Source organism: Eucyclogobius newberryi, unplaced genomic scaffold (assembly GCF_026437365.1).
Source record: "Eucyclogobius newberryi isolate DKJ021-1_F unplaced genomic scaffold, fEucNew1.0.hap1 SCAF_14, whole genome shotgun sequence".
NCBI classification, from domain to species: Eukaryota; Metazoa; Chordata; class Actinopteri; order Gobiiformes; family Gobiidae; genus Eucyclogobius; species Eucyclogobius newberryi.
The window spans coordinates 33,821,110-33,891,796 of record NW_027315768.1 but is presented as its reverse complement, the minus strand read 5'-3'; the positions used below and the strand labels follow the sequence as shown (position 1 = coordinate 33,891,796).

General features: G+C 47.4%; 2 protein-coding genes across 2 annotated transcripts; both read right to left on the bottom strand.

Annotated features, from left to right (window-relative positions):
* Positions 1-18,373: 18,373 nt before the first annotated feature.
* LOC140359228 (transmembrane protein 237A-like) lies at positions 18,374-37,660 on the bottom strand. The gene is made up of 11 exons (XM_072444091.1): positions 37,552-37,660; positions 36,859-36,936; positions 26,355-26,477; positions 25,655-25,754; positions 24,491-24,651; positions 23,576-23,687; positions 23,241-23,432; positions 22,187-22,260; positions 21,934-22,021; positions 21,740-21,861; positions 18,374-18,466 (listed from the first exon to the last, which is right to left on the bottom strand). Exons 2-11 carry the CDS (start codon positions 36,926-36,928, stop codon positions 18,396-18,398), a joined length of 1,113 nt encoding a protein of 370 aa, XP_072300192.1. The 5' UTR covers positions 36,929-36,936; positions 37,552-37,660; the 3' UTR covers positions 18,374-18,395.
* Positions 37,661-40,228: 2,568 nt separating this feature from the next.
* LOC140359121 (MAGUK p55 subfamily member 4-like) lies at positions 40,229-65,097 on the bottom strand. The gene is made up of 19 exons (XM_072443989.1): positions 64,999-65,097; positions 57,577-57,695; positions 56,604-56,681; positions 56,371-56,454; positions 54,650-54,781; positions 51,018-51,099; positions 50,621-50,706; positions 50,471-50,542; positions 47,666-47,862; positions 46,772-46,830; positions 45,973-46,014; positions 45,876-45,896; positions 45,720-45,743; positions 44,358-44,525; positions 44,135-44,215; positions 43,946-44,039; positions 41,776-41,884; positions 40,596-40,730; positions 40,229-40,460 (listed from the first exon to the last, which is right to left on the bottom strand). Exons 1-19 carry the CDS (start codon positions 65,018-65,020, stop codon positions 40,275-40,277), a joined length of 1,791 nt encoding a protein of 596 aa, XP_072300090.1. The 5' UTR covers positions 65,021-65,097; the 3' UTR covers positions 40,229-40,274.
* Positions 65,098-70,687: the final 5,590 nt, after the last annotated feature.

Below are 70,687 nucleotides of genomic sequence, written 5' to 3'. Positions count from 1 at the left end.
GGGGGATGCAGGTTTAGCAAAAGAGCTGCTGAGGTGCATAAAATAAAGGTCTTTCAAGGTATATCCTATGCAGATGCAGTCAAGAAAGTTTCAAGTAATGAGTTTAGAGTAAATACAGAGAGAGGAGCCAGCGCTGCTCCCAGCCAGGGCGAAAGTAGAAAGGCCAGCGTGGCTCCCAAGAAGTGTGAAGGTTTCAAGAGTGGAGGTCCCAAGTGTGCAGGTTCCAGAATTAATGAGAATACCCTGGTTGTGGATAGAGAGGATTTTGTACTCTTTATGGTGGATGTTGTAAACTGTGCTGCTCAGACTCAAAGCAGAACTGAAAGGATCAGGATCATTGCTAAAGCTGCAGGGAGATTCCTTGGAACAAAGGAGCTTGATTGGGCAGATATAGAAAACAGGCTAAAGGCGCTTAATGGGAGTCGGAGTGATGGGGGTCTGCTTTTGGGGAGTCAGAGTGATCAGAGTGACGAGATGGGGGTGGGGGTGGTCTCCTGTCCTCGCCCAGTCTCGTAGACGCACGGCTACCAAGCAGCGACATCAGTGGAAATATTAAAGCCTATAGAATGAAGCCTAAAGAATAAAGCTGTACGGTGGAAGCACCGAACGTCAAAGAAGGAGAGGAAGATGAAGAAGAGTCTCCCTGGAATAAAGCCGGTTGGTCTCTGAAACAACAACAACTATTCTAGTCACAAAGGCATATCATGAACTCATGGGCTTTGTAACACCAAAGCAATGGAAGGAGTACTTTTACGGACTACGACAGAGTCTGAGAGGATGGGGAGCGGGAGGATGTTCTGGCGCGCTTTGACTTCATGGGCCTAGAAACGCCAAAGTGATGGAAGAAGGACTTCTAAAGGATAAAACGACAAAGACGTCCCATGACCTCATGGGCTTTGTACTTCCAAAGCACCGAACGTCAAAGAGGGAGAGGAAGATGAAGAAGAGTCTCCCTGGAATAAAGCCGGTTGGTCTCTGAAACAACAACTATTCTTGTCACAAAGACATATCACAACCTCATGGGCTTTGTAACACCAAAGCAATGGAAGGAGTTCTTTTACGGACTACGACAGAGTCTGAGGACAAAGCACTGGAAGTCAAGGCACCGGAAGAAGAACTTTTATGGACTACGACAGAGTCTGAGGACTACGAAAAGTCTGAGGAATAAAGTCTGGCGGTAATGCAACACTCGGATGCCAACCGCCATAAAACAACAACAACAACAACAACAACAAAGCACTGGAAGTCAAGGCACTGGAAGAAGAACTTTTAGGACTATGACAAAGTCTAAGGAATAAAGTCTGGCGGTAATGCAACACTCGGATGTCAACCGCCATAAAACAACAACAACAACAACAACAACAACAACTATTCTAGTCACAAAGACATATCATGACCTCATGGGCTTTGTAACACCAAAGCAATGGAAGGAGTACTTTTACGGACTACGACAGAGTCTGAGGACAAAGCACTGGAAGTCAAGGCACTGGAAGAAGAACTTTTAGGACTACGACAAAGTCTAAGGAATAAAGTCTGGCGGTAATGCAACACTCGGATGTCAACCGCCATAAAACAACAACAACAACAACAAGATAGGGCTACACACACTCCCCTGCGGGTTCCCATTGGTTGTTGTTGTTGTTGTTGTTGTTGTTTTATGGCGGTTGACATCCGAGTGTTGCATTACTGCCAGACTTTATTCCTTAGACTTTGTCGTAGTCCTGTTGTTGTTGTTGTTGTTGTTGTTGTTGTTGTTGTTGTTGTTTTATGGCGGTTGGCATCCAATTGTTGCATTACCGCCAGACTTTATTCCTCAGACTTTTCGTAGTCCTAAAAGTTCTTCTTCCAGTGCCTTGACTTCCAGTGCTTTGTCCTCAGACTCTGTCGTAGTCCGTAAAAGTACTCCTTCCATTGCTTTGGTGTTACAAAGCCCATGAGGTCATGATGTGTCTTTGTGACTAGAACAGTTGTTGTTGTTGTTGTTGTTGTTTTTTTTATGGCGGTTGGCATCCGAGTGTTGCATTACCGCCAGACTTTAATCCTCAGACGTTTCGTAGTCCTCAGACTCTGTCGTAGTCCGTAAAAGTACTCCTCCCATTGCTTTGGCGTACAAAGCCCATGAGGTCATGATGTGTTTTTGTGACTAGAATAGTTGTTGTGTCAGAGACCAACCGGCTTTATTCCAGGGAGACTCTTCTTCACCTTCCTCGCCCTCTTTGACGTTCGGTTAGAAGTCCTTCTTCCATCACTTTGGCGTTTCTAGGCCCACGAAGTCCAAGCGCGTTAGAACATCCTCTTGCTCCTCATCCTCGGCTCAGTCTCCAACACCCCCCACCTCTATAAACGTTTACCCAGCCCTGTGCTACATAAGTAAGCAACCACAGCCTGACACAAACCCTGTGACTGGATCGCCAGAACGTTCCGCAGATTGAACTCCCGCCCATTATTCCGAAACCACAAGGCCAACCCGGCCCTTTCCCTATCATAAGCCTCACAGCAAATCAGCACATGCTCGACAGTCTCTGGCACCCGACAGTGACCACACAGACCGGTCGGATGTTTGCCTATCCTACTCAGTGACCAATTGAGTCCAGTATGGCCAATCCTCATGCGGGCGAAGGCCCTTTCCTCCCACGCGTTCCTGCCCATAGACCCGCAAGGACCCACACTACCCTGTATGTGATAGAGATGCCGTCCAGTAACACAGTGGCTCCAAAATTCCTGCCAAAGGCCGACCACATGACTCTTGATAACGGGCTTGATTTCAGACTTGCCCAACTCAACCGCCACATCAATTGATGGCCGCCGAAGGGAACGTTTAGCCAGTGCATCAGCCATTTCGTTACCATCCACCCCCACATGCGCAGGGACCCAAATGAAGGAAACCCTCACATCCTTCCTGGACAGGGAGAGCATCAGACAGAAGATGCCATTCAACACATCCTGTCTGCAATCCGATTTCCCAGATTTAATGCTTTGCAATGCAGAAAGGCTGTCAGAGGCCACCACAATGCCGCAACACTGCAAAGCAGATTCCGCCCATTCCAACGCCAACCGTATCGCTATAAGTTCCGACGTGAAAACAGAAAGGCGATCTGTGAACCTCTTCTTGACCGCTAGCCCCAGGTCAGGCACAAAATAAGCGGCGCCAGTACGCCCACTCTCAGGATCCCTAGACCCGTCGGTATAAATAAACACATCACCTGAGTGCTTATCGATGATCGCTTGAACGGCAAACTGCGGTGCCCTCCCAGCGACTCCTCTAAGCTTGCCATGCAAGCTAACATCAACAGGAGCCGGGACAAACTTCCACGGAGCTATAGCAGACAAAGCCACCGACGGGCTCACACGCAGATCACCAACCCCCGCAAGCCGCGCCTTCGCATTTCCTACCTGGCTGAAAACCATACCGCCAGCCTCACTCTGCCCCCATCAACCCTGAGAAAGTCCCTCACCGGGTGAGAGCTCGTATGACCTTGCACATTCACCCAGTAAGCTAACAGAAGTTCTAGCCTCCGGAGCCGTAACGGCAATTCCCCCAACTCAACCTGCAGCGCCGAGACAGGGGAGGTCCTAAAAGCCCTACAGCAGATGCGCAAGGCCTGGGCTTGCTCCACATCAAGCTTCTTTAAGTTAGTCTCAGCCGCAGACATGTAGGCTATACAGCCATAATCAATAGCCGCCCTCATGACGGCCCGATAAATACCCAGGAGCGACCTTCTGCTGGCCCCCCAGTCCTGGCCGGATAGACAACGAAGCAAGTTATTCACCCTTTTGCATTTACCACTGACCTCATCAATGTGCTGACGCCAACTAAGCCTCTCGTCAAAGGTGACCCCCAAGAACCTCACCTCCCTGACCTGTTCAAGCACCTGCCCATGCAGTCGAAGGGAGACGTCCCTATGCCCATTGAAGAAACAGATCACTTGAGACTTCCGTACGGACAGTTTAAACCCCCACTTCAGGGTCCACTGCTCCACCTGCTGTATTGCCCTTTGCAGTTTCGCCTCGTAAAACCGGAGATTCCTCCCTCTCACCCATAGAGCACCATCATCAGCATAAAGGCTCCTCCCAACAGACCCATCCACGTCGTCAAAGATGTCCTTAATCATGACATTGAACAAGATAGGGCTACACACACTCCCCTGCGGGATCCCATTCTCTACCTCATAGACCCCAGAGTAAGCAGCGCCCACTCTGGTTTGGATACGCCGGCCAGACAGAAAGCTCCGGACCCAGTTAAACAGTTTACCCTTCACACCACACTTCCGCAGCTTAATGAGGAGCCCATCCTTCCAAACCATATCGTACGCCTTCTCCACATCAAAGAGCACCGCAATAACCTTTTCTTTCTGAGCCCTGGCCAGCTGGATATCAGATTCCAAACACAACACGGAATCCATGGTGTTCCTGCCCCTACGGAAACCACTCTGGTGCGCAGGAAGCAAACCCCGACTCTCCAAGAAGTAATCCAACCGCTCGGTAACCATGCGCTCCATCGTTTTCCCGAGCTGCGACGTCAAGGCAATCGGCCTATAACTTGAAGGGTCAGACGCTGGCCTACCCGGCTTCAGAACCGGCACCACCGTAGACTGTTTCCACGCAGATGGAACACAACCTGAATCCCAAACACGGTTGAAAAGACCCAGGACTAGCCCAAGCGTGTCATCAGTCAAATGAGAGAGCATGTCATAGCACACCTCATCTCTACCCGGGGCTGTCTGTTTCGCCTTAGAAAGTGCTCTCCTTAGCTCAAACAAACTAAACGGAAGGTCAAGGTCATCTTGAGTCGAAGGCTGGTGCCCAATCAGCTCAGAATTCTGGGCCAAAGTACTCTCCCTGTAGTGCCTTTCCGCAGGTGAGAGATTGTCAGAGCTGTGCACCGACACAAAGGTGCTGGCCAACAGTTCAGCTTTGTCAACGTCGCTGACTGCTTCAACACCATTCAGTATTAGGACCGGGGTCCCATGACGGCGCTCAACCCCATGCATCCGCTTAATCATCCCCCAAACATCCCCGAGACGCGTTTCTCTCCCAATTTTGGAACAATACCGCCTCCAATAGGCACTCTTGGCCGTTCTCACAGTTTTCCGCACAACAGCGCGGGCCCTCTTGTAGTCAATGAGGGCACCCTCAGTGTGGGCAACCCTTAGCCGGCGAAACGCCGCATTTCTCGCCCTAACAGCATGACCACATGCTTCAGTCCACCACGGCACCCGCTTCCTATGTCCACTACCACCACTCTTAGGAATCGTGCCTACCGCTGACTGCGTGATGAGCGAGACAATTGCACTATTGAGATCATCCACCTGAGTCAATCCTCCTTCCTGCAGAACCCTAGAACCATCATCAGCTTTCCTCAGGAAAGCCCCCCAGTTCGCCCTTGCCAACTGCCACCACTGGATCCTCGTCCCCCTGACCACACAGCTCCCAAAGCCAATCACGGTGCGGACTAGATAGTGATCGCTACCAAAAGAAAGATTACCAAGAACCTCCCAACTACAAACACCAGCTAACTCCTTGGACACAAGTGTAAGATCTATTGCACTTTCCGCACCGGTCCCCATATCATAGCGGGTCCCACCCCCATCATTCAGACAAACCAACTCCCTTTGATTGATAAAACCCTCTACCACCTGCCCATACCTATCGGTACCACTACCGCCCCACAAAGCGCTATGCGCATTACAATCCCCACACCACACGGCCTTTCCCCGAACATCCTTACCGATACTATGCAAGGACTCTAACGTTAACTCACCACACGGATTATAAAGATTAACCACAGTAACAGCTTCACCACCCAGCCAGACCCTCACCGCCAGGGCCTCCGGCGCTTTACTCACACTGACAACAACGTAATTTAGGTCATCTCGGACAAACACAGCCACACCTCCGCCTCTACCCTGCTCCCTATCATTCCTAACACACACATACCCTTGTATCCCAAAACCCCACCTAGGTCGTAACCAAGTCTCCTGCACGCACATAACGTGAGGCTTGTTCAACAAGGTAGAGACAAAATGCTTAAATTCCTGGCCATTAGCACGAAGACTACGCGCATTCCATTGCAAGACAACCACCGCCATTATGAGCCCCCGGAACCTGACGGCGCATCGGGAGCCCCCCCACTCCCACTGCCAGAATGGGGCAGGGCGCCCTCCCGCAGCGCATCCTCTATCTCCGTCCACTCGGGGCCCCCAGCTCCAAAGTACTTCCCTGCAGCCTTAGCGATGATCTTAGTCTTTTCGGATCTCTTCTTGGTTTGCCCAGTACAGTTAATCACTTCCACTATAAAGAGGAAGAAATCTTTCCTCTTCACAACCAGTACATCCTCCGCACCCACAGGGCCTCTGCCCGTGGAAGCCACACTCACAGGCATCCCAGTGAGGACCTCCCCCTGGCCGCGGGCAACGCTGCCCCCTCCCCTGTCGCCTAGGACACCAGCAGCACTGGCAGCCCCCACTGCATCCACCGTCACCTGACTACCAGACACCTTCTTGACCGCATCCGCATAGGATATGCCTTGAGAGGCCCTAACTTTTTGCACCTCAGCAGCCCTCTTGCTGAACACGCATCCCCCGTAGGCAGAGCTATGCTCTCCCCCACAGTTACAGCACTTGAGTTTTGCTCCGTCGTCACACTTCCCATACTCGTGGTCTCCTGCACATTTACCACACTTCTGCTTCCCTCTACAGACTGCTGCAATATGCCCAAAGCGCTGGCACTTGAAGCAACGCAGGGGCGGCAGAACATATGGGCGTACGCCATAGCGCATGTACCCAACGCACACCACACGAGGCAGGATCCCACCTTCAAATCTAATCATTATCGACAGGCTGTCACACCTTACCCCATCCCGGGTCATCTTCAACCGCCTAGCATCCACCACCTTAGCTCCAGTCAAATTCTCCTTTATGTCATCCACAGATGTCGTCGTAGGGACGCCTACTATAACTCCCCTAACCGTGCCTCTTACAGCATCAGACACAAGAATGTCCTTCCCCCCCAGACACTTAGCTTCAATCGCCTTCCTTTGCTGAGCCACGTCCTTGCACACGACCAGCAGCGAGCCATCCCTAAGGACACTCGCATGCTTGACCACTCCCACAGCTACAGTCAGGCTCCTTGTCAACACCATCGGATCCCACCCCTTAAAGGACGCATTATCCTGCGCAAGCTTTATGAACACCTTACACTCTGAACTCACATCCCCGACATCTGCAACCCCCTCGCCCTGCTCCTCACTGAGAGAGCCCTCCATAGACGAGCAAGAAGACGCCCTACGCTGCACAGGATCAGTGGCTCCAGGGGGGTCCTCCCCGCTGTTCATATCGTCACCGACCAGGTCACGCTTCCTCTTCTTCTTCCCCGTCATACGGACCGAGGCGTTCCTCTATGTTGCCGTAATATCCAAACTGTTGTCGTTGTTGTTTTTTTATGGCAGTTGGCATCCAAGTGCACGTTGTTGTTTGCCGTAGTCCTCAGACTCTGTCATAGTTGTTGTTGTTTCAGAGACCAACTGAGTGGTCCTTGCTGGAGCTGCAGGGGGATTCCTTGGAGCGGGGGAGCTTGATTGGGCAGATGTGGAGAGCGGGCTTGGGGCGCTGAGTGGGAGTCGGAGTGATGGGGGTCTGCTTGTGGGGAGTCGGAGTGATCGGAGTGACGGGATGGGGGTGGGGGTGGTCTCCTGTCCTCGCCCAGTCTCGTAGACGCACGGCTACCAAGCAGCGACATCAGTGGACATATTAAAGCCTATAGAATGAAGCCTGAAGAATAAAGCTGTACGGTGGAAGCACCGAACGTCAAAGAAGGAGAGGAAGATGAAGAAGAGTCTCCCTGGAATAAAGCCGGTTGGTCTCTGAAACAACAACTATTCTAGTCACAAAGACATATCATGACCTCATGGGCTTTGTAACACCAAAGCAATGGAAGGAGTACTTTTACGGACTACGACAGAGTCTGAGGACTACGACAAAGTCTGAGGAATAAAGTCTGGCGGTAATGCAACACTTGGATGCCAACCGCCATAAAACAACAACAACAACAACAACAACAACTGAGTGGTCCATTTATCAGTTACAACAACAACAACTCAAACTGGCCTCTGCCAATAACAACATCGCTGACGGTGGATTATTGAGCGTTGTTTGGATATTACGGCAACATAGAGGAACGCCTCGGTCCGTATGACGGGGAAGAGGAAGAGGAAGCGTGACCTGGTCGGTGACGATATGAACAGCGGGGAGGACTCCCCTGGAGCCACTGGTCCTGTGCAGCGTAGGGCGTCTTCTTGCTCGTCTATGGAGGGCTCTCTCAGTGAGGAGCAGGGCGGGGGGGTTGCAGATATCGGGGATGTGAGTTCAGAGTGTAAGGTGTTCATAGAGCTCGCGCAGGATGGTGCGTCCTTTGAGGGGTGGGATCCGATGGCGTTGACGGGGAGCCTGACTGTAGCTGTGGGAGTGGTCAGGCATGCGAGTGTCCTTGGGGATGGCTCGCTGCTGGTCGTGTGCAGGGATGTGGCTCAGCAAGGGAGGGCGATTGAAGCTGGGTGTCTGGGGGGGAAGGACGTTCTTGTGTCTGGTGCTGTGAGGGGCACGGTCGGGGGAGTTGTCGTGGGCGTCCCTACGACGACATCTGTGGATGACATGGAGGAGAGTTTGACTGGAGCTGGGGTGGTGGATGCTGGGCGGTTGAGGATGACCCGGGATGGGGTAGGGTGTGACAGCCTGTCGATGGTGATTAGATTTGAAGGTGGGATCCTGCCTCGTGTGGTGTGCGTTGGGTGCATGCGCTATGGCGTACGCCCGTGTGTTCTGCCGCCCCTGCGTTGCTTCGGGTGCCAGCGCTTTGGGCATGTTGCAGCGGTCTGTGGAGGGAGGCGGAGGTGTGGTGGATGTGCAGGAGACCACGAGTGTGGGAGGTGTGGCGACGGAGCAGGGCTCAGGTGCTGTGGCTGTGGGGGAGAGCATGGCTCTGCCTGCGGGGGATGCGTGTTCGGCGGGAGGGCTGCTGAGGTGCAGAAAGTTGGAGCCTCTCGGGGCATATCCTACGCGGATGCGGTCAGGAAGGTGTCTGGTGGTCAGGTGAAGGTGGATGCAGTGGGGGCTGCCAGTGCTGCTGGTGTCCTAGGCGACAGGGGAGGGGGCAGCGTTGCCCGCGGCCAGGGGGAGGTCCCCACTGGGATGCCTGTGAGTGTGGCTTCCACGGGCAGAGGCCCTGTGGGTGCGGAGGATGTACTGGTTGTGAAGAGGAAAGATTTCTTCCTCTTTATGGTGGAAGTGATTAACTACTGGTCAAACCAAGAAGAGATCCGAAAGGACTAGGATCATCGCTAAGGCTGCAGGGAAGTACTTTGGAGCTGGGGGTCCCGAGTGGACGGAGATAGAGGATGCGCTGCGGGAAGGCACCCTGCCCCATTCTGGCAGTGGGAGTGGGGGGGGCTCCCGATGCGCCGTCAGGTTCCGGGGGCTCATAATGGCGGTGGTTGTCTTGCAATGGAATGCGCGTAGTCTTCGTGCTAATGGCCAGGAATTTAAGCATTTTGTCTCTACCTTGTTGAACAAGCCTCACGTTATGTGCGTGCAGGAGACTTGGTTACGACCTAGGTGGGGTTTTGGGATACAAGGGTATGTGTGTGTTAGGAATGATAGGGAGCAGGGTAGAGGCGGAGGTGTGGCTGTGTTTGTCCGAGATGACCTAAATTACGTTGTTGTCAGTGTGAGTAAAGCGCCGGAGGCTCTGGCGGTGAGGGTCTGGCTGGGTGGTGAAGCTGTTACTGTGGTTAACCTTTATAATCCGTGTGGTGAGTTAACGTTAGAGTCCTTACATAGTATCGGTAAGGATGTTCGGGGAAAGGCCGTGTGGTGTGGGGATTTTAATGCGCATAGCGCTTTGTGGGGCGGTAGTGGTACCGATAGGTATGGGCAGGTGGTAGAGGGTTTTATCAATCAAAGGGAGTTGGTTTGTCTGAATGATGGGAGTGGGACCCGCTATGATATGGGGACCGGTACGGAAAGTGCAATAGATCTTACGCTTGTGTCCAAGGAGTTAGCTGGTGTTTGTAGTTGGGAGGTTCTTGGTAATCTTTCTTTTGGTAGCGATCACTATCTAGTCCGCACCGAGATTGGCTTTGGGAGCTGTGTGGTCAGGGGGACGAGGATCCAGAGGTGGCAGTTGGCAAGGAAGAACTGGGGGGCTTTCCTGAGGAAAGCTGATGATGGTTCTAGGGTTCTGCAGGAAGGAGGATTGACTCAGGTGGATGATCTCAATAGTGCAATTGTCTCGCTCATCACGCAGTCAGCGGTAGGCACGATTCCTAAGAGTGGTGGTAATGGACATAGGAAGCGGGTGCCGTGGTGGAATGAAGCATGTGGTCATGCTGTTAGGGCGAGAAATGCGGCGTTTCGCCGGCTAAGGGTTACCCACACTGAGGGTGCCCTCATTGACTACAAGAGGGCCCGCGCTGTTGTGCGGAAAACTGTAAGAACGGCCAAGAGTGCCTATTGGAGGCGGTATTGTTCCAAAATTGGGAGAGAAACGCGTCTCGGGGATGTTTGGGGGATGATTAAGCGGATGCATGGGGTTGAGCGCCGTCATGGGACCCCGGTCCTAATACTGAATGGTGTTGAAGCAGTCAGCGACGTTGACAAAGCTGAACTGTTGGCCAGCACCTTTGTGTCGGTGCACAGCTCTGACAATCTCTCACCTGCGGAAAGGCACTACAGGGAGAGTACTCTGGCCCAGAATTCTGAGCTGATTGGGCACCAGCCTTCGACTCAAGATGACCTTGACCTTCCGTTTAGTTTGTTTGAGCTAAGGAGATCACTTTCTAAGGCGAAACAGACAGCCCCGGGTAAAGATGAGGTGTGCTATGACATGCTCTCTCATTTGACTGATGACACGCTTGGGCTAGTCCTGGGTCTTTTCAACCGTGTTTGGGATTCAGGTTGTGTTCCATCTGCGTGGAAACAGTCTACGGTGGTGCCGGTTCTGAAGCCGGGTAGGCCAGCGTCTGACCCTTCAAGTTATAGGCCGATTGCCTTGACGTCGCAGCTCGGGAAAACGATGGAGCGCATGGTTACCGAGCGGTTGGATTACTTCTTGGAGAGTCAGGGTTTGCTTCCCGCGCACCAGAGTGGTTTCCGTAGGGGCAGGAACACCATGGATTCCGTGTTGTGTTTGGAATCTGATATCCAGCTGGCCAGGGCTCAGAAAGAAAAGGTTATTGCGGTGCTCTTCGATGTGGAGAAGGCGTACGATATGGTTTGGAAGGATGGGCTCCTCATTAAGCTGCGGAAGTGTGGTGTGAAGGGTAAACTGTTTAACTGGGTCCGGAGCTTTCTGTCTGGCCGGCGTATCCAAACCAGAGTGGGCACTGCTTACTCTGGGGTCTATGGGGTGGAGAATGGGATCCCGCAGGGGAGTGTGTGTAGCACTATCTTGTTCAATGTTATGATTAAGGACATCTTTGACGACGTGGATGGGTCTGTTGGGAGGAGCCTTTATGCTAACGATGGCGCTCTATGGGTGAGAGGGAGGAATCTCCGGTTTTACGAGGCGAAACTGCAAAGGGCAATACAGCAGGTGGAGCAGTGGACCCTGAAGTGGGGGTTTAAACTGTCCGTACGGAAGTCTCAAGTGATCTGTTTCTTCAATGGGCATAGGGACGTCTCCCTTCAACTGCATGGGCAGGTGCTCGAACAGGTCAGGGAGGTGAGGTTCTTGGGGGTCACCTTTGACGAGAGGCTTAGTTGGCGTCAGCACATTGATGAGGTCAGTGGTAAATGCAAAAGGGTGAATAACTTGCTTCGTTGTCTATCCGGTCAGGACTGGGGGGCCAGCAGAAGGTCGCTCCTGGGTATTTATCGGGCCGTCATGAGGGCGGCTATTGATTATGGCTGTATAGCCTACATGTCTGCAGCTGAGACTAACTTAAAGAAGCTTGATGTGGAGCAAGCCCAGGCCTTGCGCATCTGCTGTAGGGCTTTTAGGACCTCCCCTGTCTCGGCGCTGCAGGTTGAGTTGGGGGAATTGCCGTTACGGCTCCGGAGGCTAGAACTTCTGTTGGCTTACTGGGTGAATGTGCAAGGTCATACGAGCTCTCACCCGGTGAGGGACTTTCTCAGGGTTGATGGGGGCAGAGTGAGGCTGGCGGTATGGTTTTCAGCCAGGTAGGAAATGCGAAGGCGCGGCTTGCGGGGGTTGGTGATCTGCGTGTGAGCCCGTCGGTGGCTTTGTCTGCTATAGCTCCGTGGAAGTTTGTCCCGGCTCCTGTTGATGTTAGCTTGCATGGCAAGCTTAGAGGAGTCGCTGGGAGGGCACCGCAGTTTGCCGTTCAAGCGCTCATCGATAAGCACTCAGGTGATGTGTTTATTTATACCGACGGGTCTAGGGATCCTGAGAGTGGGCGTACTGGCGCCGCTTATTTTGTGCCTGACCTGGGGCTGGCGGTCAAGAAGAGGTTGACAGATCGCCTTTCTGTTTTCACGTCGGAACTCATAGCGATACGGTTGGCATTGGAATGGGCGGAATCTGCTTTGCAGTGTTGCGGCATTGTGGTGGCCTCTGACAGCCTTTCTGCATTGCAAAGCATTAAATCTGGGAAATTGGATTGCAGACAGGATGTGTTGAATGGCATCTTCTGTCTGATGCTCTCCCTGTCCAAGAAGGATGTGAGGGTTTCCTTCATTTGGGTCCCTGCGCATGTGGGGGTGGATGGTAACGAAATGGCTGATACACTGGCTAAACGTTCCCTTAGGCGGCCATCAATTGATGTGGCGGTTGAGTTAAGCAAATCTGAAATCAAGCCCGTTATCAAGAGTCATGTGGTCGGCCTTTGGCAGGAATTTTGGAGCCACTGTGTTACTGGACGGCATTTCTATCACATACAGGGTAGTGTGGGTCCTTGCGGGTCTATGGGCAGGACCGCGTGGAAGGAAAGGGCCTTCGCCCGCATGAGGATTGGCCATACTGGACTCAATTGGTCACTGAGTAGGATAGGCAAACATCCGACCGGTCTGTGTGGTCACTGTCGGGTGCCAGAGACTGTCGAGCATGTGCTGATTTGCTGTGAGGCTTATGATGGAGAAAGGGCCGGGTTGGCCTTGTGGTTTCGGAATAATGGGCGGGAGTTCAATCTGCGGAACGTTCTGGCGATCCAGTCACAGGATTTGTGTCAGGCTGTGGTTGCTTACTTATGTAGCACAGGGCTGGGTAAACGTTTATAGAGGTGGGGGGTGTTGGAGACTGAGCCGAGGATGAGGAGCAAGAGGATGTTCTAACGCGCTTTGACTTCATGGGCCTAGAAACACCAAAGTGATGGAAGAAGGACTTCTAAAGGATAAAACGACAAAGACGTCCCATGACCTCATGGGCTTTGTAAAACAACAAAGACGTCCCATGACCTCATGGGCTTTGTACTTCCAAAGCACCAAATGTCAAAGAGGGAGAGGAAGATGAAGAAGAGTCTCCCTGGAATAAAGCCGGTTGGTCTCTGACACAACAACTATTCTAGTCACAAAGTCATATCATGACCTCATGGGCTTTGTAACACCAAAGCAATGGGAGGAGTACTTTTACGGACTATGACAGAGTCTGAGGACTACGAAACGTCTGAGGAATAAAGTCTGGCGGTAATGCAACACTCGGATGCCAACCGCCATAAAACAACAACAACAACAACAACAACAACAACAACAACAACCGGCTTTATTCCAGGGAGACTCTTCTTCATCTTCCTCTCCTTCTTTGACGTTCGGTGCTTCCACCGTACAGCTTTATTCTTTAGGCTTCATTCTATAGGCTTTAATATTTCCACTGATGTCGCTGCTTGGTAGCCGTGTGTCTACGAGACTGGGCGAGGACAGGAGACCACCCCCACCCCCATCTCGTCACTCTGATCACTCTGACTCCCAAAAAGCAGACCCCCATCACTCCGACTCCCATTTAGCGCCTTTAGCCTGTTTTCTATATCTGCCCAATCAAGCTCCATTCTTCCAAGGAATCTCCCTGCAGCTTTAGCAATGATCCTGATCCTTTCAGTTCTGCTTTGAGTCTGAGCAGCACAGTTTACAACATCCACCATAAAAAGTACAAAATCCTCTCTATCCACAACCAGGGTATTCTCATTAATTCTGGAACCTGCACACTTGGGACCTCCACTCTTGAAACCTTCACACTTCTTGGGAGCCACGCTGGCCTTTCTCATTTCGCCCTGGCTGGGAGCAGCGCTGGCTCCTCTCTCTATTTACTCTAAACTCATTACTTGAAACTTTCTTGACTGCATCTGCATAGGATATACCTTGAGAGACCTTTATTTTCTGCACCTCAGCAGCTCTTTTGCTAAACCTGCATCCCCCGTAGGCAGAGCTATGTTCTTCCCCACAGTTACAGCACTTCAGTTTTGCACCCACGTCACACTTCCCATACTCGTGATCTCCTGCACATTTACCACATCTTTGCCTCCCTCTACAGACCGCTGCAATATGCCCAAAGCGCTGGCACTTAAAGCAACGCAGGGGCGGTGAAACATGTTGTTGTTGTTGTTGTTGTTTTATGGCGGTTGGCATCCGAGTGTTGCATTACCGCCAGACTTTATTCCTCAGACTTTTCATAGTCCTCAGACTCCGTCGTAGTCCGTAAAAGTACTCCTTCCATTGCTTTAGACTTCATTTGTCAGTCTGACCGGCTCCATTTACGGCCAACTACTAATTTCATTGTTTCATTGTCTTCAAAGCCCATGGGATAAAGAGGAAAGGAATTCATATCTTATTCTTTAGACTTTATTCTTTAGACTTTATTCTTCAGAAGCCCATTAGTTCCAAGCACATGAGATCTTCATCTTCATCCTGCTCCTTGGCGACCGGCATCCAAGTGCCGAGGAGTGAGCACGAGGCGAGGAGTGAGCGAGGAGTGAGCACGAGGCGAGGAGTGAGCACGAGACGAGGAGTGAGCACGAGGCGAGGAGTGAGTGAGGAGTGAGCGCAGGGCGAGGAGTGAGCACGAGACGAGGAGTGAGTGAGGAGTGAGCGCAGGGCGAGGAGTGAGCACGAGACGAGGAGTGAGGGAGGAGTGAGCACGAGGCGAGGAGTGAGCACGAGACGAGGAGTGAGCACGAGGCGAGGAGTGAGCAAGGAGTGAGCACGAGGCGAGGAGTGAGCACGAGATGAGGAGTGAGCACGAGGCGAGGAGTGAGCGAGGAGTGAGCACGAGACGAGGAGTGAGCACGAGGCGAGGAGTGAGCGAGGAGTGAGCACGAGGCGAGGAGTGAGCACGAGACGAGGAGTGAGCACGAGGCGAGGAGTGAGCGAGGAGTGAGCACGAGGCGAGGAGTGAGCACGAGATGAGGAGTGAGCACGAGGCGAGGAGTGAGCGAGGAGTGAGCACGAGACGAGGAGTGAGCACGAGGCGAGGAGTGAGCGAGGAGTGAGCACGAGGCATGGAGTGAGCGAGGAGTGAGCGCAGGGCGAGGAGTGAGCACGAGGCGAGGAGTGAGCACGAGGCGAGGAGTGAGCGAGGAGTGAGCACGAGGCGAGGAGTGAGCAAGGAGTGAGCGCAGGGCGAGGAGTGAGCACGAGACGAGGAGTGAGCACGAGGCGAGGAGTGAGCACGGAGAGAGGAGTGAGCGAGGAGTGAGCACGAGGTGAGGAGTGAGCGAGGAGTGAGCGCAGGGCGAGGAGTGAGCACGAGACGAGGAGTGAGCACAAGGCGAGGAGTGAGCACGGAGAGAGGAGTGAGCGAGGAGTGAGCACGAGGTGAGGAGTGAGCGAGGAGTGAGCACAAGGCGAGGAGTGAGCACGAGACGAGGAGTGAGCACGGAGAGAGGAGTGAGCGAGGAGTGAGCACGAGGCGAGGAGTGAGCAGCTGTCACTGCGTCATCATAAAATCAAACCAGTTCAACATGGATCTTCACCAGCTCATGGTCTGATGCTGTTGTGTCACTTCTTTACTTTTACAACAGTTACATTGGCTCAATTTAATGCTAAAGTGAAAATGTTGTATATGTTTTACCAAAATCTATTTGTTTTCATGGTTCTATCAGTATTTTACAGTTATTATTCAGTGTTTTGTGGTTTATCACAAATATTATATAAAACCATAAACAAATGTCTAGTTTGCAAACTTGTTCACTGACAATGGAAATAATTCTGATTCTAGCGCCCCCTCCTGGTGATGTGGCGAGGGCCGATCATTGCCGCTTGATCATTGCCCGAGCGCTACAAGCTGGCGAGAGGCCTATTAGTTCCGTAAGGCCGTTTGAAGCACGGCTGCGAAATCGAGCGCTCAGCGCTCGCCCACTTCCAAACACTCACTAACACACTCCCTCATGCACGCCCCGTGCATTCTAATTAGTAGTAGGAAAATGGAACATTACCGCGTGCAAAGTGTGCACTAAACCAGCGCTTCGCGGTCGTCATCCCCATGTAAAGCGCTCGTTTGCTCTAAGTCGCTCACAAATACATTCCCCATCTCTTGCATGTAATGCAGAAATATAACATTATTACTGTATAGAGGGCCAAAAACACAAAGTGGGCGGAGCCCTCTCAAAATTAACGAAAGTACCCGTCAGTGACCAGGGACCCACACCATGAGGTAGGAATGCGCGAGAGTATAGTTTCAGAACTATACTAATGTATAGTTTCGGAGTGTAAACTATACACTCCGAAAATGTATAGTTTATGATATTTGAAAAATGGGAAACATTGTTTTCTCATCACAATATTATTCTTTATTAAAGTGCATCTATAACAGGTTCTCATGTTTTCCTGATTATGACTTAGTTTAGTGGATCGCATCTGTGGTTATATATTTGTCATAGTTTGTCATCTGTGAAGTGGCAGTTTGTGAGGACATTTTGAAGTTTAAAATGACAGGAAGTAGAGCTGAATCCCTCTGTGATGTCATCAGTGTGCGACAGAGACAGTTTACACCGACACACTTTTCTGACAGTTTATAACCATGGTTGGACTAAATACATGTGTTTTATGGTATTATTGTGTGTCAGATCAGAACTGTTGTGTCATTTATGTGGAGGTTAGCTCTTGTTTAATGTCTGGTTGCTATGGTAACAGCTGTGGAATGACCTATACCTATGTCATATTTGTGTTCAACCAGGAAGTACAATTATAATCTTGACAAAAACGGTCAAACTGAGAAACAATTGGATATATTTTGTGTAAAATCGTGTAAAATAAATGTTTTAGTTTTTTCCTGTGTATAAAAACAAATAAAATATCATAATTTATTTTTGCTCTTCAGTCATTTCTTGGACCACTACTTTGTACTTTTACTTCTGAACTTTTATTTTTCTTATAACAATACAACAAATGTGTTTTTTTCTCCAGTGTTCAAAGTGACTTTTTACTGTACAGCACCTCCACCGTGTGGCCTAAAGCTGTAATTGCGCCAAGGACAGACAGCATGTTACAATAATATAACGTATCCATGGTTACAATGATATAACGTATCCGTGGTTACAATAATATAACGTATCCATGGTTACAATATTATAATGGATCCATGGTTACAATATTATAACGTATCCATGGTTACAATATTATAATGGATCCATGGTTACAATATTATAACGTATCCATGGTTACAATAATATAACGTATCCATGGTTACAATATTATAATGGATCCATGGTTACATTAATATAACGTATCCATGGTTACAATAATATAACGTATCCATGGTTACAATATTATAACGTATCCATGGTTACAATATTATAACGTATCCATGGTTACAATATTATAACGGATCCATGGTTACAATATTATAACGGATCCATGGTTACAATATTATAACGTATCCATGGTTACAATATTATAATGGATCCATGGTTACAATATTATAACGTATCCATGGTTACAATATTATAATGGATCCATGGTTACAATATTATAACGTATCCATGGTTACAATATTATAATGGATCCATGGTTACAATATTATAACGTATCCATGGTTACAATATTATAATGGATCCATGGTTACAATATTATAACGTATCCATGGTTACAATATTATAACGTATCCATGGTTACAATATTATAATGGATCCATGGTTACAATATTATAACGTATCCATGGTTACAATATTATAATGGATACATGGTTACAATATTATAACGTATCCATGGTTACAATATTATAATGGATCCATGGTTACAATATTATAACGTATCCATGGTTACAATATTATAATGGATCCATGGTTACAATGCACCTCTGCGTTTATTTACAAAAACATGCTCAGAAATCCCTGCGACATCCGGGCCAGAGAGGGCGCTACAGTCTGGAGGAGGGTCTCAGAGTCTGAGGGTCACGCCCATAGAGGGTCACGCCCATAGAGGGTCACGCCCATGGAGGGTCACGCCCATATATGGTCATGCCGGGAGGTCGTGGTTCTCCTCCGGTCCTCGTGGATAACCCTCCACTTCCATCGTCACCAAGAAATCTGAAAAACAAAGCGTGATTTGACCATAAGCTCTCACTAAACTACACTTGTTTTGTGAGTTAGTTAGCTTGTTAGTTGTTACGTTGGTTCGTTTGTGAGTTAGTTAGTTTGTTAGTTGTTACGTTGGTTCGTTTGTGAGTTAGTTAGTTTGTTAGTTGTTACGTTGGTTCGTTTGTGAGTTAGTTAGTTTGTTAGTTGTTACGTTGGTTCGTTTGTGAGTTAGTTAGTTTGTTAGTTGTTACGTTGGTTTGTTTGTGAGTTAGTTAGTTTGTTAGTTGTTACGTTGGTTTGTTTGTGAGTTAGTTAGTTTGTTAGTTGTTACGTTGGTTCGTTTGTGAGTTAGTTAGTTTGTTAGTTGTTACGTTGGTTCGTTTGTGAGTTAGTTAGTTTGTTAGTTGTTACGTTGGTTTGTTTGTGAGTTAGTTAGTTTGTTAGTTGTTACGTTGGTTTGTTTGTGAGTTAGTTAGTTTGTTAGTTGTTACGTTGGTTCGTTTGTGAGTTAGTTAGTTTGTTAGTTGTTACGTTGGTTTGTTTGTGAGTTAGTTAGTTTGTTAGTTGTTACGTTGGTTTGTTTGTGAGTTAGTTAGTTTGTTAGTTGTTACGTTGGTTCGTTTGTGAGTTAGTTAGTTTGTTAGTTGTTACGTTGGTTTGTTTGTGAGTTAGTTAGCTTGTTAGTTGTTACGTTGGTTTGTTTGTGAGTTAGTTAGTTTGTTAGTTGTTACGTTGGTTCGTTTGTGAGTTAGTTAGTTTGTTAGTTGTTACGTTGGTTTGTTTGTGAGTTAGTTAGCTTGTTAGTTGTTACGTTGGTTTGTTTGTGAGTTAGTTAGTTTGTTAGTTGTTACGTTGGTTCGTTTGTGAGTTAGTTAGTTTGTTAGTTGTTACGTTGGTTTGTTTGTGAGTTAGTTAGCTTGTTAGTTGTTACGTTGGTTTGTTTGTGAGTTAGTTAGTTTGTTAGTTGTTACGTTGGTTTGTTTGTGAGTTAGTTAGTTTGTTAGTTGTTACGTTGGTTTGTTTGTGAGTTAGTTAGCTTGTTAGTTGTTATGTTGGTTCGTTTGTGAGTTAGTTAGTTTGTTAGTTGTTACGTTGGTTCGTTTGTGAGTTAGTTAGTTTGTTAGTTGTTACGTTGGTTCGTTTGTGAGTTAGTTAGTTTGTTAGTTGTTACGTTGGTTCGTTTGTGAGTTAGTTAGTTTGTTAGTTGTTACGTTGGTTTGTTTGTGAGTTAGTTAGCTTGTTAGTTGTTACGTTGGTTTGTTTGTGAGTTAGTTAGTTTGTTAGTTGTTACGTTGGTTCGTTTGTGAGTTAGTTAGTTTGTTAGTTGTTACGTTGGTTCGTTTGTGAGTTAGTTAGTTTGTTAGTTGTTACGTTGGTTTGTTTGTGAGTTAGTTAGCTTGTTAGTTGTTACGTTGGTTTGTTTGTGAGTTAGTTAGTTTGTTAGTTGTTACGTTGGTTCGTTTGTGAGTTAGTTAGTTTGTTAGTTGTTACGTTGGTTCGTTTGTGAGTTAGTTAGTTTGTTAGTTGTTACGTTGGTTCGTTTGTGAGTTAGTTAGTTTGTTAGTTGTTACGTTGGTTCGTTTGTGAGTTAGTTAGTTTGTTAGTTGTTACGTTGGTTCGTTTGTGAGTTAGTTAGCTTGTTAGTTGTTACGTTGGTTTGTTTGTGAGTTAGTTAGTTTGTTAGTTGTTACGTTGGTTTGTTTGTGAGTTAGTTAGCTTGTTAGTTGTTATGTTGGTTCGTTTGTGAGTTAGTTAGTTTGTTAGTTGTTACGTTGGTTCGTTTGTGAGTTAGTTAGCTTGTTAGTTGTTACGTTGGTTTGTTTGTGAGTTAGTTAGTTTGTTAGTTGTTACGTTGGTTCGTTTGTGAGTTAGTTAGTTTGTTAGTTGTTACGTTGGTTCGTTTGTGAGTTAGTTAGTTTGTTAGTTGTTACGTTGGTTTGTTTGTGAGTAAGTTAGTTTGTTAGTTGTTATGTTGGTTCGTTTGTGAGTTAGTTAGTTTGTTAGTTGTTACGTTGGTTTGTTTGTGAGTTAGTTAGTTTGTTAGTTGTTACGTTGGTTCGTTTGTGAGTTAGTTAGTTTGTTAGTTATGTTGGTTCGTTTGTGAGTTAGTTAGTTTGTTAGTTGTTACGTTGGTTTGTTTGTGAGTTAGTTAGTTTGTTAGTTGTTACGTTGGTTCGTTTGTGAGTTAGTTAGTTTGTTAGTTGTTACGTTGGTTTGTTTGTGAGTTAGTTAGTTTGTTAGTTGTTACGTTGGTTCGTTTGTGAGTTAGTTAGTTTGTTAGTTGTTACGTTGGTTTGTTTGTGAGTTAGTTAGTTTGTTAGTTGTTACGTTGGTTTGTTTGTGAGTTAGTTAGTTTGTTAGTTGTTACGTTGGTTCGTTTGTGAGTTAGTTAGTTTGTTAGTTGTTACGTTGGTTTGTTTGTGAGTTAGTTAGTTTGTTAGTTGTTACGTTGGTTCGTTTGTGAGTTAGTTAGTTTGTTAGTTGTTACGTTGGTTTGTTTGTGAGTTAGTTAGTTTGTTAGTTGTTACGTTGGTTCGTTTGTGAGTTAGTTAGTTTGTTAGTTGTTACGTTGGTTTGTTTGTGAGTTAGTTAGTTTGTTAGTTGTTACGTTGGTTTGTTTGTGAGTTAGTTAGTTTGTTAGTTGTTACGTTGGTTCGTTTGTGAGTTAGTTAGTTTGTTAGTTGTTACGTTGGTTCGTTTGTGAGTTAGTTAGTTTGTTAGTTGTTACGTTGGTTCGTTTGTGAGTTAGTTAGCTTGTTAGTTGTTATGTTGGTTCGTTTGTGAGTTATTTAGCTTGTTTGTTTGTCAGTTAGTTTACAGTTAACTGGTTTGTTAGTTTACTAGTTAGTTCATTGGTTGGTTAGATAGTTGCTTTTTTGTTATTTTGTAACTTAGTTGGTTAGTTAGTTGGTTTGTGAGTTTGATATTTAGCTAGTTAGTTGGTTGGTTCGTTAGTTTGTAAGTAGGATAATTACTTAGTTGTTAGTTGGTAGGTTGGTTGGTTGGTGAGTTAGTAAGCTTGTTTGTTAGTTTGTTTGTAATTTAGTTAGTTGGTTGGATGGTTTTTTAGTTTGTTAGTTAGTGAGTTAGTTAGTTAACTAGTTAGTTTGTAAGTTTGTTAATTACTCAGTTGGTTGGTTTGTGAGTTACTTAGCTAGTCCGTTTGTTAGTTTGTAAGTTAGTTAATGACTTAGTTGGTTGGTTTGTGAGATAGTTAATAGTTACTTGGGTGGAGTTAGTTTGTTAGGTTAGCCGGTGTTTAGCTAATCCACAGTGCTGTACCCTCAGTGTAGTCGATGTCCGGTCGGGTGGAAACCACAGCCCAGGCCAGTCCCACCAACAGCGCCACCACCAGGTTGACCACGATCCACGGCCTCAGGATCTGCTGCTCTGAACCAGGAGGCCTGAACAAGAAGGACCATGACGCCACCGCACGTTACGCTTTATGACTAAGTCTGGTTTGATATAAAAGCTACCACAGCGTCGTGTTGGCCGTAGGGTAAAGGTTGATGCGGTCACTGGTCATTTGTTGAGACAAGGACAAAATCAGAGCCACGAAGTACACTGGAAAAAGAAGAGAAGTGTGACACCATCTGAAGTAAGAGCTCGTTATTGTTTTATTGGAATGTTATAGGACCAAATTGTGTTTTAAGTCAATTCTTTTTGACTCGAACAAAGAGGACCAAACTGTGTATAATTGGATATTGAATGCAAGTGTTTGTGATTTACAGAAAGAGGCCAGAGCTGCAGGGTCCAGGGTCAAAAAGCCCCTCAGAGCCATCGACGCTTTGGCCAGATTCACCCTGGAAAACAAAACCAAACAAACGAAACGGATCAAATACACCCGGAAAATAACTGTGCTCATTCCCGTAAACGTCCTGAATATGACTCTTTTTATAACGGATGCCAAAAGGCCAGTTTAAATGCATGCGGAGGGTTTTGAAATGGGATTGAGGGTTTGTCGTAGACGTTGCGAGGCCCGTGTGTCGCCGCGGTCGTAGACCTCACCAGGCCTGTATGTCGCTGCGGTCGTACACGTTGCGAGGCGTGTGTGCTGCCGCGAGCGTAGACCTCACCAGGCCTGTATGCCGCCGCGGTCGTAGACGTTGCGAGGCCCGTGTGCCGCCGCGGTCGTAGACGTTGCGAGGCCTGTGTGCTGCCGCGGTCGTAGACGTTGCGAGGCCCGTGTGCCGCCGCGGTCATAGACGTTGCGAGGCCTGTGTGCTGCCGCGGTCGTAGACGTTGCGAGGCCCGTGTGCCGCCGCGGTCATAGACGTTGCGAGGCCTGTGTGCTGCCGCGGTCGTAGACGTTGCGAGGCCCGTGTGCCGCCGCGGTCATAGACGTTGCGAGGCCTGTGTGCTGCCGCGGTCGTAGACGTTGCGAGGCCCGTGTGCCGCCGCGGTCGTAGACGTTGCGAGGCCTGTGTGCTGCCGCGGTCGTAGACGTTGCGAGGCCTGTGTGCTGCCGCGGTCGTAGACGTTGCGAGGCCCGTGTGCCGCCGCGGTCATAGACGTTGCGAGGCCCGTGTGCCGCCGCGGTCATAGACGTTGCGAGGCCTGTGTGCTGCCGCGGTCGTAGACGTTGCGAGGCCCGTGTGCCGCCGCGGTCGTAGACGTTGCGAGGCCTGTGTGCTGCCGCGGTCGTAGACGTTGCGAGGCCCGTGTGCCGCCGCGGTCGTAGACGTTGCGAGGCCTGTGTGCCGCCGCGGTCATAGACGTTGCGAGGCCCGTGTGCCGCCGCGGTCGTAGACGTTACCAGGCCCGTGTGCTGCCGCGGTCGTACCTGTCGAACGCGGAGACGGCGCTCACGGCGAGCAGCAGGTAGAGCAGGGACTGAGCCGGGTAGGCCAGGGCGTGATACTGCTGCAGGAGGTTAGAGAGCCTGGTCATCTGCTCGCCCGCCAGAACGTACACCACGATCACGTTCCACACGGAGAAGCCCGCCAGGAAGCCGTGAGAGAACAGGCCTATCACCCTGACGATGGGGGAGATGGGGGAGAATAATGAGCGAACACAACTGTCGCGATTACAAATGTGTGAGTCAGTTCTACAGCCGCTCTGCGTTTGCTGGGGCCGTTGTGAGACTGTTTTTTGTGGGAGATTCGAGTGTTTCTGTACTTGAAGCCGCTGTGGACTCTGAGGGCCACGTCTCTGGTGGTCCAGTCGGCTCGAGGGTCCATGTATTCCTCCATCAGGTCCGAGTGCCTCTGCTGCTCAGGTTGGAACCGCCCTGAGATCAGACACAGGACGTACGGGCTCAGGAGGAGGGCGACATCAACTGGAACTGATTCTTCGTTTTGATTAGATGAGAACTTTTATTTGTGCCAAAATGGGGGAAATTTCAGAACAGTGGAGGACGCTGGAAAATATTAAGATGCAGGCCTAGCACCACCTGCTGGACCTCTTTTATATAACATATTTTAAGGCCTGGACATAATCTCTGCAAATGAATGGTTGTCTGACTGTTTATCTGTTCAGACAAAGCTCTCCTGCCTCCTTTTATCAACATTTTGGAGATCTAAGATAATTAAAATGGCAAAATCTATAATAATCTGATTTCTTTCTGCTCATGGTCCTTCTTCTTACTCATTCAATCATTATCATTTAGGCGTGATCTCAGACCAGTCTCACCAAGTCAATGAGAACTCACACTTCAAGACTGAAAATAGATTTATTCTCTAATTGTGTTTTGTGTTTTGTCTACGTCTGTGCCAAATGTCATTTCATGGTTTGTCTCTTCACCAGGAACAATAAAAATCTCTTATCTTGTATCTATGGTGTTCAGTGTAGTTTGGATCATTATATGACCTTCAATACTCAATACAAGACATTTAATCAACTTAAGACCAGGTCAGGCCCATCAAACGTCTGATCCTTTACACCGTCAGAGCATAAATGTTCTTTCTTTGCCCTGGTTTAATTTTGTGAAAGTCCTGGTTTACAGAGCAATGTTGTGTTTTATTTTGCCACATCAGTTCTTTTGGGACTGAAACGGGTCAAGTGCAGAGGATATTCTGAGTGACAGTTACTCACGGTGACGCTCCACAAAGACCCGCCCTGAGCCCTGGCTGTGAGCGTGAGCAGAAGGCACAGAGGGCACAGAGGGCAGGGGCAGAGGAGACGAGCGAGTGTCCACAACATCCTCCTCTTCTGGCAGAAGGTCGGTACTGCAGCTGTCAGCAGTGCGGGTTTTCCTGCAACATCAGAGTCTATAAGGAGTCTGTCTTTATGTTCTCTCACTGGTGGAAAGTATCATTTAAGGTATTTTTATTTTATTTGAGAACATTTTATGCATACTCCATATTCTCAGTTTACATGTTTTAGTCTTTTGTGGAAAGTACGTCAAAACCTGGTCTAAACCTGACTTAAAGTATGTCACAGCCAAGAAAGAAAGAAAAAAAAACTAAAATAAAAGCATGATTTTTTTTGCTTTCTATGATTTTATGGCACTTTAAGTTATCTCCTCTTATCTTAAACCTGACTCGTACTTGCCCTGGAAGAGCCTGTTCTGCTTGTTTTAATATTCAACATATTGACCTAACCACTCCAGCTCTAATTCATGTATTTTCATGGATGAATTCAATTCGCTCCAGAGTAAGACAGCAATTGAGTATTATTAGGACATAGAAGTTCAAGGCCTTTGATCAATGCCCATAATAACCTCTAATAACCCATAATAACCCATAATAACCCATAATAACCCATAATAACCTATAATAATCCATAATGACCCCTAACAACCCACAATAACCTACAATAACCTATAATAACCCATAATAACCCCTAATAACCCATGATAACCCTTAATATCCTACAATAACCTATAATAACCCATAATAACCCCTAATAACCCATAATAACCCTTAATATCCTATAATAACCCATAATAACCCCTAATAACCCATAATTACCCATAATAACCTATAATAACCCATAATAACCTATAATAGCCTATAGTAACCTATAATAACCCATAATAACCCATAATAACCTATAATAGCCTATAGTAACCCATAATAACCCATAATAACCCATAATAGTCTTTAATAACCCATAATAACCCATAATACCAAATAATAACCTATAATAACCCATAATAACCTATAATAACCCATAAAAACCCATAATAACGCATAATAAAGACACAGAACTGACAGCGTCCTACTTTCAGCAGTAAAACCTTCTTCTTCTTCGCACCTCTTGCGTTTGGTCCTCTTGGTCACCGGCGCCGCCTGCTCCTCCGGCTCCGTCTGGTCATTCATCTCTCCGTTCGGGACGTCCGGCTCCGTCTCCACGTCTGAAACGTTTAGACACTTTTATGTTCAGCCAAATAAAACGTAAACTCGTATTGTCAGAGCTTCAATCCACAGATATGAATCGACACTAAAACAATCCCGCTTCGATACATAATGACTGTAGCTGGAAGGAAGCGCCTCGGGAGGTGACCTGAGCGTTATGGATTTGATATGATGTGTTTTGTGCACCATATTTGGGATTTTGACACACTGCAGTCCCTACTTTTGCCAGCAGAGGGCCACAGTTTGAGCAACAGACAAAAATCGCACCATGTTTTGTACAATTAAAAGTGGTTTTAATTACCGTTTGAACATTCTGGGATAAGTATTTCACATTTTCAAACTTAAAAAAATATGCATACATTTGGAAACGCATTACAAACTACACCTCGGTTTCCAATGCAGTATTTAGCTGTTGGAGCGCCCTCTGCTGTCAGCAATGGGAGTAAAAGATGGAAAAGTGTGAGTGAAGCAAACAATAACTATATGACACGGTTAATGGTAAAAGAAAGTCAATTAAGCAGAATATGTAGCTTTAAAATATGAAATGCTAAAATCTATTTGTTTCTTAGCATATTGTTAGCGCGTTAGCATGTTGTTACCGATGGTGGGCGCCCTCTTTTTCTTCTTCTTCTTGTGTGGCGCAGGGTCGCTGGGGTCAGGGGTAAAACGCTCGGTGCTTTGGGAGTTCTTCCTGTTCTTGTCTTCCTCCATCTCCACGACAACTGACGAGAAACAAACAAATGTCTAACAAATTGAACATTTAAATTAAACTGAAAGATGATTTCATAATGTACAGTATTAAACAAAAGGTTGTTATTTCACCCATCTTTAATTTAATTTGATTTTCACATGATTGTGTGTAGTACTTTGTAAAGGCTTGTGAAAATAAATCTTAAATTCACAAACATAGGAACTTGTTTTGGTGATTCTGTGCAATATACAACGATGAACAATGATAAAAACAAGATGTATACAATCAGAAAAGAGCATGCATTGAAGAAAAACTATTTAAATTTACTATAAGATAAAAATATGCTCACTGTGTACAGAAAATATACAGTTAAATTTACATATGTTGTGCAGAAAGTGACAGTGTTTAAGAGGGGAGTGGCCTCCTGCCTGAGGGGAGTGGCCTCCTGCCTGAAGGGAGTGGCCTCCTGCCTGAAGGGAGTGGCCTCCCGCCTGAGGGGGGTGGCCTCCTGCCTGGGGGGAGTGGCTCAAATAGTCCATGTCCCAGAGCCCTGGAGACGTACAGGTCTTGCAGAGACAGAAGTCTGCAGCCGATCACCTTCTCAGCAGAGGGCGCTGCAGTCTCTGTTTGTCCCTGGCTGTGGCTCCAGCGTACCACATGGTGATGGAGGAGGTGATGGAGGAGGTGAGGATGGACTCAATGATGGCTGTGTAGGGGGGGGGGGGGTGGGGGGGGGGGGGGGGGTCGTCCGCAAACTTAATTAGTTTTACAGTCGTGGCTGGAGGTGCAGCAGTTTGTGTACAGGGAGAAGAGCAGGGGAGAAAATACACAGCCCTGTGGAGCTCCTGCGCTGATAGTCTGATAGTATCTGCTCCTGCTCGTCTGGGACACACTTCTCCAGGACGCACCGGGCGACAGGCGGCATGGCCAGGCAAAGCGGTCAGGTTCGCCAGACTGACCACATCCTGGAAGATCAGCTGATGAAACAGACACGTCACAGCAGTCGGACGACGCTTCGGAGGAAGATGACAACGGATTTTGAAAATAATCATTGCAAAAAGATGAACATTTGTTACTTTCAGAGTTTTGTCCGTCCATGTTCTTTGTAGAGCTCAACCTGATGACCTTTGGATGTCCTGAGGTCACGGTTAAAAAACAGAGGGCACCGCACTTTTGCAGCAGCCTCTGGTCTAATCTTCCTCTGGTCTAGTCTTCCTCTGGTCTAGTCTTCCTCTGGTCTAGTCTTCCTCTGGTCTAGTCTTCCACTGGTCTAATCTTCCTCTGGTCTAGTCTTCCTCTGGTCTAGTCTTCCTCTGGTCTAATCTTCCACTGGTCTAATCTTCCTCTGTTCTAGTCTTCCTCTGGTCTAGTCTTCCTCTGGTCTAGTCTTCCTCTGGTCTAGTCTTCCACTGGTCTAATCGTCCTCTGGTCTAATCTTCCTCTGGTCTAGGCTTCCTCTGGTCTAATCTTCCACTGGTCTAATCTTCCTCTGGTTCAGTCTTCCTCTGGTCCAGTTTTCCTCTGGTCTAGTCTTCCTCTGGTCTAGTCTTCCTCTGGTCCAGTTTTCCTCTGGTCCAGTTTTCCTCTGGTCTAGTCTTCCTCAGTTCTAGTCTTCCTCTGGTCTAATCTTTCTCTGGTCTAGTCTTCCTCTGGTCTAGTCTTCCACTGGTCTAATCTTCCTCTGGTCTAGTATTCCTCTGGTCTAGTCTTCCTCTGGTCTAGCCTTCCTCTGTTCTAGTCTTCCTCTGGACTAGTCTTCCTCCGGACTAGTCTTCCTCTGGTCTAGTCTTCCTCCGGTCTAGTCTTCCTCTGGACTAGTCTTCCTCTGGACTAGCCTTGCTCTGGTCTAGTCTTCCTCTGGTCTAGTCTTCCTCTGTTCTAGTCTTCCTCTGGACTAGTCTTCCTCTGCACTAGTCTTCCTCTGGTCTAGTCTTCCTCTGTTCTAGTCTGCCTCTGTTCTAGCCTTCCTCTGGTCTAGTCTTCCTCCGGTCTAGTCTTCCTCTGCACTAGTCTTCCTCTGGTCTAGTCTTCCTCTGGACTAGTCTTCCTCTGGACTAGTCTTCCTCTGGTCCAGTCTTCCTCTGGTCTAGTCTTCCTCTGGTCCAGTCTTCCTCTGGTCTAGTCTTCCTCTGGTCTAGTCTTCCTCTGGTCTAGTCTTCCTTTGGTCTAGTCTTCCTCTGGTCTAGTCTTCCTCTGTTCTAGTCTGCCTCTGTTCAAGGCTTCCTCTGGACTAGTCTTCCTCTGTTCTAGTCTTCCTCTGGTCTAGTCTTCCTCTGGACTAGTCTTCCTCTGGTCTAGTCTTCCTCTGGACTAGTCTTGCTCTGGTCTAGTCTTCCTCTGGTCTAGTCTTCCTCTGGTCTAGTCTTCCTCTGGACTAGTCTTCCTCTGGACTAGTCTTCCTCTGGTCTAGTCTTCCTCTGGACTAGTCTTCCTCTGGTCTAGTCTTCTTCTGGACTAGTCTTACTCTGGTCTAGTCTTCCTCTGGACTAGTCTTCCTCTGGTCTAGTCTTCCTCTGGACTAGTCTTCCTCTGGACTAGTCTTCCTCTGGTCTAATGTTCCACTGGTCTAATCTTCCTCTGGTTCAGTCTTCCTCTGGTCCAGTCTTCCTCTGGTCTAGTCTTCCTCTGGTCTAGTCTTCCTCTGGTCTAGTCTTCCTCTGGACTAGTCTTCCTTTGGTCTAGTCTTCCTCTGGTCTAGTCTTCCTCTGTTCTAGTCTGCCTCTGTTCTAGTCTTCCTCTGGACTAGTCTTCCTCTGGTCTAGTCTTCCTTTGGTCTAGTCTTCCTCTGGACTAGTCTTCCTCTGGACTAGTCTTCCTCTGTTCTAGTCTGCCTCTGTTCTAGGCTTCCTCTGGACTAGTCTTCCTCTGGTCTAGTCTTCCTTTGGTCTAGTCTTCCTCTGGACTAGTCTTCCTCTGGACTAGTCTTCCTCTGTTCTAGTCTGCCTCTGTTCTAGTCTTCCTCTGGACTAGTCTTCCTCTGGTCTAGTCTTCCTCTGGACTAGTCTTCCTCTGGACTAGCCTTCCTCTGGTCTAGTCTTCCTCTAGACTAGTCTTCCTCTGGTCTAGTCTTCCTCTGGTCTAGTCTTCCTCCGGTCTAGTCTTCCTCTGGACTAGTCTTCCTCTGGTCTAGTCTTCTTCTGGACTAGTCTTACTCTGGTCTAGTCTTCCTCTGGACTAGTCTTCCTCTGGACTAGTCTTCCTCTGGTCTAATCTTCCACTGGTCTAATCTTCCTCTGGTTCAGTCTTCCTCTGGTCTAGTCTTCCTTTGGTCTAGTCTTCCTCTGGTCTAGTCTTCCTCTGTTCTAGTCTGCCTCTGTTCTAGTCTTCCTCTGGACTAGTCTTCCTCTGTTCTAGTCTTCCTCTGGTCTAGTCTTCCTTTGGACTAGTCTTCCTCTGGTTCAGTCTTCCTCTGGTCCAGTTTTCCTCTGGTCTAGTCTTCCTCTGGTCTAGTCTTCCTCTGGTCCAGTTTTCCTCTGGTCCAGTTTTCCTCTGGTCTAGTCTTCCTCAGTTCTAGTCTTCCTCTGGTCTAATCTTTCTCTGGTCTAGTCTTCCTCTGGTCTAGTCTTCCACTGGTCTAATCTTCCTCTGGTCTAGTATTCCTCTGGTCTAGTCTTCCTCTGGTCTAGCCTTCCTCTGTTCTAGTCTTCCTCTGGACTAGTCTTCCTCCGGACTAGTCTTCCTCTGGTCTAGTCTTCCTCCGGTCTAGTCTTCCTCTGGACTAGTCTTCCTCTGGACTAGCCTTGCTCTGGTCTAGTCTTCCTCTGGTCTAGTCTTCCTCTGTTCTAGTCTTCCTCTGGACTAGTCTTCCTCTGCACTAGTCTTCCTCTGGTCTAGTCTTCCTCTGTTCTAGTCTGCCTCTGTTCTAGCCTTCCTCTGGTCTAGTCTTCCTCCGGTCTAGTCTTCCTCTGCACTAGTCTTCCTCTGGTCTAGTCTTCCTCTGGACTAGTCTTCCTCTGGACTAGTCTTCCTCTGGTCCAGTCTTCCTCTGGTCTAGTCTTCCTCTGGTCCAGTCTTCCTCTGGTCTAGTCTTCCTCTGGTCTAGTCTTCCTCTGGTCTAGTCTTCCTCTGTTCTAGTCGTCCTCTGGACTAGTCTTCCTTTGGTCTAGTCTTCCTCTGGTCTAGTCTTCCTCTGTTCTAGTCTGCCTCTGTTCAAGGCTTCCTCTGGACTAGTCTTCCTCTGTTCTAGTCTTCCTCTGGTCTAGTCTTCCTCTGGACTAGTCTTCCTCTGGTCTAGTCTTCCTCTGGACTAGTCTTGCTCTGGTCTAGTCTTCCTCTGGTCTAGTCTTCCTCTGGTCTAGTCTTCCTCTGGACTAGTCTTCCTCTGGACTAGTCTTCCTCTGGTCTAGTCTTCCTCTGGACTAGTCTTCCTCTGGTCTAGTCTTCTTCTGGACTAGTCTTACTCTGGTCTAGTCTTCCTCTGGACTAGTCTTCCTCTGGTCTAGTCTTCCTCTGGACTAGTCTTCCTCTGGACTAGTCTTCCTCTGGTCTAATGTTCCACTGGTCTAATCTTCCTCTGGTTCAGTCTTCCTCTGGTCCAGTCTTCCTCTGGTCTAGTCTTCCTCTGGTCTAGTCTTCCTCTGGTCTAGTCTTCCTCTGGTCTAGTCTTCCTCTGGACTAGTCTTCCTTTGGTCTAGTCTTCCTCTGTTCTAGTCTTCCTCTGGTCTAGTCTTCCTCTGGACTAGTCTTCCTCTGGTCTAGTCTTCCTCTGGACTAGTCTTGCTCTGGTCTAGTCTTCCTCTGGTCTAGTCTTCCTCTGGTCTAGTCTTCCTCTGGACTAGTCTTCCTCTGGACTAGTCTTCCTCTGGTCTAGTCTTCCTCTGGACTAGTCTTCCTCTGGTCTAGTCTTCTTCTGGACTAGTCTTACTCTGGTCTAGTCTTCCTCTGGACTAGTCTTCCTCTGGTCTTCCTCTGGACTAGTCTTCCTCTGGACTAGTCTTCCTCTGGTCTAATGTTCCACTGGTCTAATCTTCCTCTGGTTCAGTCTTCCTCTGGTCCAGTCTTCCTCTGGTCTAGTCTTCCTCTGGTCTAGTCTTCCTCTGGTCTAGTCTTCCTCTGGTCTAGTCTTCCTCTGGACTAGTCTTCCTTTAGTCTAGTCTTCCTCTGGTCTAGTCTTCCTCTGTTCTAGTCTGCCTCTGTTCTAGTCTTCCTCTGGACTAGTCTTCCTCTGGTCTAGTCTTCCTTTGGTCTAGTCTTCCTCTGGACTAGTCTTCCTCTGGACTAGTCTTCCTCTGTTCTAGTCTGCCTCTGTTCTAGGCTTCCTCTGGACTAGTCTTCCTCTGGTCTAGTCTTCCTTTGGTCTAGTCTTCCTCTGGACTAGTCTTCCTCTGGACTAGTCTTCCTCTGTTCTAGTCTGCCTCTGTTCTAGTCTTCCTCTGGACTAGTCTTCCTCTGGTCTAGTCTTCCTCTGGACTAGTCTTCCTCTGGACTAGCCTTCCTCTGGTCTAGTCTTCCTCTAGACTAGTCTTCCTCTGGTCTAGTCTTCCTCTGGTCTAGTCTTCCTCCGGTCTAGTCTTCCTCTGGACTAGTCTTCCTCTGGTCTAGTCTTCTTCTGGACTAGTCTTACTCTGGTCTAGTCTTCCTCTGGACTAGTCTTCCTCTGGACTAGTCTTCCTCTGGTCTAATCTTCCACTGGTCTAATCTTCCTCTGGTTCAGTCTTCCTCTGGTCTAGTCTTCCTTTGGTCTAGTCTTCCTCTGGTCTAGTCTTCCTCTGTTCTAGTCTGCCTCTGTTCTAGTCTTCCTCTGGACTAGTCTTCCTCTGTTCTAGTCTTCCTCTGGTCTAGTCTTCCTTTGGACTAGTCTTCCTCTGGACTAGTCTTCCTCTGGTCTAAGATAAGATAAGATAAGATATTCCTTTATTGTCCCACATGGGGAAATTTCATTGGTGCAACGCAGGTAGATACAGAGGTAGATCCAGAAGAACAGATCACTTATTGGAAGTCTGAAAAACACTTTCAGTAGAAGATCTCCTATAAATAAATAAAAACTCCCATAGACAAATAAATAAATAAATACATAAATACCATTGCATGTGATCACGACAGTAATTGCACATGAATATGTGTCACGACAGCACCTAGATTGCACATGAATTTTACATGAATTGCACATGAATTCCAACAGCAATTGCACATATGACAGAATTGCACATCAGTATTAGGTTAGGTCAGTATTGCGAGTGTTCAGTACTAACAGTTTTTGTTATAAAGTCTGACAGCAGCAGGAAGGAAAGACCTACGGAACCTTTCCTTCGCACATCGAGGGTGGATCAGTCTCTCACTGAAGCTGCTCTCCAGAGCAGAGAGAGTGTCCTGCAGGGGGCGACACTCATGGTCCAGCATAGATGTGAATCTAGCCAGGACCCTCCTGTCCCCCACCTCCTGCACCGAGTCCAGAGCACAGCCCAGGACGGAGCTGGACTTCTTGATGACTCTGTCCAGCCTCTTCCTCTCCCTCTCTGTGATGCTGCTGCTCCAGCAGGCCACACCGTACAGGAGGGCTGATGCCACCACAGAGTCGTAGAAGGTCTTCAGGAGTGGCCCTGTCACTCCAAAAGACCTGAGTCTCCTCAGGAGGTAGAGCAGACTCTGGCTCTTCCTGTACAGTGCGTCTGTGTTATGAGTCCAGTCCAGTTTGTGGTTCAGATGAACACCCAGGTACTTGTATGAGTCCACTCTCTCAATGTCCCGTCCCTGGATGTTCACTGGTGAGGGGGCAGTGGGGTGGCGTCTGCGGAAATCCACCACCATCTCCTTGGTCTTCCCCGCGTTGATGAGGAGGTGGTTCCGCTGACACCAGTCCACAAAGTCCTGCGCCAGTCCTCTGTATTCCGCGTCATCGTCGTCCGTGATGAGTCCGATGATGGCAGAGTCGTCAGAGAACTTCTGCAGGACACAGCTGTCCGTGTCATGTCTGAAGTCTGCAGTGTAAAGGGTGAAGAGAAAGGGCGCGAGGACAGTGCCCTGGGGCGCCCCCACACTGCAGGTCCGAGTGTCAGACACACAGTTCCGGGCTCTCACAAACTGGGGTCGGTCTGTGAGGTAGTCCAGGATCCACCCTGCCAGGTCATACTCCACACCAGCCGTCTCCAGCTTGTCCCTCAGGAGCAGCGGCTGGATGGTGTTGAAGGCACTGGAGAGATCGAAGAACAGGATCCTCACAGAGCTGCCAGGCTTTTCCAGGTGAGAGAGAGAGCGGTGCAGCAGGGAGATGACGGCATCCTCCACTCCGATGCCAGACCGATATGCAAACTGCAGCGGGTCCATGGCTGAGCTCACGGTGGAGCGGAGGTGGTCCAGGACTAGCCGCTCCAGTGTCTTCATCAGGTGGGACGTGAGAGCCACTGGCCTGAAGCTGTTGAGGTCTTTGGGGCGCGGTGTCTTAGGCACAGGTACCAGACAGGAGGTCTTCCAGACCTGTGGTACCACCCTCAGCTTCAGGCTCATGTTGAATACATGCTCCATAACTCCACACAGTTCATCTGCGCAGGACTTAAGGAGCCTGGGGCTGATGCCATCAGGTCCTGCTGCCTTCCTCACTTTAATCCTCTTCAGCTCACTCCTCACCTGTGCTGCTGTGACAGTCAGTGGTTGGCAGGGGGACCGTGTGCTGGGGGGATGGGTGAGTCCAGGCGAAGTGGGGAGCTGATGGTCCGGGGCAGATAAGCGAAGAGGAACAGATGCAGGGCATTGTCCAGCTGTGGAAGAGGGAGCATGCAGCTGTGCAGGGGGAGGGGCGGGTGACCGATCAAACCTCAAGAAGTGAGCATTTAAATCATTCACCCACTGTAGATCCCCCTCTGTCTGGGCAGGGGGGATTTTGAAGCCCGAGATGGTTTTCAGGCTCCTCCACACTCCCTGAATGTTCTTTTGCTGCAGCTGCTCCTCCATCCTCCTCTTGTAGCCGGCCTCAGCCTGCCTGATCTTCCTCCTCAGCTCCTTCTGCACAGTCCTCAGCTCCTCCTTGTTCCCTGACCTGAAGGCTCTCTTCTTCTCCTTCAGCAGAGCCTTCAGTTCACGGTTAATCCATGGCTTGTTGTTTGGAAAACACCGCACCGTCCGGGAGGGAACAATGTTCTCAAAACAGAAGTTGATGTAGTCCGTGATGCACTCTGTGATGGTGTTGATGTCCTCCCCATGTGGGTCATAAAGCTCAATCCAGACAGTGGTGCTGAAGCAGTCCCTCAGAGCCTCCTCGCTCTCAGCAGACCACATCCTCACCTCACGGGACACCACAGGCTGCCTGCGCACGATGGGTTCATACACAGGCCTCAGATGTACAAGGTTGTGGTCCGAGCTGCCCAGGGGAGGGAGGGGGGAAGAGGAATAAGCCTCCTTGGTGTTGGCAAAAAACAAGTCCAATGTTCTATTCTCTCTGGTGGGGCAGGTAACATACTGGGTGTATGTTGGTAGGACAGAAGAGGGAGAAGCGTGGTTAAAGTCACCAGAGATGAGGAAGAGAGCCTGTGGATGCTGTGTTTGCAGCCTACAAGTGCAGGAGAGCAGTGCTTCACAAGCATTTTCAGCATTGGCAGACGGGGTCACATAGACTGCGATTAAAATCACATGTGAGAACTCCCGGGGCAGATAGTATGGCCTCATGCCAATAGCCAATAGTTCAATATCCTTGTTACATAGCTGCTCCTTCACTGTGCAGTGTTCGGGTTTGGACCAGCTCGTGTTCACATACACCGCCAGACCGCCTCCTCTTTTCTTCCCGGATTCTCTAGTTCTGTCCGCCCGCAGCAGATGAAAATTGTCCAAACCTACAATAGAGTCTGGCATTTCTGCTGTTAACCAGGTCTCTGTGAAAATCAAGACGCTGCTGTCCCTATAAATCCTCTGGGACCGCATGAGGCTCGCTATTTCCGTCATTTTATTTTGAAGGGACCTCACGTTACCCATGACTACGGCGGGAACCGACTTCCTGTTTTCTCCTCTCTTCTCTCGGAGTTTACGTCCAGCCCGTCTGCCTCGTTGCGTTTTCCTTAGGATATCCGCCGGGATAACGTGACGATCTCCGGGTAAGACGACAGTTCTCCGCAGTTTCATGAGTTCCTCCTTTGTGTAAACGCGGTACGGCACCGGGCGGGGGGCGGGGCCGGAGCCGGGGGGCGGGGCCGGAGCCGGGGGGCGGGGCCGGAGCCGGGGGACTCAGAGCCAAGACACATCGCAACGACACGACGAAAACACTCAATCCAGCCGAATAAAGTCAAAACAAGTTAATTTAAAGCGATTCCAGTGCGTGTCCCGATCGTTCGTGAAGTTCCTCTTTCATATAAACGTGTATATAAACGTGTACCGACGACACGCCGTACTTTAGCGCGGCCGGAGGGCGCGGGGGGGGGGCTGGTGGGCTCGCTCGGAGCTAGCTCACGTCACAACAACACAACGAACGCAACGAAAAACGCTCAAATCCAGCCGAAAAAAGTCAAAAACAGTTGAATTAAAAAACTATTCCAGCGCGTGTCCCTATCGTACAGTAAAGTAGAAAAAATATACTAACTATATTTACAAAATATAGGAGATAAAGCACAATAAGTGTGAGAAAGAAGAGAGAGCGTTTACACCGGGCTGCCAGCTGTACCAGCGCCTTATGACGTCTAGTCTTCCTCTGGACTAGTCTTCCTCTGGTCTAGTCTTCTTCTGGACTAGTCTTCCTCTTGTCTAGTCTTCCTTTGGTCTAGTCTTCCTCTGGTCTAGTCTTCCTCTGTTCTAGTCTGCCTCTGTTCTAGTCTTCCTCTGGTCTAGTCTTCCTCTGGTCTAGTCTTCCTCTGGTCTAGTCTTCCTCTGTTCTAGTCTGCCTCTGTTCTAGTCTTCCTCTGTTCTAGTCTGCCTCTGTTCTAGTCTTCCTCTGGTCTAGTCTTCCTCTGGTTCAGTCTTCCTCTGGTCTAGTCTTCTTCTGGACATTAGCCTGATCTCTGAATATTGTTCAATCTTTCTTTAAACCCTTTATGTTCACACAGGCTTTAAACAAATGACGCAGAACATTTTTATAGCGTTATTTTTACCTTATTTTACCATTGTCTTATGCTTTATTGTATTTTATGTTGCCTTTCTACAGCACTTTGGATCATTGTGGTGTTTACAGGTGCTTTATAAATAGAACTTGACTTACTTAATTACTTACACAAACCGAGCCGACAAACAAGCTCTGAACTGAAACAAAATGACATTTGGGCTTAATTTGGACAAACTTAGATAGTGAATGTTGGACAGTTTGTGCCGTAGCTTCTTTGAATGTCTTTTGTTTTCCTTTATCTCCTTTGCTCTCACTCTCTCTCTCTGTCTCTGTCGGGTTTTATATTCTGTGTACTTGCAGAAACTGAAAAAATGAAGTATTAGAATAACAACAGCAATAACCTACTTTGTCTTAAAAACAAACAAATCTAAGCCAGGTCTAAAGCCGGTCTAACCTTCTGCTGGAGGCTCGTCTTGACTCATTTCCCTCTTTGGTTTCTTCTTCTTGCCTTTCACGGTCGGCATGCTGCTTCCTGTCGGACAAACTGGTTAAGATTCTGGAGAAGAGTCTCTTTTATTTCACTTGTTTCCTTGACTTCTCGACTGTGGCCAAGAAGCGCCAGGTGAAGTCTGTCGTCTGCGTAATTGGTTTAAGCCCGATCTGTGGCACTGAAGCTAAAGACGACGCCGGGCTAGAATGTGCCCCGTCTGCCCCATTTTAATGCCTCAACGTTAGATCAGATCATCATTTCTTACTGTCAGTGGACTTGCCTCTCTACGGATTTGACATTCAATTGTTGAAAGAGAATGCCTAATGTCGACACATACGCGTAAACTTTAGGTCTGTAAAGTCCTATTGTCGCCAAATTGATCAAAACGTTAGAATTATTATTATCATTTTGGGGTTTTTGCAATATTTTGTCTCTGCTGTTACTAATAACTATTTCCACCTCATTCTTCTCACTGTTTTACCACTTTTATCCGTTTTTATTGGGATTTTAATGCATCTTTTCTTGTTCTGTAAAGCACCTTGAGTTACTTTGTGAACTTGCCTTGCCTAAACCAGGGCAAAACCAGGATAAAACTGGCCCTAAACAAATCTAAATGACTCAATCTCAAAGTCCGTAAGAAGTAAACAAGTTGCTTACCTGAGTGCTTTGTTTACCACGAGGGGCTGGAGCTCCAAAATGAAAGGAAATCCCTCTTTCTCTCACTGTGTTGGCTCTAGTCCCAATCAATCAAAAATACCTCAGTAGATTTATCCAATCGCGCGTGCAAACATGTAGAGAGGAGCTGCAGAGGAGGAGGCGAGGTGCAGAGGAGGAGGTGAGCTGCAGAGGAGGAGGAGGAGGTGAGCTGCAGAAGAGGAGGCGAGCTTCAGAGGAGGAGGAAAGTTTCAGAGGAGAAGGAGAAAAGGCTTAAGGCTTACAAACAGCAGGTGGCTTGAGCCGGGAATCCACTAATCTGATTGGCCGCTGATGTCACATGGCCCAACGCTTTATATACTGTCCATATGTCAGAGGTGTCCACAATGAGACAATGAAAGAGACAATGTCAGCTCCTCTGACAGAACTGCTTCCTCTCCTGATGCGTCGGGCGGTTTGTCAGAACTTCTTCAAGGTCGATCGATAATCCTCCACCAAAGCTCTAAGTTCCTGTGTTTGTGTTTTCAGTTCATTGACAATAAACCTTTTCTGATTCTGATCCTCCATGGCCTCCCAGAACTTCTCCCAGTCCTGTGTTTTCACCTCTGTGACGGTATAAGCTGCGGTGTGCTTTGACTGCCACTCCCTGTTTACTTCCTGAGACCTAAAGCTAAGGCTCGATGGGACTCCTTCAGCTTGACAGCGTCCTTTACTTCCGGCGTCCACCACCAGGTTTGGGAATTGCCACCATGACAAGTTCCAGAGATCTTGCGACCACAGCTCCGAGCAGCCGCATTGACAGTGGAGGCTGAGAACATGGTCTACTCGGACTCAATGTCCTCAGAGTCCCCCGGGACCTGGGAGAAGCTCCCTGAGGTGTGAGTTGAAGACCCTGCAGACAGAGGGCTCCACAAGAGAGTAGCCTGTGGTGACTTTTATGGATGGACAACAGGCTTGAAGCGCGAACAGCAATCCTACTGAGCTAAAGTCCCATACCTGAACAAAGAGCTGAATGGATTACATAGTCTCACTTCACAGACCAACTCATTACACAAATTCATTCCCGATGTTGTTAAATGTATTTCTAACTAATGTCTAATCATTGTAAACATAAAAATGAACAGAGCCTTAGCTACAAACCAAGACCAAGCTTGTTGAAACTTGGCGCTGCTTTTACTTCTTCTCCTCTGCACATGCTCAGTTACATCCAAGGTTCTCCCACAGGTTTGTTCAGGTGGTTTGAGTTTGTCCTCAGAGCACATGTGCAGAGCTCTAAAAGAAGCTGCTGTTCGCTCTGGTTCTAAAAGCTCATGTTAGAGAGCGGATCATGAACGGGCCTCTGAACACGGTCAGCTGCAGGAGAAGAAGAACCAAGCTTCCTGCAGTACTGCTCAGCGGCCTGTAGAGGCCACTAAGAGACACTGTGACTTCAGCCGAGCTTCAGCAGCAGAAGTGAGGGGAAAACGGGCTTATTTGGATATATTTCAGAACAATTTGTATATAGTTGTGACACACGGTAATTTTAGATTTCATTGTTCAATCACTGATTGCCTTGATTTCCCTGACCACACATCACTGCCACAAGATGTACCCTCAGACCTCGCCGTCCACTGATGGTCACCCTTGTGCTTGAACATGGTGTTTGTTATGGACATACAGAAGTCCAATAACAGAACACAGTTCAGGTTCTCACCAATCACTCTTCTCCAGGTGTCACTGGCGTTGCCCACATGAGTTGAAGTCCCACAGAATAGAACATCGGCGACCTCCAGTACCCTTCCCAGGGATTCCAAGAGGGCTGGGTACACTGCCCATAGGCCGACACAACAGTGAGACCTGTACCCTGTCATGTGGCGGCTGAGCTATGGGGCTATTAGCAAGCTCACACCAGCCCGCCACCGCTCATCATGGGCAACACCAGTGAAATGTAGACCTTCATCCAGACCCTGAACTGTGAGTGGCGGTGAGGCTTATATCTAGTCTGTAACGCTCCGGCTAACAAGCTCCGGCTCCTTCTCTACCAGCCAAGTGACATTCCATGTCCCCGGCTCTATAGACCATGTGCATGACTTTGGTCGCCTCTGCGACCTTCTTGCTGTGAGGAGAGTGCTATCCATGCACACACGATATAACTTTAATCAGTCTAAACCGTTCAGATGCCTTTATTTACAGAACATATAGGGCCACATATTATGTTCCTTAACAGAATATATTTGTAATAGAATCATAGATTACATAAATGTTTATAATATACAGATTAATTATTAGAACTACAGTGGCACTTAAATATACAGCTCAAAATCTAAACACTTTGAGCTTTTTGAGTGTGTGAATGAAACCAAACCAAACACAACACAAGCTTTGCCTTTAAACATGGTTAAAAGTAAATCAATATAATACTAAAATAAAGTCTTTCATTCATTGTACGCTCTTGTTCCCTTCTCAAGGTCCTTCTTTGGTCTGTTCACTGCAAAGACTGAACGTCTCCATCTCGGTCTTTCTTTGGTCTTTCTGTGGTCTTCATGTGGTCTTCCTTTGATCTTCCTTTGGTCTTCTTGTGATCTTCCCATGGTCATCCTTTGGTCTTCCTGTAGTCTTCATGTGGTCTTTCTGTGGTCTTCCCGTGGTCTTCCTGTGGGCTGTGGTCTTTCTGTGGTCTTCCTGGGTTATTCCTGTGGTCTTCCTGTGGTTTCCCTGTGGTCTTCCCGTGGTCTTCTCCTGGTCCGTCACAGGTCCTCTCTGGTCCAGCTGACTGGGACCCAGAGCTCTTGGTCTTGGACGTGTTGGACAATGGAGCAGAGCTGGAGGCAGGACTCGTGCAGATTCTCGTTCACTAAAACCGAGTCAAAGTACTGCCTGTACTTCACTTCGATGAGTTTGGACGTCTCCTCCAGCTCCACAAAGTCCTCCTCCTGAAATCACAAAACAGTTTTACAGCGAGAGACATTTAAGAAAGATTAAAACACAGAGGCCGGGAGTTGTGTTACCAGCCAAAATAAAGATATATTTTCCAGCATTTGGCCATTATAACGTCCTGTTGTCTTTACCGTAAACTTCCGGCTGTGTCCGCGTCCGGTCAAAATCTGAGCCTCTCTCCGGGTTTCTCTCAGCTTGTCTGAATCGGGGACTTTGACAAAAATGACGAAAGGTTTCAACGTCTTCGTCCGCAGCGACTGGACGCTCTGCAGAACGAAATGAAAACATCTGCGTGAGTGTTCTGAGAGAGTGCAGAAGGTGCAGAGGAGAGAGTGCAGAAGGTGCAGAGGAGAGAGTCCAGAAGGTGCAGAGGAGAGAGTGCAGAAGGTGCAGAGGAGAGAGCGCAGAAGGTGTAGAGGAAAGAGTGCAGAAGGTGCAGAGGAGAGAGCGCAGAAGGTGCAGAGGAGAGAGTCCAGAAGGTGCAGAGGAGAGAGTGCAGAAGGTGCAGAGGAGAGAGCGCAGAAGGTGTAGAGGAAAGAGTGCAGAAGGTGCAGAGGAGAGATTGCAGAAGGTGCAGAGGAGAGATTGCAGAAGGTGCAGAGGAGAGAGTGCAGAAGGTGCAGAGGAGAGATTGCAGAAGGTGCAGAGGAGAGATTGCAGAAGGTGCAGAGGAGAGATTGCAGAAGGTGCAGAGGAGAGATTGCAGAAGGTGCAGAGGAGAGAGTGCAGAAGGTGCAGAGGAGAGAGTGGAGAAGGTGCAGAGGAGAGATTGCAGAAGGTGCAGAGGAGAGAGTGGAGAAGGTGCAGAGGAGAGATTGCAGAAGGTGTAGAGGAAAGAGTGCAGAAGGTGCAGAGGAGAGATTGCAGAAGGTGCAGAGGAGAGATTGCAGAAGGTGCAGAGGAGAGATTGCAGAAGGTGCAGAGGAGAGATTGCAGAAGGTGCAGAGGAGAGATTGCAGAAGGTGCAGAGGAGAGATTGCAGAAGGTGCAGAGGAGAGAGTGCAGAAGGTGCAGAGGAGAGAGTGCGGAAAGTGCAGAGGAGAGAGTGCAGAAGGTGTAGAGGAAAGAGTGCAGAAGGTGCAGAGGAGAGATTGCAGAAGGTGCAGAGGAGAGAGTGCAGAAGGTGCAGAGGAGAGAGTGCAGAAGGTGCAGAGGAGAGAGTAAGAAGGTGCAGAGGAGAGAGTGCAGAAGGTGCAGAGGAGAGAGCGCAGAAGGTGCAGAGGAGAGAGTGCAGAAGGTGCAGAGGAGAGAGTGCAGAAGGTGCAGAGGAGAGAGTGCAGAAGGTACAGAGGATCAGGTGGATTCACTCACGCTCGGCTCCACGTCGATGACACAGGTTCTTCCCTGTTGAAGAACTTCCTCCATCGCATCGAAGCTGGTGCCATAAAGATGTGCTCCGTACTCTCCGTGCTCCACCAACCTGCACACACCACAAACATAAGAGAAGAGAAGCCTTTATTTCTCCCACAATGGTGAAATTCCATTGTTGCAACACAAAGTAGCTATAGAATTATTAATAATAAAAACAGATAACAGATAAACCCTCTTATACCCTTAATAAAAATAATAACAATAATAACTCTTATTTTCAGCTGTTAAATGGACAGAGAATATTCCACCAGGATGATTGACATTATGTCACAGTATTGCATATGATTATGACAGTATTGCACATGGGTATGACAGTATTGCATATGATTATGACAGTATTGTACATGGGTATGACAGTATTGCATATGATTATGACAGTATTGCACATGGGTATGACAGTATTGCACATGAATATGACAGTATTGCACATGATTATGTCAGTATTGCACATGAATATGACAGTATTGCACATGATTATGACAGTATTGCACATGAATATGATAGTATTGCACATGATTATGTCAGTATTGCACATGAATATGACAGTATTGCACATGAAAACATGAAGTACATAGTGTTATATTTCCATTTATCATTTCATTTTCTTTTCAAATCTGTATTATTTTAGGCGTGTACTTTGTAACTGCTCTGGTGTAGCGTGCGCCGCCCGCTCGTCTACACAAAGGCGTTATATGTATAATATGTCGACAAATGTATCTATTGTGCATGAGTTAAATTACAGATGATTTTATGAATAATAATGCAGTCTATTTACAGGCGCCTGCCGTTGCACTGACACGGCACAGACAATAAAACCACACAATTAGAAACAGTTATTAACCCCAACACAAGTCTAGAATTATCTTTATCTTTGGTCTTGGAGAGGCAAACGTTCTCCTCGTCACATTTTACCAAAGCAGTTAAGGTTAAAACGTGACTTTTTTGCTCTTTGCTGCTGTTGTCTGGCGTTTAGTTTCATCTGTTTATTTCCCGTCTTTTCTCATTTAAAAAAGCATCTCTTGTTTGATTGCGGCGCAGTCGAAGTCCGAGTAACGAGACTTGCCTTTTTGGACTGACTGATTCATATCAGATTCAGCGCGTGACCTGGGCTGCGATCAAGGTCACGAGTGACCTGGGCTGCGATCAAGGTCACGTTTGGGCTGCGATCAAGGTCACGTTTGGGCTGCGATCAAGGTCACGTTTGGGCTGAGATCAAGGTCACGTTGGGGCTGGGATCAAGGTCACGCGTGACCTGGACAGCGATCAAGGTCACGTTTGGGCTGCGATCAAGGTCACGTTTGGGCTGCGATCAATGTCACGTTTGGGCTGCGATCAAGGTCACGTTTGGGCTGCGAACAAGGTCACGCGTGACCTGGGCTGGGTGACCTGGGCTGCGTGACCTGGGCTGCGATCCAGGTCACGTTTGGGCCAAAACAATCTTAACGGGAAGTTTATTGTTGTGCGCTTAATCCCAGACACTTGCATTTGATCTAGAACTGTCAGCGTTTAGTCGTTAGAACGTTTATGTGTAAAATGTTGTTTCTGCATCAGCTCCGGTGCACTCGTCGTCTTGTAGTCGCAGTTTGGGCCGGATCAAGTGGAGCTTCCAGTTTCACACACTTTTAGTCGACCAACAATGACTTAAGTCGACCAACAATGATTTAAGTCGACCAACAATGACTTTAGTCGACCAACAATTACTTTAGTCGACCAACAATGACTTTAGTCGACCAACAATGACTTTAGTCGACCAACAATGACTTTAGTTGACCAACAATGATATTAGTCGACCAACAATGACTTAAGTCGACCAACAATGACTTTAGTCGACCAACAATGACTTTAGTTGACCACCAATAATTTAAGTCAACCAACAATGATTTTATTCGACCAACAATGACTTTAGTTGACCAACAATGAAATTAGTCGACCAACAATGACTTAAGTCGACCAACAATGACTTAAGTCGACCAACAATGACTTTAGTCGACCAACAATGACTTTAGTCGACCAACAATGACTTCAGTTGACCAACAATAATTTTAGTCGACCAACAATGACTTTAGTCGACCGTAGCCCTTATTCAAAGTGGCTGTGGAGCTCTTTGTACCTGTGGTTGGAGAGCATGTGATCGAACTGCTCCCTTGTCACAAAGTGGTACTCTCGTCCTGTTTGCTCGTCTGCTCTCATCGGACGAGTCGTGTCTGAAAACCAAAGAACAACATAAGACACAATCACACCAGCTGGATGTGAAGAGTAAAAACCAAAGCTTGTGGAGGAAAAAAAGAATAAAACATACGTGGAACAGGTCCCTGGAAAATTAACGGGTTTATTCTGATCAGCCTCTTCCTCAGTTCGTTCACGCCCACACCTGACGCACCTGGGCAGAGGAAAAACAGTTTAGTCCATAAATAAATACAAAATGCATCCAACTTTAGATCTAATGTCGGATGAAGGAAGGAATAATGCATCATGAAAGACTAAAGACAGAGGAGAAAAGTTGGGGGGAATTTTTGTCTCACCCACGAGAACGATGAGTCTGTGCGTGTCCTGCAGGGGGCGCTGGTACAGAGTCACTTCCTCGTAGGGCGTGGCCAAAGCACTGTTACCGGGGCAACAGGACGAACACGACTGTCTCCTCCGCCGCAAAGAGCTTCTCCTCCAGTAACGGAAACTTTGAAGAAAACCAGCTGCAAAGAAAAAAGAAACGGAACTTGAAACGGGTTTGAACGTGGACGAAAGCCAGGACTAAAGCCGGACTGAAGAAGGGTCTAAACGTGGAGGAAAGCCAGGACTAAAGCCGGACTGAAGAAGGGTCTAAACGTGGAGGAAAGCCAGGACTAAAGCCGGACTGAAGAAGGGTCTAAATGTGGAGGAAAGCCAGGACTAAAGCCGGACTGAAGAAGGGTCTAAACGTGGAGGAAAGCCAGGACTAAAGCTGGACTGACGAAGGGTCTAAACCTGGACGAAAGCCAGGACTACAGCCGGACTGAAGAAGGGTCTAAGCGTGGATGAAAGACAGGACTAAAGCCGGACTGAAGAAGGGTCTAAATGTGGACGAAAGCCAGGACTAAAGCCGGACTGAAGAAGGGTCTAAACGTGGATGAAAGCCAGGACTAAAGCTGGACTGACGAAGGGTCTAAACGTGGACGAAAGCCAGGACTAAAGCCGGACTGAAGAAGGGTCTAAATGTGGACGAAAGCCAGGACTAAAGCTGGACTGAAGAAGGGTCTAAACCTGGACGAAAGCCAGGACTACAGCCGGACTGAAGAAGGGTCTAAGCGTGGATCAAAGCCAGGACTAAAGCTGGACTGAAGAAGGGTCGAAATGTGGACGAAAGCCAGGACTAAAGCTGGACTGAAGAAGGGTCTAAACGTGGACGAAAGCCAGGACTAAAGCCGGACTGAAGAAGGGTCTAAATGTGGACGAAAGCCAGGACTAAAGCCGGACTGAAGAAGGGTCTAAACCTGGACGAAAGCCAGGACTAAAGCTGGACTGAAGAAGGGTCTAAACCTGGACGAAAGCCAGGACTACAGCCGGACTGAAGAAGGGTCTAAGCGTGGATCAAAGCCAGGACTAAAGCTGGACTGAAGAAGGGTCGAAATGTGGACGAAAGCCAGGACTAAAGCTGGACTGAAGAAGGGTCTAAACGTGGACGAAAGCCAGGACTAAAGCCGGACTGAAGAAGGGTCTAAATGTGGACGAAAGCCAGGACTAAAGCCGGACTGAAGAAGGGTCTAAACCTGGACGAAAGCCAGGACTAAAGCCGGACTGAAGAAGGGTCTAAAAGGACGTATCCAGGACAGTCCTCTGATGTAATACGGACTACATTAGATCTAAACCAGATCTTAACCAGTTCACATTTGGAGAAGTAGAAATCATACCAATGTGCTGCTTGTCCATGTCATCTGGAGGAGTGTAAAAAAAATATTTAATATGTATATTCAGATATACATGATTTCATTTAAAAGTAACCACATTCGTGATTCACACCAGTTTACTAAAGCTAAACGCTAAACTACTGAAACACACTTACCCACCCATTGTTAAATCTTCCAAATCTGAGGAAGCGATAAACAAAATCATTAAAAATGGTGCGAAAATAATACAAACATTTAACATAATGCCTGTCCGTACCTGCTGCAAAGTTTTGGTCATCGATTTGTATTTGGTCGTTCTCTGAAAACATACAAGAAAATACACAATGAGTTTAGGGAGAGAAATTCAAGTTACTGTTTGAAAATGACTAACAAAACGGTCGAACCCTGTAAGATTAACATAATATTACAAACAATAATCTAAGTTCATTCATTAGAGGCCTGTCCGTGCACACAAACACCAGTAGAGGGCAGCAGATACACCGAGGCGTAAAGCAGCTTATAACATGATAAACTAGAGGGAGAAACGTGATCAGCGAAATGATCAGTCTGGTAAAGGTGAATTATTAATTATTCTGCATTATTTGTATTCTCTAATGTATTCTAAACTTGCTCTTGCACCTTTCCTTTGGCATATCAGATTTAGAACTTAAAGTGTTGAAAACCACATCTCCATCTACTGGCATCAGGGGGAATTACCATGAGGAAATAAAAGTCTGGTGATGATTTATTGACTTAAAAACAGCACAGGAGCCCCTCGGATCTGTGTCGAAAACTGGCAAACCTGAACCTGAGTGTTTTTGGGAGGCTCGGCGAAGGAGCGGAGAAGACGGGCTCGTGAACAGGATTTAAGGTTTAATCTCCATAGAAACAAGCCGGTGGCGAGCCCTTACCTGAAAAGTGACACAGTGCTCCTTTATGTACGGTGTAGAAACAATACGTCTAAAAGTCACTCACCGCTGTCGCCCGAACTCACTTTGAGCAGCAGAAATAACAGAAGAAGAAGACGTCAGTGGGAATCAGACACATTTGATGGAACATAAAGCAGGAGGACTCACGTGGTTTGATGCAGGTGTGAGTTTGTAGCGGCTGACACCACCACTGCTCCCGCTGCTTACTGCAAGACAACAAAACAACAACAACGGAATAAACACAAACGTTAAAAGGCCTCGTGGGTACAGTAAACGGTTATTCCATGTGCCTTTTTCACGCTTAAAGGAGAACTAAGGGACATTTTCACCGCACTGAACGTCTTAATAAGTCGCTGTGATGGTTGAATATGTATTTTGGTGGCGTTTGAAGTGCCCGTCGTCGCCCCCTGCTGTCTCGATGCGGAAACATGTTGGCCGGCTTTGACTGAGGACAACTCTCCTGAGAAACCCTGGCTCTTATTTTGATTTTAAAAAATGGAAAACCAAAAACTAAAACAGAAGAAAAATCAAATGGAAAATTTTACATTGGATTTAAAAATTTGCGCCTTTTTACTCCACACTTTTTGACAGCTGTAAAAATACAGTTGCACAGTATGACAGGCTTCTACTCTGACAATGTTCAAAAACAGTTTTGTTTAGCTGTGCTTATGACTGAAAGGATTTTCTTTGCACTCTTCTCTTTTATGTCTTAAATTGTTTGGTGATTTCTGTCATTTCTTTGTGATTTTAATGCATTTTTCCTGCTGTGTGAAGCACTTTGAATTGCCTTGTGTATGAAATGTGCTCTACAAATAAACTTACCTTGCCTTGCCAATGGTATATCTCAGTATATCTTGCATTTATTCCATTACAGGTGCTTTTATTGTTACAAAAAATACAGGGACAAAATGCATTCTCAAGCCTCATTCACACACGAAGATAAGCAGGACTCCAACCCTCCGACACGATCGTCACGTAAAAATAACTAGATATTTAATCAGCAAAAACATAAGATTCAGTATCAAAATAAATAGCTGGTACCTCTTTAGGTTGCTGGCAGAGGGGATGAGTCCAGCGCAGGACCCAGTGCACGGGAGTCGCCGCGCCTGCCACCACTGTCCGTCCGACTGGTCCACCACCTCCAGAACATCAGTGCGACCGAACCTCACCCCGGCCGCCGGGCACGGGATCGAGCTGTCCTCCAGGGGGCAGTAGTCCACCATCGCTCTCATGTACACCTCACGTATAAAGAGACAAAGAGACTAGGATACAGATACAGAGAGAACGCCCTGAGACTGAGCCAGGGCCCGGACGCTTCTGCTCAAGTGTGCACGTGGTGGTCTCTTGCTACGGCAACACCAACGTGAGCAAACATGTTTATTTTAAGTTAAATTTGAGCCCAACGTTGGAGGAAACCCAAAATTTAACAGGGAATAAACCTGAGCAGAGAAACACTGAGGCAACAGATTTTACCGTAACATTTCGGTGACCATGGCAGGTGCGATATTTGACATGTTTCTCTAAATGCTTGACGAGCCACGGCTACAGATGACAGAACATTTTTAACCGTTTCTGGCGAATTAAAATAATGAAAATATAGTCAATCAAACAACTTGCACGGTTGACAGAAAACTCAAATTGGGGAAGGACCCGCTAACGGACCACCCTCGTCCAGGACCGTCCTGCCTTCAGACGATTGTTTCATCCCTGACCTCATCACCCTCGTCCAGGACCGTCCTGCCTTCAGACGATTGTTTCATCCCTGACCTCATCACCCTCGTCCAGGACCGTCCTGCCTTCAGACGATTGTTTCATCCCTGACCTCATCACCCTCGTCCAGGACCGTCCTGCCTTCAGACGATTGTTTCATCCCTGACCTCATCACCTTCGTCCAGAACCGTCCTGCCTTCAGACGATTGTGTTATTCCTGACCTCATCACCCTTGTCCAGAACCGTCCTGCCTTCAGACGATTGTTTCATCCCTGACCTCATCACCCTCGTCCAGGACCGTCCTGCCTTCAGACGATTGTTTCATCCCTGACCTCATCACCCTCGTCCAGGACCGTCCTGCCTTCAGACGATTGTTTCATCCCTGACCTCATCACCCTCGTCCAGGACTGTCCTGCCTTCAGACGATTGTTTCATCCCTGACTTCATCACCCTCGTCCAGGACCGTCCTGCCTTCAGACGATTGTGTTATCCCTGACCTCATCACCCTTGTCCAGGACCGTCCTGCCTTCAGACGATTGTTTCATCCCTGACCTCATCATCCTCGTCCAGGACCGTCCTGCCTTCAGACGATTTTTTCATCCCTGACCTCATCATCCTCGTCCAGGACCGTCCTGCCTTCAGACGATTGTGTTATCCCTGACCTCATCACCCTCGTCCATGACCGTCCTGCCTTCAGACGATTGTTTTATCCCTGACCTCATCACCCTTGTCCAGGACCGTCCTGCCTTCAGACGATTGTTTCATCCCTGACCTCATCACCCTCGTCCAGGACCGTCCTGCCTTCAGACGATTGTTTCATCCCTGACCTCATCACCCTCGTCCAGGACCGTCCTGCCTTCAGACGATTGTTTCATCCCTGACCTCATCACCCTCGTCCAGGACCGTCCTGCCTTCAGACGATTGTTTCATCCCTGACCTCATCACCTTCGTCCAGAACCGTCCTGCCTTCAGACGATTGTGTTATTCCTGACCTCATCACCCTTGTCCAGAACCGTCCTGCCTTCAGACGATTGTTTCATCCCTGACCTCATCACCCTCGTCCAGGACCGTCCTGCCTTCAGACGATTGTTTCATCCCTGACCTCATTACCCTCGTCCAGGACCGTCCTGCCTTCAGACGATTGTTTCATCCCTGACCTCATCACCCTCGTCCAGGACTGTCCTGCCTTCAGACGATTGTTTCATCCCTGACCTCATCACCCTCGTCCAGGACCGTCCTGCCTTCAGACGATTGTGTTATCCCTGACCTCATCACCCTTGTCCAGGACCGTCCTGCCTTCAGACAATTGTTTCATCCCTGACCTCATCATCCTCGTCCAGGACCGTCCTGCCTTCAGACGATTTTTTCATCCCTGACCTCATCATCCTCGTCCAGGACCGTCCTGCCTTCAGACGATTGTGTTATCCCTGACCTCATCACCCTCGTCCATGACCGTCCTGCCTTCAGACGATTGTTTTATCCCAGACCTCATCACCCTTGTCCAGGACCGTCCTGCCTTCAGACGATTGTTTCATCCCTGACCTCATCACCCTCGTCCAGGACCGTCCTGCCTTCAGACGATTGTTTCATCCCTGACCTCATCACCCTCGTCCAGGACCGTCCTGCCTTCAGACGATTGTTTCATCCCTGACCTCATCACCCTCGTCCAGGACCGTCCTGCCTTCAGACGATTGTTTCATCCCTGACCTCATCACCCTCGTCCAGAACCGTCCTGCCTTCAGACGATTGTGTTATCCCTGACCTCATCACCCTTGTCCAGGACCGTCCTGCCTTCAGACGATTGTTTCATCCCTGACCTCATCATCCTCGTCCAGGACCGTCCTGCCTTCAGACGATTGTCTTATCCCTGACCTCATCACCCTCGTCCATGACCGTCCTGCCTTCAGACGATTGTTTTATCCCTGACCTCATCACCCTCGTCCAGGACCGTCCTGCCTTCAGACGATTGTTTCATCCCTGACCTCATCACCCTCGTCCAGGACCGTCCTGCCTTCAGACGATTGTTTCATCCCTGACCTCATCACCCTCGTCCAGGACCGTCCTGCCTTCAGACCTGCCATGGTCACTTGAAGGCCAAGCGAAGGAAAGTACAGTAAAAAAAAAAGTCACCCTTACAGGCTTTTGGCTGCTGCAGGATTGACTTGGGTTTGGGATGACTTTGAACAAAATTGTGCCTTGTGACTCAACCTGAAACAGAAAAAACTATCATTGCAATTCGTTTTAAAATTCAGCCAAACTGTATTTATTGATTTAGATGATTATTACCAGTATTTGTATGACTTGTTCTGGCTCTAAATCTGCCACTGGGTTTCCATTCACCTCCAGCAGAAGATCACCAGTATGAAGGAGACCTGATACAAAGACAAAGCACTCACGGACAAGACATGAACAGTAGCTTAAATCCATAATAAAACGTTTAGGACGCTTAGGACGAGTTCTTCACGTGATTCATGGACTAAACTAGGACAAAATGAGGACTAGACCAGTACTAAATCACAAGTCAAATGCAATATGCTCATGTTCAAAAGGTTTCATGCATATCTATACTTTTATATACGATGTGTTCTTTAACAAATGGCATTTCAAACAGTATGAATCTGAATACTTCATGTTCCTGGTGTCTTCAGGGTGCTTGTATTCATAAAACGTGCATTCTTCTCACCGCTGCGATCGGCCAGTCCTCCGTGAATGACTCGGGCGATGTAGATCCGTCCAGTTTTTTCATCACGTTTTATTGTTGCGCCCTGTTAAAGAAGAACAAACGTTAAAAGGGGGGAAAAAAAACTTTTTTTGTAAGCCAAAATAGCTCTAGGTTTTCCTTTTTGGTTTTGGGAAACTATGTTTCTTACCTGCAGTGTCAAAATGATTACATTTCTGTAAAAGAACATGACTAAAGAAGTGTTGTACTTTATTTATGATTTATCAAGAAACAATTTATGCATTAGATACATAGTAAAATAAGTCAGCATTCCTACTCAGTGGCCTATGTATTACTAAAACACATTGAAAAACATGAATAAATTCTGGCCCCAAAATTGTATTGCATCTGTGAAAGTATTTCTGTGAGTATTTATAGTAAAGTCTAAACAGCTGGATCCAAACTGTGCAGCACGATGTCATATTACATAGCAAGACTTTTGTGTTTCTATTTATATAACCCTTCATTGCTTTGTTATCTCTTTCTTCTCCTCCATTTTTTTAAACTTTTCTTTATTCATTCACAGATGTTTATTAAAAAATGAATTGAATATTTAATGTGATTTCTTACAAATTAAAAAATGCATTTGATAAACTAGGAATGAGCAATAGTGCTACACAGAGTGATCAGAACGCACAACAACGACTGTCTACTGTTAGCTTAGCGACAAATGCTAACTACTTCTTTTTCTTCTTTTTGCCCGTCAAGCAGCTGGTGTTACAGTCATATTGATCACTAGAGGGCGCTCTGGACACCGAGCCGTTGTTCAGCCTCACTTGTTCGTTACTCCTTCCCCCAAACGTCACGGACTTCCTGGGGTCTCGTCTTGATGGTTTGTACGCATCGGGGCAAAAGTGCAACGACGCCGACGACGTTGAACAAGAACTAGACGAGGAAGATGTAGACAGTGGACGCGGATGCGGCGTTGGAGCTTTGCGAACAGTTTTAGACGACGTCGCCGAAACTCTCCTCGGAGGTTGAGGAGGCGGAGTCCGGTGTGTTTGTTTTGGGCGACTTTGCGGCGACGAAGTCTGGCTTCTGCTGGCGACAATCAGCCCTTGAAGTTTATCTACAACTTCGACCAATAAATTGAGCGCTTGGGCGTTCTCTTCGACGCTGTCCGTCATCAGCTCGGTTGCGGCGGCCATTTTGTGCCCGAGATGGTGGACGTCCTCGTTGCTGAAAGCGCCGGCCACGTCTTGCACGACAGATCGTAGCTCGTCTATGCTACGTTGCTTGCGTAACGCGGGCCGCTGTTGGTTGATCTGCTTCGTTTGGGCGTGCGAGAAGTTGCAGTAGAGATGCTGACACTCTTCGCGGCGTCTCGAGAAGGAGCCGGATGGTGTGGGACGAGCGCCGCCCCCTTGTGGAGGAGTGGAGCGGCGCGTGGCCGGGCTGCAGGGGAGAGACTTGGATGTTGAGCTCGGCGTGGGGATCGTCAGATACTGAGGTCCATATGCGCTCGTCTTTTTGAAGGGCGCGGGAGAGCTGGGGAGGCTCACGCTGCAGACCGGGGCCGGAGGAGGCGGAAACGCATATTCATCGGCGCTGTCGCTCCGTTTGCGTCGCTCTGATTCGGAAGCACAAGAACAGAGGATTGAAACGAGAAAATGAAACACTCATTTTTGACACTTGGAGCTGATGAAATGAGAAATCAAGAGGTGGTTGTGGGTTTAGATCTTGGTGAAGGTGTTGGAACTGATTGTCAAAAATAAATGTGATGAAGGATAAAGGACAATAAGCGAAAATGACACTGTATGATGATTCAACAACAGAGTAAAAGCTTTGCCCTCTTGCCTTTAAACAGGGACTCGGTTGGTCATTCGATTCCATCTTCAACGCATGAATGCTTTTGTTGTGTCTTTGGGTAACACACTTTTGCCACCACATAGACTGGGCAGCTCTGACCACTGCAGCAGCTTAGCACCGGCAAGTGCAGCCATGAAATTGAATGTAACATATGGATAATGCAACAAATCTAACTCGAGTGTAAAAAAAAGTATGTTGCTACCCTGGGTTTTACGTGATTAAAATTAGGACAGTTTTCACGACGAGTCAAAAAGCAAATGTAATATGTGTTTTCAACTATTGCTACGTTCGTGTGGTGAGAAATCGAGGTTGTGTCAGTCTTTCTCGCACAAATCTGTTGCTCTCATGATATGGACGACTGACAGTGAACCTCTACATTTAGTCAAGTTTAGTCCCAAGATCTCAAACGTTTGGGCGAAATTGACCGTCCGTCTCTACACATCAGGCGACGTCAGGCGTGGAAGACGGGCAGACGTTTTGACGTTTGCGTCCACTTTCTCCACATGAAGGTGAGAAGAATGAAACCGTGACAGAGGAAACAATGCGGAATGTTAGTGAGATGCTTATGACGATGATTCTCGACGCACGGCTGATCGAAATGCATGACACGGCGGTTTGAGATGACGTCACTTCCTCTCTCTTACCGCGGTAGGGGGCGGGGCTAAAGACGGTGGGAGCTGATTGGTTGAGCCCCGTCTTCCACGCCTGCGGGCAAACGCAGCAGCTTCCTGTGGACTGGTACCGGGGCAGGAAAGGCTCGGCCGCGTCGCCGCGGTGAAACGGGAGGAGTCGAGCTACGCTTTCGGGCGCGGCGAGCTGCTCCCCTGACCACGCCCGCCTTTTCTCCAGCTCACGATGCAAACTTCCCCACTGATGTTAGACAAACGGTCAGAAGTGTTAGGAGTATGTCGAGTCAGAGTAACAGATCCCTGACCCCTCGCTCACTACACGGTCCTGCTCTGTTTAGCAGACGAGGCAGTGCACTCAATCACGGAGCGATTCCGACTCTCAGCCCACCACTTTCTCCTCACCGCGGGTCACGTGACGCCGCGAAAAAATGACTTCTATAATAAAAATCTGTCGCGCATATTTATGGACTAATTAATTAAACATTAAACATCAAACGGACTGGATTACGCGTCTTTTCGAGTGTGATGGCTTAAGCTAAGGTTAGCGGCTAAGGCTAGCAACTTTACAGCAAACTGTTTATTTAATAGTGATTTGTTCATATTCTCAGGTCAACAGTGAGTTTAAACAGCTCTTCCCTGACATCTTCTTCTTCTTGATTCATTGGTGTTTTATGGCGGTTGGTATCCAAGTGTTACATTACCACCAGACTTTATTCTTTAGACTTTAGACTTAATTCTTTAGACTTTATTCTTTAGACTTTATTCTTATGACTTATTCTTCACCCTGACATCCCCCTGACATCCCCCTGACATCCCCCTGACATCACCCTGACATCACACTGATATGCACTAATTACAACCGCTAAATTGCAATAGTTCGTTTGATTGTCCCATGACAGTCCCATATTGTATCTGTCCTTGGATGTACTGCATGAACGTTAACATTTGCATGGATTGATCACGGTTGATTCAGTTCAATTTTGTATTTATAAAAACAAACAAATCGTCTCAGTACCGTTCATCGCAATTAAAAAACAACAACATTTATTCCAAAGTCTGAACTGCTCTCTGACATGTTGAGAACCTTCCATGTCATTTCAAACCTTGGATGAACAGCCTTCCGCAGACGTCGGCTGTAATGGAGGGAGGAAGGCTCACCAGGGGTTGGTTGTTCTTGACGAGACACACGACGCGCACGGCCTCCTCGTCGTCGGGCAGGTCGTCGGGCAGCGGCTCCAGAACGGGGCCGAAATCCTGCTGAGCCACGGTGTCATGGGACCAGAGCAGGGCCTGGGGGAAACACAGAACGTCTGCAGTTTGAACTTGAGCCCGGAGAACAGGTCAGAACCGTACGGGAACCCGGAGTCACGCCTCAATGAGAGAGGAAAGAAATGTCACGGTCCGAGGAGGAAACGAGCTCAATATGAGACGAGGGAATAAAATGTCCTTTGAAGCTGTTACGAGCTTCAGCTACATTGGAATTTGTGCCGATGGTTATTAAGGCGAGACACTACAGGCCACACCCATTTTCCCCTCTTTTTTGTTTGTTTTTTGCAACACAATTGTCCAATCTGCCCCTAAAGATGTTTAATTATTGCATTGAAGCCACTTGTATCCATAGATTTCACTGGGACATTGTAACTTCAAAGGCGGATCACTTAAAAAGCATTTCTCCCATGGGAACATAAAGATCAGCCCTTGAAGTAGCTCCTGCACACACCAAACTTTACAATAATGGACTTGTTGGTATCTAATTCGAAGCCTGATTAATGAAAGTTTTAAGTAGAAAAAATGTGGCAAAATAGAGATCCAAAATCCCCTTTGTACGCTTTTGTACAGTATCCAATAGGTCAACAAAATTAATGAAGGGTTAGGGTTTTTTCAGATTTAAATGTCTAAAATATCGTATTTTCCGGAGTTTAAGTCGCACCAGCCAAAAAAATGCCTAATAGAGAAGAAAACATACACAAGTTGCACTGGAGTATGAAATGCAGTTGCAAGTGTGAAAATAACAAATAATATCACATATGAGTCGCTCCGGAGTAAAAGAATAAGTATATAAGTATAAATATAAGTTTAAGTCGCATCCCGGCCAAAACTATGAAAAAAGGTGCGACTTATAGTCCGGAAAATGCGGTATGTGCAATTTTTCTAAACGAAAACATTGTAATAATGTTTCTCTTAAAGTTAAGTGAGTAAACAACAGGAGAAGTTTCAAAAGGATTTCTTCCAGATCAGATTTGTCACATAATAAGTTGTGAACATCTCCTCCTGTGAGTATGTAGTGGCCCTTAGTGTCAAGGGTCAAGGGTCGTGACTTGTTTAACTGTCAGACTACAGATTCGTCCAGCTGGTTTACGGTTAATTTCTCTGCAATTACTGGGCCCATCCACGTGAAACAAACACTGGCACAAAGCATAACGTCTTCTCCGTCAGTGTAAATAAGCTTCCTCATCATTAGCTTACTCACAGCAGTAGCTGGAGAGGGTTAGAAATCATGCATGTTTGAGTAATCCTGAATTCTCCTGCAACTGAAGCTCGAGTGCTCAGAAAATGTCCCGAAACTGATTTTGTTTTAAGTAAATTAACATCTGCTGCTTGCGAGAGTGACATGCTTTGATGAAAAGACTCATGATTTCTGCGGTTTTCTTAACATACGTTGGAGTTTACGATGAACAAAACGTTTCATAATGATCCCTGTGTGTTATAGTTCATTACAGAGCACTGGGGGGAAAGCAGCATATGTCTCTTTTAAATCCAGAGTAATGTAAAGCGTGTGGAACCAATCCCTTGCAAATGATAATTACAACATTTGCGTATCGGTTTGGATCCGTCTGAAGAGCGAGACGAGCGGCCAGGCGTTTGCAATGAGTCCAGACCTTCACGTGGGGAGAGCAGAGGATCCGGAACAGCTCTCGGGCCTCGGCGGACGGGCGCTGGACCTTGGACATCTCGCACATTATCTGCGAGAGAGAGATGAGCACAGCGCGTAAGGTTCAGGTATAAGGTCGGCTGCCAATTTCTTTGACAACTCTGTGGTGACGGCGGTAGAACTAGCAAAAGGGACACCAAAAACGCAGCTAAGATATAAGCGTGAATGCAATGTACGCACGTCATTTGAGAGTCCGGCGGAGAACGGCAGCAGCGGGCCGGGCCTCAGTCTTTGGAACTGCTGCAGACTCTCGTAAATCTGTTCAAAAAGGAAAGGGAATAAAAGCACACTCAGAGGGACATTTGGGCTTTTATCTGGCCATTGGCAAGAAGACTTTGAAAACGTGTTTAGTCACAGAATACTGAATACCTAGCCACATTAAAATGTGTCCCGTATTCTGTCTCTTGGTCCAATCAGAGTACTGTATTCGGGATACTTTGAATGCTTAAGTTTTACATTTGTTGGGCTGTTTGTGAAGCATTTATTTATCACTGAGAAGAAGGAATAATCGCACACGAGTTGCTGTTTCTCACCAGCTTTTTACAGCAGCTGTGCGAATCACTCCTTTTCATAAGTGGGAGGGACGTGTCCGCCCCTTTAACGACTAGGTGCGACGCCCATGCTTTGGATGGAAATGAGATGTGCGCCGTTAGCAGGCTATTGTTTGTTAGCGTTACCTGGAAGGGCTCAGGGATGTGTAAAAAGCACTTCTAAACTCATCGCGGTGACTATTTAGGATGATGGACATGTATAAGGTAAGTGAGCGCTGCATGTGGAGCTTTGCAGAGTTTAACATGGACTAAGCCTGATTTTCACAGTAAAAAAATCAGGTACAGCCCGTTTAAAACATTGTCCAGATAACTGCCTTTGAAACGTTTTCTACCACTGCTGACCATATTAAAAATAATACATCTTATGCTTTATTGAGGGAGTATATCATTGAACTATAAACATACAGAGATCATACTTGTACATTTCGTTCACCGTAAACAGCACTAAAACAGCTCACTAATAGACACAGATCCATTGACTTCCTGCTCAAAAACTGCTAAACAGATAAGCCCCGCTTCTTCACAGTGGCGTTCCGTTGCAGCGTTGAGTTTCCGTATCGTGCGTTTTAGTATTCCTGACGTTCTTAGTCGTTTGGTTTTACCTTAAGCAGAGCGCTGAGCCACGGCGCGCTCAGCAACTCCCGCAGAATCTGGGCCCCGCCGTTGCCGCTGACGACCAGACCCACATCCTGCACCACATCGGAGAGCACCTCGCCCACACCTGACCACGGACGGGGAGAGCAGCAGCAACACGTGCAAAAGACAAGAGAGGAAAAGCCATGACGAGGATCTATACGAGATCAATAACGACTGACGAGGCTCTGAGGTCAATAACGTCTGACGAGGATCTATACGAGGTCAATATCGTCCGACGAGGGTCTATACGAGGTCAATATCGTCTGACGAGGCTCTATACAAGGTCAATATCGTCTGACGAGGCTCTATACAAGGTCAATATTGTCCGACGAGGATCTATACGAGGTCAATATCGTCTGACGAGGCTCTATACGAGGTCAATAACGTCTGACGAGGATCTATACAAGGTCAATATCGTCCGACGAGGCTCTATACGAGGTCAATATCGTCTGAGGAGGCTCTATACGAGGTCAATAACGTCTGACGAGGATCTATGAGGTCAAGAACGTCTGACGAGGATGTATACGAGGTCAATAACGTCTGACGAGGATCTATGAGGTCAATAATGTCTGACGAGGATCTATACGAGGTCAATATCGTCTGACGAGGCTCTATACGAGGTCAATAACGTCTGACGAGGATCTATACAAGGTCAATATCGTCCGACGAGGCTCTATACGAGGTCAATATCGTCTGACGAGGCTCTATACGAGGTCAATAACGTCTGACGAGGTTCTATGAGGTCAATAACGACTGACGAGGATCTATGAGGTCAAGAACGTCTGACGAGGATGTATACGAGGTCAATAACGTCTGACGAGGATCTATGAGGTCAATAATGTCTGACGAGGATCTATACGAGGTCAATAACGTCTGACGAGGATCTATGAGGTCAATAACGTCTGACGAGGATCTATGAGGTCAATAATGACTGACGAGGATGTATACGAGGTCAATAACGTCTGACGAGGCTCTATGAGGTCAATAACGTCTGACGAGGATCTATGAGGTCAATAACGTCTGAAGAGGATCTATGAGGTCAATAACGTCTGACGAGGCTCTATGAGGTCAATAACGTCTGACGAGGATCTATGAGGTCAATAATGTCTGACGAGGATCTATGAGGTCAATAACGTCTGGCGAGGATCTATACGAGATCAATAACGACTGACGAGGATCTATGAGGTCAATAACGTCTGACGAGGATCTATACGAGGTCAATAACATCTGATGAGGATCTATGAGGTCAATAACGTCTGACGAGTATCTATACGAGGTCAATAACGTCTGACGAGGCTCTATGAGGTCAATAACGTCTGAAGAGGATCTATGAGGTCAATAACGTCTGGCGAGGATCTATGAGGTCAATAACGTCTGACGAGGATCTATGAGGTCAATAACGTCTGACGAGGCTCTATGAGGTCAATAACGTCTGACGAGGATCTATGAGGTCAATAATGTCTGACGAGGATCTATGAGGTCAATAACGTCTGGCGAGGATCTATACGAGATCAATAACGACTGACGAGGATCTATGAGGTCAATAACGTCTGACGAGGCTCTATGAGGTCAATAACGTCTGACGAGGATCTATGAGGTCAATAACGTCTGAAGAGGATCTATGAGGTCAATAACATCTGACGAGGCTCTATGAGGTCAATAACGTCTGACGAGGATCTATGAGGTCAATAACGTCTGACGAGGATCTATGAGGTCAATAACGTCTGACGAGGCTCTATGAGGTCAATAACGTCTGACGAGGATCTATGAGGTCAATAATGTCTGACGAGGATCTATGAGGTCAATAACGTCTGGCGAGGATCTATACGAGATCAATAACGACTGACGAGGATCTATGAGGTCAATAACGTCTGACGAGGATCTATACGAGGTCAATAACATCTGATGAGGATCTATGAGGTCAATAACGTCTGACGAGTATCTATACGAGGTCAATAACGTCTGACGAGGCTCTATGAGGTCAATAACGTCTGAAGAGGATCTATGAGGTCAATAACGTCTGGCGAGGATCTATGAGGTCAATAACGTCTGACGAGGATCTATACGAGGTCAATAACGTCTGACGAGGATCTATGAGGTCAATAACGTCTGACGAGGCTCTATGAGGTCAATAACGTCTGAAGAGGATCTATGAGGTCAATAACGTCTGGCGAGGATCTATGAGGTCAATAACGTCTGACGAGGATCTATACGAGGTCAATAACGTCTGACGAGGATCTATGAGGTCAATAACGTCTGACGAGGCTCTATGAGGTCAATAACGTCTGACGAGGCTCTATGAGGTCAATATCGTCCGACGAGGGTCTATACGAGGTCAATATCGTCTGACGAGGCTCTATACGAGGTCAATATCGTCTGACGAGGCTCTATACAAGGTCAATATCGTCTGACGAGGCTCTATACGAGGTCAATATCGTCTGACGAGGCTCTATACGAGGTCAATAACGTCTGACGAGGATCTATACAAGGTCAATATCGTCCGACGAGGCTCTATACGAGGTCAATATCGTCTGACGAGGCTCTATACGAGGTCAATAACGTCTGACGAGGATCTATGAGGTCAATAACGTCTGACGAGGCTCTGAGGTCAATAACGTCTGACGAGGATCTATGAGGTCAATATCGTCCGACGAGGGTCTATACGAGGTCAATATCGTCTGACGAGGCTCTATACGAGGTCAATATCGTCTGACGAGGCTCTATACAAGGTCAATATTGTCTGACGAGGCTCTATACGAGGTCAATAACGTCTGACGAGGATCTATACAAGGTCAATATCGTCCGACGAGGCTCTATACGAGGTCAATAACGTCTGACGAGGATCTATGAGGTCAATAACGTCTGACGAGGATCTATGAGGTCAATAACGTCTGACGAGGATCCATGAGGTCAATAACGTCTGACGAGGATCTATGAGGTCAATAACGTCTGACGAGGATCTATGAGGTCAATAACGTCTGACGAGGATCTATACGAGATCAATAACGTCTGACGATGATCTATGAGGTCAATAACGACTGACGAGGATCTATTAGGTCAATGACGTCTGACGAGGATGTATACGAGGTCAATAACGTCTGACGAGGATCTATGAGGTCAATGACGTCTGACGAGGATCTATGAGGTCAATAACGACTGACGAGGATCTATGAGGTCAATAACGACTGACGAGGATCTATGAGGTCAATAACGTCTGACGAGGATGTATACGAGGTCAATATCGTCTGACGAGGATCTATGAGGTCAATAACGACTGACGAGGATCTATGAGGTCAATAACGTCTGACGAGGCTCTATGAGGTCAATATCGTCTGACGAGGCTCTATAAGAGGTCAATAATGTCTGACGAGGATCTATGAGGTCAGTAACGTCTGACGAGGCTCTATACGAGGTCAATAACGTCTGACGAGGATCTATACGAGGTCAATAACGTCTGACGAGGATCTATGAGGTCAATAACGTCTGACGAGGATCTATGAGGTCAATAACGTCTGACGAGGATCTATGAGGTCAATAACGTCTGACGAGGCTCTATACGAGGTCAATAACGTCTGACGAGGATCTATGAGGTCAATAACGTCTGACGAGGCCCTATACGAGGTCAATAACGTCTGACGAGGCTCTATGAGGTCAATAACGTCTGACGAGGCTCTATGAGGTCAAAAACGACTGACGAGGATCTATGAGGTCAATAACGTCTGACGAGGATCTATGAGGTCAATAACGTCTGACGAGGCTCTATACGAGGTCAATAACGTCTGACGAGGCTCTATACGAGGTCAATAACGTCTGACGAGGCTTTATGAGGTCAATAACGTCTGACGAGGCTCTATGAGGTCAAAAACGACTGACGAGGATCTATGAGATCAATAACGTCTGACGAGGATCTATGAGGTCAATAACGTCTGACGAGGCTCTATACGAGGTCAATAACGTCTGACGAGGCTCTATACGAGGTCAATAACGTCTGACGAGGCTCTATGAGGTCAATAACGTCTGACGAGGCTCTATGAGGTCAAAAACGACTGACGAGGATCTATGAGGTCAATAACGTCTGACGAGGATCTATGAGGTCAATAACGTCTGACGAGGCTCTATACGAGGTCAATAACGTCTGACGAGGCTCTATACGAGGTCAATAACGTCTGACGAGGCTCTATACTAGGTCAATAACGTCTGACGAGGCTCTATACGAGGTCAATAACGTCTGACGAGGCTCTATGAGGTCAATAACGTCTGACGAGGCTCTATGAGGTCAATAACGTCTGACAAGCATCTATGAGGTCAAAAACGACTGACGAGGATCTATGAGGTCAATAACGTCTGACGAGGCTCTATACGAGGTCTATAACGTCTGACGAGGATCTATACGAGGTCTATAACGTCTGACGAGGATCTATACGAGGTCTATAACGTCTGACGAGGATCTATGAGGTCAATAACGTTTGTGTCCGGGAGAACGGGAGCGCGTGGTGCCATTTGAAACCCCGTAATCTGGGGAAAGCGCAGGCAGATGTGTGAGGTGGAGAGCCTGGATTAAGACGTGAACTTTGACCCACAGACTCTAATCCCGTTGAATTAGTCCTCACGCATGGTTACACATAAATTAAAGACGCCGTGATAGAGCGTTTTTTTGTTTTGACTCGTTCTGATCTTAATGGGCACGTGACAGATTCTCCTATTTTTCTAATGATCACTTAGTTTAATGGTAAATAAGCACAGTTTTACTCCCGTCAAGTTGCAGTTTGTGAACGTTTTTAAGATGACAAGAAGGAGAGCTGAATCCCTCTGTGATGTCATCAACGTGCGACGTGCCAGACACACTTTTACACCGATGCACTTTTCAGACCATTTAAACCGTCGTTCGACATAATAAAGGTGTTTTATGTTATTATTGTGTGTCAAATAATAACTGTTGTGGCATTTATATTGTTGCTAGGTAACTGTTGTGGAATTACCTCTAACTGTGTCATATCTGTGCGCACGTCCAACCAAGAACTATAAACTTTACAAAAATGGTCAAACTGGGGACAAACGGGAAGTCAAATCTGAAATATAATTGTGTTAAATATGTTTTAGTGATGGTGGTGAGTTGGATCCGCTGGCGGAGGAGGAAGCCGGACAGACTTGGCAGACCCAAGCGCATTGTGAGGGTCTGTTGGGAACGTCTAGTGGAGCCCTCTGTCAGTAGGGTATTCAACTCGCACCTCCGGGAGAGCTTCTCCCATGTCCCGGGGGAGGTTGGGGACATTGAGTCCGAGTGTACCATGTTCTCCGCCTCCATTGTTGATGCGGCTGCTCGGAGTTGTGGTCGCAAGGTCTCCGGTGCCTGTCGTGGCGGCAACCCCCGAACCCGGTGGTGGACACCGGAAGTAAGGGGTGCCGTCAGACTGAAGAAGGAGGCCTATCAGGCCACTCTGGCTTGTAGGTCTCCGGAGGTCATCGACGGGTATCGGCAGGCCAAGCGAGCCGCGGCTCGTGCTGTCGCAGAGGCAAAAACCCGGGCCTGGGAGGAGTTCGGGGAGGCCATGGAGGAGGACTATCGGTCGGCACCAAAGAAATTCTGGCAAACCGTCCGGCGCCTCAGGAGGGGGAAGCAGTGTCTCACCAACACCGTTTACGGTGCGGGTGGAGGCCTGCTGACCTCAACTGGGGATGTCGTCGGACGGTGGAAGGAATACTTTGAGGATCTCCTTAATCCCTCAGTCACGTCTTCCGAAGAGAAAGTGGAGACCGGGGACTCGGTGGCTGGCTCATCCATCACCCAAGCTGAAGTCACTGAGGTTGTTCGCAAACTCCTCGTGGCAGGGCTCCGGGGGTGGATGAGATCCGCCCTGAGTACCTAAAGTATCTGGATGTTGTAGGACTGTCTTGGTTGACACGTCTCTGCAACATCGCGTGGCGTTCGGGGACCGTGCCTCTGGACTGGCAGACCGGGGTGGTGGTCCCTCTGTTCAAGAAGGGGGACCGGAGGGTGTGTTCCAACTACAGAGGGATCACACTCCTCAGCCTCCCGGGTAAGGTCTATTCCAAGGTACTGGAGAGGAGAATCCGACCGAGAGTCGAACCTGGGATTCAGGAGGAGCAGAGTGGTTTTCGTCCCGGTCGTGGAACACTGGACCAGCTCTATACCCTCCATCGGGTGCTCGAGGGCTCATGGGAGTTTGCCCAACCAGTCCACATGTGCTTTGTGGATCTGGAGAAGGCTTTCGACCGTGTCCCTCGGGGTGTCCTTTGGGGGGTGCTCCGGGAGTACGGGGTCCGGGGCCCTTTGCTCAGGGCTGTCCGGTCCCTGTATGACCGGAGCAGGAGCTGTGTTCGCATTGCCGGCAGTAAGTCAGACCTGTTCCCAGTGCATGTTGGACTCCGCCAGGGCTGCCCTTTGTCACCGGTTCTGTTCATAATTTTTATGGACAGAATTTCTAGGCGCAGTCAGGGGTCGGAGGGTGTCCGGTTTGGGGACCACAGGATCTCATCTCTGCTGTTTGCAGACGATGTTGTCCTGATGGCTCCATCAAACCCGGACCTGCAACATGCACTGGGACGGTTTGCAGCCGAGTGTGAAGCGGCTGGGATGAGAATCAGCACCTCCAAATCCGAGGCCATGGTTCTCGACCGGAAAAAGGTGGCTTGCCCTCTCCAGGTGGGTGGGGTGTCCTTGCCCCAAGTGGAGGAGTTCAAGTATCTCGGGGTCTTGTTCACGAGTGAGGGAAGGATGGAGCGTGAGATCGACAGGCGGATCGGTGCAGCGGCTGCAGTGATGCAGTCGCTGCATCGGACCGTTGTGGTAAAGGGGGAGCTGAGCCGAAAGGCAAAGCTCTCTATTTACCGGTCGGTCTACGTTCCTACCCTCACCTATGGTCATGAGCTTTGGGTAGTGACCGAAAGAACAAGATCGCGGATACAAGCGGTCGAAATGAGTTTCCTCCGCCGTGTGGCTGGGCGCTCCCTTAGAGATAAGGTGAGGAGCTCGGCCACACGGGGGGAGCTCGGAGTAGAGCCGCTGCTCCTCCACGTCGAGAGGAGCCAGCTGAGGTGGCTCGGGCATCTGTTTCGGATGCCTCCTGGGCGCCTCCCTCGGGAGGTGTTTCAGGCATGTCCCACCGGGAAGAGGCCCCGGGGAAGACCCAGGACACGCTGGAGGGACTATGTCTCTCGGCTGGGGAGAAGGAAGTCTGGGAGTCCCTGCTCAGACTGCTGCCCCCGCGACCCGGCCCCGGATAAAGCGGCAGAAGATGGATGGATGGATGGATGTTTTAGTGACATGTGTAGTTCAACTTTGCGTATGGACTTTAAAGAATTTATATTGCGCTTCGTTAAAACAATAAAAGCCTAATTGTTGAGGTCAAAAGTTGCGTCTTTCTTACCTTCCTCCATTGTTTGTTTCATGGCATCGCGGGACAAGGAGAGACTTTCAGGACGCAGCCACTTTACAAGTCAAACCAGGAGAAGCACAGAAAGAGAAAGAGAGGCGTGGTCAAGACGCGATTGGCTGAAAACTCGCCCTGACGAAGAGCCGGAACAGGCCATGAGCAGTTGCCCGGTAACGCACGTGTTTTGGGACCGCCTAATGATGAATACATATCGGAATGAGATTAATAACACAATGCAAATGACTTTTTAGCATAAACATCCCCCTTGACGCAGATATGAAACTCCTTGGTGTACTTTTGGCAGCTAAGAAAACAAAAATGAATAAACCGGCGCTCAACTTTGCAATTATGGACATATTTAGCAATGTTTGGTAAAAAAAAATATTTAAAAAAACGTGACAAATGTGGCATGGCTGAGTCTTTTTTTTTTTTTCTCCTCTAAGATAAGAATAATAAAAATAATAAAAATACAAATTTACATGCACGTTTATTCAGTTAATGAATTGATTTAGACACTTCAATCAGTGCAATGTCATAATCTGAGTTGGCAAATGCGTTGGGAAAGTATAGGATCCAGTGTTTAAACCAAAGGCACAATCCAATATACAGCGTTTGTGAAATGACTCGCCACATTCACACTCAAATAATGCAATGCAATAACGTCGGTTTGTAATTAACCAATCTGAGTTATTGAAATGGAAATGTCTGATGTTAAGTAACTGCTTTCCTCAACGCACAGACTAACAAATGAAAGGTACTTGTTTATCCGCCTTTCTACTACCATTTAGTTGATTTACTTCCTGGTTTTCTTCCTTTAGATGTCAGCAGTCTACTAATATCAATTCAACTTGTACATTTTAGAATTTTGTCTTTAAATTGTGTTTTCATTTAGTTTGTGACTTTCTACATGAAACTGCATAAACTTCACATAAAAACAAATCCGTCCAGTTCGAGATGAGGCAGAGGGAAACCAATTAGAGGTTTGTGTTTTGTCTGTCTTTTAGTAACTCTTTTAGTGCTAATTCCACGTGGAGTTTATACGATACTATGAATTACCCTCTGTACAGGAGGATATACAGTTTGCAATTGTTCTCCCGCAAAACCTGGAGCAAAGACACTTTTCTAATACAGGGAGAATTCAGTAAAGACAAACTCATCTTTTAAAATTTTTTTGGGACCTTTTGGGTGACAGTTTCTAAAATGTTTGGTTTCTTACCTAAAGGAATATTTAAAAATTGACAAGAACTAAAACAATTGGAAAATCTTCAATAGATGCAAGCGAGTAGATTTAAGTGTCATTAAACGTCACATATGTTACCATTAAAATAGACAAGGTTTATACTTTCTCTGCATGTTCATTCTGACGGCAAGAAATGATCATTCGAAACAATCGGGATTTCAATTATGGGTCAAATAATTGTGATTCTAAATATTTTTTGCCATAATCGAGCAGCCCTACATTCCAGGCAACGCAATAACGTCTTGCTAAATTGCCACGACTAAAGTCGGCTTTGAAATAAAACAAAAAACATTTTGAGACTCACCCATCAGCTTGTGTACGTTTCCTCGTCGCTGTCGCGCCACGTCAGCTGTTAGCCGGCGCTATCATGGCCTCTGAGTTGGCGTCCGTGTGCTGCCAGTCGCTTGCTGTGTCTGACGATGTGATTTTACTACCACGGGACCAAAACAGTCGCTAATCCTCGTTAATCCCTCTTGTTTCGCTCCCCGCTCTACCTTTGCAACATCTTTTTCTAAATGTTGTCCGTCATTTCGACATCCTTTTTACGCAAGATGATTCGACATCCGCTCATGCTCATCGCTTTCAGTCACATGATGATAACTATTAAAGTCCCTTGTCAGTCATTTATGCAACTTTAAGTACCTCAACAGATCACAAAGCTTCTTAAGGCAGCTACGCTTTTAGCTGCAGTGAACGCTCCCTCTTCGTCCTTAGAAGCCGGTCATTAAGAGTCATTACTGAGCGACGACAGGTTGACTACGTGTGCGGTGTGGTAATTGTACGGCCAAATGCATTAAAGCTTGTGGTGGTGGAGAATGGAAGCCGCCGTTGTTCTATTTACAGGCAGAGACTAGGTTACTGTTTCAACTGTCACTAGGTCAACGCTGTAGGATTAAGTGTGATCCTTCAGACACGGGGCGGGGGTTGGAGTCGGTGTATATAACTGTAGGTGATTAAGCTATATTTATCTGTTTTCTGCTGTCTTTGCAAAGAGGCAAAGTGGTTAGACATGTCATGATATTAAATCGTCATTTTAAAATCACTCACTGTCATTGAGACCGAGGAACAGGCCTCAACCAGCAGGGGGCCTCAGCAATGCAGGGGAGCGTTTTAGTAAGTTTTGCCTTATTGAATTGAATTCAATTTATTTTTGTAACTTCCAAAATCACAACAACAATTGCCTCTGAGGACGACAGTGAAAAACGAATAAGGCAATGTCTGTGGTGGCGAGGGACTATGTTCCAGGGTCCTCTGTCCTTAGACCCTCCTTCTCAGGAAGGAGGAAGGAGGGTCTAAGGACAGAGCCTTAAAGCTACCTCATTTTCAAACAATGAAATAAGGAAGTAGGTGTTTAAACCTTTCTAACTCCTACCTCTCAGAAATCCTTTGGCACAGCAATAGTATTAAAATGCATCAATGTTTTGACCACAAGCACAGCTTTAGATCAGCTTTTATACAATCACTCACCTCGCTCTTTCTTTAGTTTTAAAATATAAAATGTTTACTACTATTAGAATAAGACAGCATGTGAAGGTCAGATGTTTCCACAAAGTTCTGCTTTTACATTACACTTTCTGGGGTGGAAACCCTAACCCTAACCCACACTACCTAGCCAGGCTGTGAGTCTTTTGCACTGGTTGTTGAGTGAGTTTTAGGCTGATTCGCAGGCTTTAGGCTGATTTTTGTGGCATTGCTTGAGTGAAAATGTATTTGTGCGGCTTTAGGCCCGTTAACAATCACAGTATTTTTAATAATTGTATCTAATTGAGACTAATATCTTGCCCTTCCCTATGTACAGCAGGACACCGCATGGTTAGGAGGCGCTGGTCTGGGTTCAAGAACACACATGAGTAAAACAGTTAAATAAATACATGTCATTGTAAAGCACACACAAGCCAGGGGTAAAGCTGATATGTTTGGTATGAAGCCAGAGAACTTGGTTAAACCAGGAGGTCAGTAGATAACTGACTAAAACTCCTTTCTCCAATTTGGACACGTGATTGACACATGAGCCTTTCAAATGAGCAAAATATATATTTTAGGACTTGTGAGTCGGCTTGAGTGTGAGTTCTGCCACAATACCACCTCGGCCTGTGCTCCTGGAGGTCTGAAAGTTAACATGGGTGGGTGGGGTTAACATGGGTGGGTGAGGTTAACATGGGTGGGGTTAACATGGATGGGTGGGGTTAACATGGGTGGGGTTAACATGGGTGGGGTTAACATGGGTGGGGTTAACATGGGTGGGGTTAACATGGGTGGGGTTAACATGGGTGAGGTTAACATGGGTGGGGTTAACATGGGTGGGGTTAACATGGGTGGGGTTAACATGGGTGGGTGAGGTGGACACATTTAGTCCACTATAATCATCTTGTTGAAGCCAAGTTTCAGTTAGAGCTAGAAGATCTATGTTATAATCACTAATTTGTTAAGTTAATAATTCATTAACTAAAAGTGATTTGGAGGAAATTTACCTAATTTTTAGCTTTCCACGTTTTTATATGCTTATTTCTTTGTTTATTTATATTATGTGTATTATATTAATAAAGAAAGAGAGTCAGAAGGTAAATCTAACAATGTCAATGAAGTATTAGTCCCCATGGGGTTGGGTCAGTGTGTTGTTGAGCTTGAGTGTCTCCACAGGCCGGAGAGTGACCGCTGGGTGATAATTATGTCTCTCTCTGCTCCCTCAGGTCCAGTTTGTTTATGCTCCAGACAGCAAAATCCTATTACATCAGCCATTACAGCATTTGCATCATTCACAACATAGGAGGGTATGTTACTTTTACTTACTTTACTTTTAAGAAACCAAAATGAATTTACACTAGAAGTTTTGGTGTTCGTGCACCTGTTCCCTGAATGTGGCGCTCCTGTGTGTGTCCCTGCTCCTGCCTACCATGCGAGTACCCCAAACTATCCTTTTGCTTTGTATACATGCTACACCGGTTTTACTGTCTTTCCAGTAATATGGCCCATGTCTATGGAACAGCCTGAAGAACTCAGAGCGACAGAGAACATTCATATTTATTTATTATATTGTATTATACTATTATATTGTATTATTATAATGTATTGAAGTTAGTTTAGATTTCCTCCTCTCTGCGCTGGGAGCATAGGTTGACTATGAATGCTGGGCCATGGCTCGTGGGCCCCTGGTGGAGATTTGGTGCCCCATCTTTCCTCTGGGTCGTGTGTCAGTGTTCTGACGAGCCGTCTGACGGCGTTTCATCAACTGGTTCATCTATATTAGGCCTCATGTACATTATGTTAGTGTGTCAACCACCAAGCAGCACATGGTCAGATATACAAGAGGTCGCCGCTGAAGGCTGCCTCAGCGTTTCGGTGCTCTTTGTTTTGTGTGCTTTTGTTCGTAAATTGTGTGTCAGTGTGCTCTTACACCCATGAAGAGCTCTTATCCATCTGTATTTTAACAAGGAGAATCTCAGTCACGAACTACCAAAGTACAGAACAGTTTATTAAAGTCCTGACCAGAGAGCAGAACACGCTGGATCACTGCTACACAACATTCAGCAACACCTTCCGTGCCGTGGCCCGAGCCGTGTTGGGCTCGTCAGACCAGGTCATGGTTCACCTGATCCCCACGTACAGACAGAGGCTGAAGCTCTCCAAACCTGTAGTGAGGACTCCTAAGAGGTGGAGCAATGAGGCAGTGGAGGAGGAGCTACGTGTGTGTTTGGACATTACAGACTGGGAGGTGTTCAGAGGTGTTCAGAGGTGTTCAGAGCTGTCACAGACGGTTTGGATGAGTACACGAACACTGTGACGTCATACATTAGATTCTGTGAGGACAACATTATACCAACACACACCAACGTCAGATTCAACAATGACAAAACCCTGCTTCACATCCAAACTGAGGCAGTCGAGACAGCAGAAGGAGGCAGCGCACAGGGCCGGCGATAGAGAGCGCTACAAGGATGCAAAGTATGGATTTAGCAGGGAGGTGTCGAGAGCTAGATCTCAGTACAATATGCGTCTGAAGCAGCAGTTCTCCAACAACCGAGCCTCTGTGTGGAGTGGGCTCTGGCTTCTCACCAATTACAAGCCCAGAACCCCCCCTTCTGCAGATGACAAAAAACTGGCACAGCAACTCAACTCCTTCTACTGTAGATTTGACACCCCCTCCGACACCCCCTCTCCCACTAGGGCCATCTCTGCCAACCCAACGCCTGATAATTTGACACCCCCACCTCCCTCACCCCTCTCACAGTTCAGGAACAGGAGGTATGCAGACTATTTTGGAAATCCAACCCTCAAAAAGCTGCTAGACCAGACCCCAGCCACTTTAAGACACTGCGCAGGTGAGCTGGCCCCCATTTTCACTGACACTTTTAACAGCTCCCTGGAGTTATGCCATGTCCCAGCCTGCTTCAAGTCGTCCTTCATCGTCCCCGTCCCCAAGATGCCTCGGATCACTGGACTTAA

Excerpts from the sequence above, each read along its gene's own strand:
- LOC140359228 (XM_072444091.1), bottom strand. The coding sequence starts at position 36,928 with ATGCCGACCGTGAAAGGCAAGAAGAAGAAACCAAAGAGGGAAATGAGT. Across the intron at positions 23,688-24,490 it reads GGTCTTTGTGGAGCGTCACC|GGCGGTTCCAACCTGAGCAG; the intron begins GTGAGTAACTGT and ends GTCTGATCTCAG. Across the intron at positions 22,261-23,240 it reads GCCGTCTCCGCGTTCGACAG|GGTGAATCTGGCCAAAGCGT; the intron begins GTACGACCGCGG and ends TTTGTTTTCCAG.
- LOC140359121 (XM_072443989.1), bottom strand. The coding sequence starts at position 65,020 with ATGAAACAAACAATGGAGGAAG. Across the intron at positions 54,782-56,370 it reads TCTGCTCTCCCCACGTGAAG|GCCCTGCTCTGGTCCCATGA; the intron begins GTCTGGACTCAT and ends TGTTTCCCCCAG. Across the intron at positions 44,216-44,357 it reads CAGACTCATCGTTCTCGTGG|GTGCGTCAGGTGTGGGCGTG; the intron begins GTGAGACAAAAA and ends TCCTCTGCCCAG.